The sequence below is a fragment of the Miscanthus floridulus genome, chromosome 2 (assembly GCF_019320115.1).
Source record: "Miscanthus floridulus cultivar M001 chromosome 2, ASM1932011v1, whole genome shotgun sequence".
NCBI classification, from domain to species: domain Eukaryota; kingdom Viridiplantae; phylum Streptophyta; class Magnoliopsida; order Poales; family Poaceae; genus Miscanthus; species Miscanthus floridulus.
Window position 1 is genome coordinate 84,526,375 of NC_089581.1, and position 72,089 is coordinate 84,598,463.

Genomic DNA, 72,089 nt, shown 5'->3' on the forward strand with positions numbered 1-72,089 from the left:
CGGTATTTTGCGGTTTTCATCAAGTCCTGCATACAGACAAGCTAAGTCAGACAGTTCGACTACATAACAGGGTCAAGGATTCAAGCCAAACATACCTAGACTTCTGTCACCAGACGCTTGGCCGCCCGTTCAACTCTTAGGGTCTCTTCAACCTCTGGGATTTCTTCATGTATAACCCATTCGTCGTTTCGCCAGCGCGACACATATACATGTTGTCGCCTATCTTGGGGATGGCCCAGGACCTCTTCTACTTCTTCCTCTTCAGCCTCCTGTTCGGGAGGCGGCGCTGGTCTGGAGTCTGTAGACTCCACGACCACCAGGGCTTTTCCATGAGCTGTCGCGTCGGCAAGAGTGCTCTGTGCCACTTCTGGCTGCTGCTCCTCGGCTAGATCCGGTTCCCTTGGCGCCAAGGTATCCACCTCAGTAGGGTCTGTGCTCGGAGCACTTGTACTTTGCTTGGCTGTCTTCTCGACCAGCCGCTCGGGGACTGACATCTGGTCGTCCGCCTGCTGAGGTCCCGGCGGAGTTCCTACTACAGGCTCCTCCATGGCTGGCTACTGGGCAGTTTGTCCTACCATTGCTGGTGAAGTTGTGCCGCACCCGGCTAGCTAGTTGGGGTTCTCGGTGGACGCCGACCTAATATATCAGAGACAAGTTCAGAAGATAATAGTATCCAATGCAAATTACAAGCTTACATCAAAGATATAGATACTTACAGCTTCGATTTGCGGAATGATGTGGCGAAGGAGCGTCTCCTCGACCACCCCTGCTCTGCGTGCTCGGCAAGTTCCACCGGGACTCTTTCCACCTCCAGTACAGGCGCCGGGGTTTGATGCTCGACGTTTCCCTCGCTCATCCTCTATGTTGCAGTGGTCGGTGATGCAACCACTGCTGGCATAGAGGAGCCACCCTGCTTCGTCGACCCCATTTGTCTTCTCCTCTTTCGAGGGACGAGCTGGAAGATGTCCGCATCCTCTGCTTCGTCGTCCGACAGGGGGAAGATGGCTTGGCATCGTTTGCTGGCAGCCGGACGCTTGCCAGCGGCTCTGGTCGATGCATCCTCCACAGTCTCGAGTGCCGCCCAGTGGATGTCGTCGGTCCTGGCGCTGGTCTAGGCGGCTGGGCCGGCAGCTTGCGGCCAATCCACACCGGGGGGAGGTGACACGAACACTACTACCCGGTCACGACCATTACACTAAGACACAAAACGGGGACAACAGTCAATTTCTTGTTACAACATGACTCTACAGTTAAAAGGAGGCATCATTTACCTTTGGGGGAGGTCAAGCCAGCTTGAAGGCGTGTTCGATGTCGTTCAGCCTGACATAATTGGGATCGGCCAGGTTGAATAGCTCCCCAATCCTGGTCTTGATTTCCATCTTGTTGAGCGGCTCCTTCCTGGTCCTTGTTGGATCTGCGCTCCCCTGGTACTCAAAGCCTAGATGAACCCTCTTCTAGCAGGGCTGGATCCTTCGGCTGATGAAGTTCCCGACCACACTTGGGCCATCTAGCTTTCCCCACAGGATCATCCCGAGTAGTTCGGCGATTTGCTCTAGGTTCTCGGGCTTCTCTGTCCAGCTATTCTTCTTCTCCGGAATCAGCCCCACGTTGCACAGGGTGATGGTGTTCGGCTCTTCATGGATGTAGAACAACTTCTTGTACCACTCATCCAGCGAGGTGTTCCAGGGGCAGTGCAAGTATTAGGCTTTCATGCCGTCACGCAGATTCAGGTAGACGCCTCCGACTATCTTCGAGCCACCGCTCCCTTTCTTCCGAAGACAGAACAGGTGGCAAAAGAGGTCAAAATGGGGCTGGAAGCCACCATAAGACTCGCAGAGATGGATGAAGGTGGAGACAAGAAGAATCGAGTTGGGATGCAGATTGCAAATCCCAATCTCGTAATACAAGCAGAGACCCTGAAGGAAAGGGTGCACTGGAATCCCGAAACCCCGTTTGAAGAAGTCTTCGAAAACCACAATCTCACCTGGTTGTGGATCGGGGAAGCTTTCTCCTTCTGGCGCATGCCATCCCGCGAGTGCCTTGTTGTGGAGCACTCCCATGGCGACGAGGTCTTCGATGGTCTGCTCATTGCTCCACGACTTCCACCACTTCTTCGCCATGACTCCGCCTTTCTTCTGGGCATCTCTCTTCGCCATTAGCCTGTCCTTACTAAGGGGGTGGATGCAGTGGCGAGGGGGTAGGCAATGATTTTCAGAGGAATAGGGTTTGGTAAGAGGAAGAAGAAGGTTGTGGCGGCAAATGACAATGGGGAACGGTGTGAGTAACTTACCAGATCTACATTATATAAAACAAAGAGCTCCGTCGTTTCATCCGCCCGAGATTATTGGGAGACGTGCGCACGCGCCGCAGATGGTTGTTCACACAACCTCGAGATCTACACCAATAAACGCGCTCCTTCATTACCAGTGTACGCGCCTCTTCATTGATAGTGTAAGAGGGCCCACAATGACGCACCTCCATACAGGTGCCAAGCGACTGTTTGCCAGAAAAGAGTAAGAAGACAAAATGACGTACTATACCAGGCGTGTCAGACTGGACTTGGCAGAGGATGGAGATAAATAAATACACCGAATAAATACATCAATGGCGTTCGTGTTTTCGATGCCTGTTTTGTGCTCAAGGATGGATTAGACTCTTACAATGCTCTAGGACCGCCTAGACCACTGCCATGCTTGACGACTACCCAGATCACTGCCGTGCTCGGGGACTGCCCAGACAACTACCATGCTCGTGGACCGCCTAGACCACTGCCGTGCTCAGGGACTGCCCAGACCTCTGCTGTGCTCGCAGACTGCCTAGACCACTGACGTGCTCGGGGATTGCTCCAACCACTAACGTGCTCGGGGCTACTCCAACCACTGTCGTGCTCAGGGACTGCTTCGACAATTGATGTGCTCGGGGACTATCCTGACCACTGCTCGGAGAAGGGTTCTCCTCGGCTACATGTGATTTGTACTCACATACAGTCGAGAGATATTTATTTAGACCTTGCTACAAGGCTCATACTTCACCTTCCAGCAAGCTCGGGGACTACATCGGTATGATGCACCTGCCGGTGCATCTCGTATCGCCTGTATGACGATTGGGTTCTCAACTTAACTGGGAATTCTTTTTAGACCCTGGCACCACGTGCCTACTTCACCTACTACCAGGCTCGGGGACTAAGTGGGCACACTTCACCTTGCGGTGAATGTGCTTGTTTTTCGACCACTACGCCTCTGATGATCAAAGATGCTACGCTTCAAGACGCACTTACATTTCTTTTCATAAATACAAGTGGGCACACTTCCCGGGACGGAAATCTTTTTCTTTTTTCTTAAGAGCACCATACATTCTTCGGACAACCTATTTCTCTGGTGATGACGGTGGTCAAGAGATGTCAAGGACTCGGGCCTTACTTGTCGAAGAAGGTCGAAATGGCATGTCGCAGCATAATACATGGTGCTCGGGGACTAGCTGTGGGGGTATTAACCCCTATACCCTTACGGCTAAGCTTGGGCTGGCCCGGATCGATGGGTCCGGTCCATCCAAAATACGACGTGCGGCCCAGCCAACCTAGTTGGAGTCCCACGCAAGGAGTCAAGGCAGATTTGGCGATCAAGCAGGATCCTGGTCAGTTAGAATAGGAATCCTTATCCGGCCACATATGGCAATTATAACTGACTAGGATTAGTTTCCAGATCTGTAACCCTGCCCCCCGGACTATATAAGGCGGGTAGGGGATCCCTCTAAAAAACCTCTCTCATTGACATACGGCAATACAAATCAGACGCAGGACGTAGGTATTACGCCTTCTTGGCGGCCGAACCTGGATAAAACCTCGTGTCCGTCTTGCGTCACCGTCTTGTTTGTGGCTTGCGCATCTGTCTGCCGACAATCTACTACCTTGGGCATACCCCTAGGTAGACTGCCGACCATATTTCGTCGACACTCGGCCCCCCAAAAGGGTTGACCCAATCGAGGTGAGTTCTGACCTTTTCCCATGATGGAAGGCTATCACCGAGCCATCCGCCCAGAAGCTCAGCCTCCTAAGCCAATGCCCGCCTACTGACCTCCTTAGCTGACCTACCTCTCTAACAACGAAAACCAAGATAAATCCCATCCTCCCAACCCTCCCACTTTGCTTGTCGTGTTACTGTTTCCTTTGTCCCGAGCGACCCCAGCATCCACTCGGTTGCACCAATGGACTGACTAAGCTAACCACCCGTTGCCATCTTTGAAGGAGGACCATAGTAGAAGGCCCTCGAGTGAGGCAAGGATAGGACAGACAGAACAGGAGGACCGAGTGAGAGGTCAGCACAGTGCTAATGGAATGGCCCTGATCACCGCATTACCAGCTATGTCATCTTTCCCTTCTCTTGTGTCCATTTCATTCATTTGCATCTATCTCCTTGTCTCTCAACCCTTCATCGAATCATGTCTCCCAGCTGCATGACAGTATGGGCCCCCTAGAAGGGGTGTCACCGAGGGTTCTAAGGCCGGCCGACTAGGCTTCAAGGCCGCCTAAAGCATCCAAAAGTGATAGGGACATTCACGGTCGGGCACCAGAGGCCTTAGCCGAGCCCAAAAGCAAAACCAGCTGACCATCGAACGATGTCCGAGTACCGACCTCGAGCCGCTCATGATGACCCAACGAGGGAGGCAGCGAGCCCCTGAGCACTGATAGACGTGCTTAGGAACTATACGAGTGGCTTGGTCTAGAAGATGAGGATCTCCCCTCTAGGGGACATGACCAGGGCATGGAATGACCATAAACCTAGGGTTCTCATGGACTCACCTGCTAGCAGCATGGGCTCGACAATCTTGGCCACCGAGGCCATTGTCGTAACAGCAAACACAAATGAGGGACCTAAGTCTCTGAGCACGACTCATGAGCAATGAGATTACATATGAAAGTAATTTCATTTCATTACTTTGGGAATGTCTCGATTACAATATACGGTGGCAAAAACCACGATCTACTACTGCCTATATGGTGGTAACGACTGCAGGGCATGCTCGATGTCTGGGTTAGGGCCCTACGGTGCATGTGGCTCGAGCTGGTGGGCCAACCTTGGGGCCTCCTCCCTAATGTCTGAAGCCGGGCGACGTAGGCCATTGCCCTAGAAATAGGACCGAGCCTATGCCTTCATAGGGATGGGGGGCATGGCTAATGCGTCACATCCCCCTTCCCTTGTTGGAAGGCAGAAGGAAATTCTAGCAATACCTCGCTGGAATCCTTTCGCCCTCTAGGGGAGGGGAGCGCGACAGACACATCCAGCATCACATCGCTGCCCCTCCCTCACTGGAATCCTTCATGTGGCAGAACCTCCTAAGTTATAGGGCCCACATGCACCTATCACTGTCCGACGACCTTTGACATTTTATGCATATGTTCCTGGTAACTTAAGAAGACTGTCGGGTGTCCTCGGGGAACCCCGAATCATCCATGATTTCTGAGTAGGATCACGATACAGAGTCATTGCAGTATTACAACATTTATTCAAACATCAATACCAGAGTAAAAACAGCGGAAGTCTTACAATAACATAATTTACAAAACAGTAGTTTCAAACCTCACAACTAGGTTCGATGTTTATTACAAAACGAAATAGTGGAGTGGCATTATAATATAATACAAAACACACAATAAAACTGCCCTGCCCAAGGGCCACACATTTACTTCTCATCATCATCACAAGGTACAACTGTCATGTAGCACGATCCAAAATAGATCTGCTCATGAGGCTCACCTGCAACAAGGGTCAACGAACCCTGAGTACAAAAGTACTCAACAAGACTTAACCAAAATAAAACTGATAGAACTCAGGAATGCCAGTTCATGGGATTCAAGGTATGGCTTTAACAATAATCAAAGTTCTTTTGCGTAAAAGCTCTTTAACAAAATTCTTTATATAGAAAACTTCATAAAATCATATACAAAGCTGACACGATCCATGTTGAGATCATGAAATTTCATATCCAACACCTTTACAAGCCTTTTTCGAGTTCCAGTTATTAGTACTACGATGATGAACAGAGAAGTGAGTCTCCATAACCGAGGAGCAACGACGATTCGAACCGATTAAAACCCAGCTGGGGATTCTAGACCACACGACATATGCAGGTCCCTGACCTACATATATCAACCTACTCTCGGATCTTCTAAAGAAAGAACGGGTCCGCGCCACCCGAGAATACAGTACTCCACCAATCTAGCCCATTGCCACGTGGGTACACGCTATTCCTGCCATCTCTCCACTCCCAGTGCGTGAGTAGCCATTCTCGTAATAGAATCGCCAAGTTCAGGCTTACTAGAGTATGTGGTTAGTACTACAAAGTCTCACCACACACAGTTCAACAACGGACGTGCCTTAATCGACACAGGCGGAAAGAACCTGCTCACAAGACCTCCATATCTTGTGGCTCACACACACCGAGTCCGCCCGGTCTAGATTTATTACTCCACATTCCCATATCACATGATAACAAAAGTTAATCAAATCCCGTTTAAAGTTCGCAGGTGATAGGTAATCACCTGACTTTCATCGTTCTACGCATAGCTAAGCATAGCTAGGCATATACAAATTTAAAACTGGTAATATGGTAATTATGGAATAACAAGGTGGTAATGCACCAATTAGGCTCTTACTTAACTCCTAATCACTTAATGCAGTAATGGAAAGCAAAAGTGAAATTAATTTATAAAATACAAGGTAGGGTTGTATGCATCCGGGGCTTGCCTTCGTTGATGGAAAAGTCCGGTTCCTGTGACGTTTCACAAGTATTCGATCCGACCTCAACCGACGGATTAACTTCCTCAACAACTTGATTAATTACCACGTGTTCACCTTCATTCACTACACGTAGTAACAATGCCATGTTTAACATGATGCGGAATCCAAAACATGATGCTCGATGATGGATACAAAAATTAAGAATTTGAATACAACTTTCCTTCACGGTACAATGGCAAGTCAAACTAATCAAACCTTTTTCGCAACACCCAAATCAATTGAAAAGGATCATTATCAACTAATCACCCAAGGACATCACTCAATCAAAAATTCAAACAAAACCTAATTCATTAAATGTTACAATTTGCTTTTATGAATTAATTATTTAATTCAAAATTATGAAATAAATCAACTTATTCTAATTGAGCTCAAAATTTTAGTAAATGTTCATTACATGATAACTTAGTGGCAAAACAAATTTCATAATTTTTGGATAAATAAATAAGCCTAGAAAAATCATGGAAATCCATTTATTAATAAATTGAGCAATTTTTATCACATTCAAAAATTACTGAAAAACATTATTTCATATTTTTCTTAAATAATATACATCACAGAGAAGTCACACAAAAATTTTCATAATTTTTGGAGCTCTAAATAAATCTACACAAAAATAACAAAAACAGACACTATTCATTCAAATCTGAAAATAGAAAAATCCATTTGAACGTTGAGTCACTGACAACCCGACCCCACCTGTCATCCCTAACCTTGCGCGTTTGACCACGACGACAACGGCGCTGACCGGCGTAAACTCGTCGACGGTGAGTCCAACGGCGATGGCCAAAGTACCAAAATGATCACCAAGGCTAGGTGCATCGATTGACGTCCCTATCAGCACTGATTACGGCCCTATACTAGCTCGTCGTCGGCCATGGCGGATGCGGTGGCACAGCAGTGCTATGCCAGCAACATGAGACCTATAAAGCTTAAACAGAAGGCCTAGGAAGCATCAGCAGCTCACCCCAAACACGACTGATTAGAGCACAAGGCCGAAGGAGCAACGGAGAGGTGGGTCGACGTTCCGAGCAAACATGGCGGAGCAGATCGTCGTCGGTGGCGATGTTCCAGGAGCTATGGTGGTCAAAATGAGAAATCAATGGGTCTTGGAGGACTATAGCATCATGGCGAAGCTGAAACAAGACTCAGCAGGGGCAGAGGATCACCGTAACACGCTGGCCACGGCGAAGCGCTCGCGACGGGGACGCTGCCGGCCGCGAGGAAGAAGAGCGCGCACCGTGAGTTTCCGGTGAAGACAAGCCACAAGGACTGGTTTACTGGACGCGCAAGGAACTAGCAGAGCTGGGACATGCTTTGCTGCGATGGTGCGGGCGCTGGTTCGATGGCAAAAGCTCAACGGAGTTATGGCAACGGCGCTGGGAAAACAGAGGAAGGGAAACGGCGAAGAACGGCGATGGCTTAGGCCTTAAGGAGCTGCCAGAAGCGCAAGGAAGCCACGCAGGAGCCTTTCCCACGCCAGCGCGAAGCCGAGGACGTCCACGCATGCGTCTGGAAGCGAACCGAAGGTCACCGACGGTGTAGCTACGGCGGTGAACACTGTTCACAGTATTTACAAGTTTTCCATTCGCCAAAATTCACAAATTACTCTCAAATTTTCATAACAACTCAAAAATCTCCAAAAACAAAAGTTGTTCAAAATCAAAAGTTCTACAACTTTTCTTTTATAACCAACTCCTAATTCGATCTAGATTTTGAAATGAACTTTTGAATTCAAATGGGGAAATTTAACGAATTACACCTTTTTGAATTACTCCAAATTTTTCTAAACAACTTGAAAAACTCCAAAAACAAACTTTGCTTAACTTGTCAAGCTCTACACTTTTGATTTTGGGCTCAACCCCAAAATATGCATAGATTTTGAAATGGATTTTCAGGGTAGGATTTAAATGCTGAAAATCGGGATTTTCACGAAAAATTCAAAATCAAACAAACTTTGAACTTGAGTCAAACAATACAATTCAACACATACCACATGAATATAAACTTGTTTGAGTGTATGCATCTCAAAGTTTTCACCAATTGCCAAATGCTTTGCAATGCGTATGATGACATGTCAGGTTTTAGTATTTAAACACCCGAGGTGTTACACTTCAACTCTCATGGGGATGATCGCCCGATGAGGTCAGCTAGACTCACTCAAAGGGAGACGTCACACTTCATCATCACCATGGCTGCCAAGAGTTAGATCTGTGAGGAAGAAGAGAAGGAGACAAAGGAGGGATAGAAGGCACCGCGTCCCTGGGGCTCCCCTTTATAGCCCCAATCGATGCGCTATGAGCAGCTCTAGGCCCTCCGATCAGCCATCGATGACTAAAGAGGTCTCGAGGACTGGCCGGGCACCCCTTCAATCCTCATAGCATGCCTTAGAGCGGTTGCGTGATGGTGGCTATGCAATAAAGGCAGAGTTAAGAGGGCATTGACAACGAGTCAAGTCCCCGCTCCACTTTACACCAAGCGTGCCGCCCACTCTACACATGCCTCGTCATAGGACTTTAGGGGATCTGACTCCCCTTGAGCCCACCAGCCACCATCAATGGCCTGGATCCATGCGCACCAAGTGCCACAGCTTCTCCTTCACCAGATCTGCTTCACGTGGCCTGATGTCCCATCTCCTAGATGAAATGGGACGATGCAGGAGTGTACACCATAACTCCTTCACCAGACGTGGTAGCCTAGGCACCATCAACCGCCTATGTGAAGCATTAGTGGGAATGACGTGCCTAGAAGCCACCACTCCCATAGGCAAGAAGGCCCCATGATGGTCTTGGGGGCTATGCTGGCTCCCCAGACAGAGTAACCCGCCCCCCGATCAATGGGTGCCCAAGCAGCGCCCCCCCAAAACTAACCAACTCCCCAAAGTTGGGTCAGGAGCCATTGAGTGGTGGGCCCAATGAGGATCCCCTATCTGAGCTCAGCACGCTCCTCGTGTCCTCACCTATGGCCTCAGAAGGTCAGCCCAAGTAGGCTAGCATGAGAGGATCAGGGCCTGCTATCAAAGCCCCAAGAAGGGCACGATGCACCGGGTGATCAGGCGGCCCTAAGCCAGAGCCTAGACGCTCTCGATCACCTGACCCATAGCATGCTTCGACCAAAAAAGAAGGGTGCCCCTAGACCTAAGGTTGGTAACTCCTAGACGAGTTCATCGAACCCTCGCTCGGGCCACAGACCTACACGACATAGCACCAAAAAAGGGGTTAGTACCACTATCGTTAGGCCTCAACAGCCGAGCAAACCCTATCATAGTTGGGGAGAGTGCCCCACATAGGGCATCACACTCTCGTCAGTGGAAGCCATCCCCACCATGGCTAGCTCGGTCACTAGAAGATTGAATTCAGCCCTTCATCACCATCATGAACCAGGCCAAGTGAGGCCATGAAGAGCTTGGGGCTCCTGATGAGATCCTAACATATGGGTATGTTAAGCCTCAGGACCAGTGGTTCTCGACCGAAGAGACCCCTGACCAACCCCTCTAGAATTGCCTAGGGCTTGAGGGCTATACCCATCGGGTAGGCTTGCGTGCACCCTTAGACCAAGAAACCTGGCCGAGCCTGAGCACACCGCGATGTCTTCTCAGGGCTCGAGGCTCACCTGAGCCTCAGTCTCCTAATCAATAAGAAGCCTAAACTCAATCCTTGGCTCATGCCTGGCCTACGATGCCAGCCAAGGCCTAGGCGCAAGGAGACACGCCCCGAGCCATCAAGGCTCGGTGGCTCCCTAACGCTGCACCTTGGGCGTGGCTTCACTAGTCGCTCCCCCGATAGGGTCATGCATAGGGCATGACATAAGAAGACAAGCTCCTCCTCGGCCTCCAGGGGCACAGGGCTTTCGGGCCCATGCGTTAGCCCCTCGAGCTGGCCTCCCTCGCCACTAAGAAGACTCTAGAAGGTGCGTCTAGGGGAGGCTAGTCTAAGCCAACACAGCCTGACACTCAGTGTGTTAGAACAGGCCTGCCAGACGATGCCTAGGGCTTCTTTGGCTCCACGACATCGCCACAGTCCACAGAGCACCGCTGTAAGACCCTCCTGGACTCCGGTGCATGGAGACCATAGGCTCAACCCCTAAACCGCCATGCACCTGACCTATCTCGATATATATGGGGTAAGGTCAAATCCTAGAGGGGAGGATGATCCTAGACAGATCATTCCATTCCTCACTGATCCGCTACTGCTCAGCACCGAGAGCAAGGCAAACTAGAGAGGGGCATCGAGAGTTCCTCCACTACACTCGTGGTCTTCCTCCTCTCTAATGAGGGGAAGGCTCCATCGACAGTGAGGCAACCTCAGGATTAGCACCAAGCTAACTCCCTGCCAAATCTCTCTCTACCTCCTGTACACTCTATTGTAACCCTTGATTTTGGGTGCTTTGAGTATAAGGATGATCAGCTGCTAGACATAGGGCATCGATCGACCTAAACTAGGATAAAACCATTACGTCCTATCTATGATTCTGTGTTCTTAAGTCCACTCAAGCCACCGGAGACACATACTTTGACACCGACTCAAACAACAATGCTTGCTGTGGTTTTGACCCGGTGACACTAGGCAAGGAAAAATACCACGCTGGATGAGATGAACGCATCATTACTTAGAACCCAAAACACGATGCATGAACACATGCGAGAGGATAGAGCCAACTAGGACTATGTACCTCCCTTATCGAATGTAGCGGTCTTCCATCTCCTCCGGATAGGCTACCAACTAATTGTGCTTTGTGTGCAACTCCTAGTGATCAACTCTCTTAGGGTCTGATTTTACAGGTTGAACAGGCAGATAGGCAAGAGGTGAATAGGACAGGGACTGAAGGTTAGCCAGATATGGGAAGTAATGCTCAGCAAGATACAGAAACTGAATATCAAACAAATACAGGGAGTGAAGCTTAGCCAGGCATGGACATGGAAATCGATTCTACTAAGGCTGATTTGATCATTCATAATGTCCTAGCTGACGTGACTGCTGCCCATGGAAGTCACACTATGGACGCAGCATAGGAACCAGGGATGGAAGGAGGAGAGAGAGAAGACTACCACTCGCATCAACAATGATGCCACGACCATTGCAAATGGAAGTAGCACTACAGAGTCAGCACAGGAAGTAGGGATGGCAGAAGGAGACAAGGAGAAGACTACCACTACCATCTACAATGATGCCATGACCACTGCCCATGGGAGAAGCACTACAGAGTTAGCACAGGAAGCAGGGAAGGAAGAAGGAGAGAAAGAGAAGACAACCACTCCCATCGATGATGGTAGCAAAAGTGCAGGCGATGAAATTTAATTACCAACATAATCTTTGCTTTGAACTCTTTTGCATGGTAGTCTATGTATTGATATAGTACTTTGTGTACTTGTCTGTGCCTAAACTATATGTTGGGTGCCCACCACTTCTATTTGCTACTTATCTATGTGTAAGATCATGCCCTATATACAAACTAGGTTGTTGAATTTCTCACGTTAATGGTGGAGCAAAACAACTGGGCACATTCTGATGCTTTCGACACCATATGATATGGGTTTCCATACGGCATGATTGTGAGATGAGTGTTCAATGACTATGTTGGTCCACCTAATATACGGTGATGAACTGCTTACTGATCATAGCATTATCCAATTGTTGCGCATCACTTAATTCCTACTAGAATGAATATTCAACTTCCTTTAGTATCATCATTGTCTTTGATTTGCACATAACGTAATTCTTATAGATGCCATGTTGTTGACTCATACATGTTGGGTACAACATAAGACCAGTCTCAGTGAGAGTCATGGAATTAAATATTTATGAAACTATAGAATAAAAGTATAGAATGAAACTAGTTTCATTGCATTTTATTTGATGTGGAATTTTTAGAAACAATGCTATGAAACTCTCCACTGAGACTTCCTAGGAGTTCAATCGAAGGAACTCATGCAAGCTGCAACTTGGGATATGTATGGTTCCATGGACCTTATGTGTTTTCCATGTCATCCGGTGCACGTGTTGTCCTGCTTTAGATTGACTTGACAAAGTGATACGGTCCTATTACGTATCGTCCTACTATGTAGTGCTCTGTGGCACTTGATCTTGGATGTTGGGTGCGATCTTCGCCATTGCTTCACTAAAGAAGCATTTGGGTAAGGTTGTAGTGTCATTCTTAACGTCTCACCTCCTGATTAGGAAACCTAACCCATTGGGAGTCATGGCGGGCATTGTGCGGGCGCATGGCTATAACTTCCTCTGCCGTGGGAGTTGGACCGCCCGAGACTTTGCGGCTAGAAAAGCGGAAGAAAAGGAGAAGGAGGCAATTACGTATCGAGATCTCAGACTCACCTTCCCCTTCGTGACCTCTAGTCAATCCTGTGTTTTGTCTCTCCGAGATCAATGGCCAACGACAAGAGCCTAAGGTCACTGTCAGCTAATGAGCCATGGACTAGCCATCCTCATCTTCATGCCCTGATCTGATAAGCTAAGTCTTTCCTCCTTCGACTCATTCAAGTTGCCCTAATGTCCTGTGCTATATAGGGATGACTTCTCCTTGCCCAGTCCACCATCAGCTACTCGCCTTGGCTCCATAAACTTGGTGCCTTTTTGGTGTGCCATCCCTCTGCCATTCCTTCTCCTATGACTACCGCTGGTGACACTTTAGGCGATGGACAAGACATCGGCATGTTGGTCTTGCAGCTCAATTGAGCCAGCGCCACCATCCATGAGATGCACATGGAAGCGAACTGGCTATGGTCATCCCTGGAGGCTACGGGGGTGGCGATCGTCGTGGCTGACTAGGATAGGGTTATGGCATAGGTGGAGATTGCCATTAATTACTGCTTCGATCACATTTGAATCTACATCCCATTGCATCCTACCATTGACCTTTTTGTTCTTCTTTCAATCTTCTAGCCATCTAAGAACAGCTGGACACAGAACACCAGAACATGAGGCGACATCTTCTCGACGAGGTGACTACCAGCCATGACCTCCGTGTTGCCGTGGAGAGACACTAAGTGCTGGTGGGTCTCCTTGAACAATGGAACCATGACCTTGAAACCCTCCATGGGGCGGCCATCATTGCTTGCAATGCGGTGTCCTTGTAGGGGAGCCTATTGCTCCGGTGTAGGTCGAGGAGCGCCTCCACGCACTTCCTATGCGTATCGTGGGCATGGTCTCGCTCGGTGTTCAGGTGGTGGCCACTAGAGCTTTGGCTACCACCCAGCTCTGGTCTGGTGATGCGGTGGACTTGCGTGAAGCGGACTTGGGATTCCCTCCACCGCCACTATCATCCCCAAGGAGGATTGCGTCATTGGTTGTTGACTTTAGCACCACCGGTGACGTAATCAATGCTACAGTGAACATGGATCACATCCTCCATTCTACTCTTGATGAAGAGTAGATCGGTTGTGATTTCATCCTCCTTGCCATTTGTAAAAATATCTTTTTTCTCTAAAACAAGGGCAATGTTATCTTATTATGTTAATGGTGGAGCGAAACTGGGCAAATTCTGATGCTTTGTGTACCATATGATCCGGGTGTCCATGCGGCAAGATTGTGGGATGAGTGTCTAGTGACAATGTTGGTCCCCCTAATATACGGTGATGAACTGCTTACTCAATGAAGTATGATGTTGTCGTTGCTCTTCACTCAATTCGTACTTTAAAAATTAGAATGAGTGTTTAGCTTCCTTTGGTATCAATGTTGTCTTTCCTTTGCACATAACATAATTCTTTATAGCAGCATTGTTCGTGACTCATACATGTTGGGTACAGTATGTCTCATAGCATAATAAAGGAGTTCAATCCAAGGAGTGTTAAACGTAATTCAAACATGCTATCACATCGGATGTTTGGACACAAAACTAGTTGCATAGATGGAGACTAATTTGCGAGATGAATCTATTAAACCTAATTAGTCCATGATTTGATAGTGTGGTGCTACAGTAACATGTGTTTATCATGGATTAATTTGGTTGAGTCTACCAAGATTGACTTGTGTCGGTTGTGTCTCATCCAGGCGAGTTGAAGCATCGGATCTTGATGGTTCGCCTTCCGTTGCGTGGTTACGCTTGGGAAACCCGCCCCGTTGGGAGTCAGTGGGGTGTGTGGCATGTGTAACACCCCAGTGTTAAGCTTTGCATTTGGCATCTACATTTCATGAGCACAAGCATCATCCAAGCATTCATGAACATGATCATATGAAATTTCATCTCATTCTTATACATTATCGCATGAAATGTTGATTTTATATATACGTTTATGCTTGCAATCATGTATGACCAATGTATGAGATGGTTGTGAGGTCATGAAAACACCTTAGACACATCTAGGGTGGTAAATGGAACAATGTTTGTATTCATGACATGGGCCAATGTTGCTTCTAAGTGTTGGTTTCATTTGAAATGCAATTTTCATGATACTAGCTTGACTAAAGTTGAGCAGTAGATTAGAGTGTTTGCATGGCTATGTGACCTAAATAAAATTTTTAGTTCTTGTCATGGGTAACAAACTTTATTTAAGGGTCATGAGCTAATTCAATGTCTAACATGGTCAAATAGAGCTCACAAGTATCAACAAAATGTTGTTTTGTGACTTAAGAAATTTTCTAAGTGTTGAAACCATTTTCAGTTTCAAAGTACCCCACTTTGAAGTAATGTAGTTTTTAAACTAGTGAGAATCCAATGATGGTTCCTAAAGCAAAGTTGGAGATCTCATGTAGCTCTACAATTGTTATTAAGGAAGTTTTTGCTAAATTGCCATGGATTAGGAGTTATATTATCACTAAATCACGCTATCAGTCGTCTGTTGCCGGCCTGAAACCGGCCAGGGCAGCGTGTGTCACGGCCGACCGGCCACAGGCTATGGCCACTATGTGGCTGGCCGCACGCCAGTGTTGGCCCGGCTAGTCTGGCCAACAGGGGGAGATAAGAGAGGTGAAGCTGCCATGCTCACTCACTCTCGCTCTGTCTGCCTCACCCTCGCCGCGCCCGTGCGGAACTACAGTGCCGCTGTCGCCACCGCACCTCCGCCGAGATCGCTCACCGCCACCACCACGCCATTGAGTAATAGCTCATGCACATAGCTCTGCCACTAACTCCTCCACCTTGCTAACCTGCTAACACCACCATTCGAGCAAGGGTAAGGCCGCATTTAGCATCGCCGTCACCGCCATGGCCATGGAGCGTCGCCGAGCTCCGAGCTCACCATGGCCAACCTTTTCCATGGATCCTCCTACCTCCTTCTCCCTAGTTCTATCATTGCCTTAGGCCATAGATGCACACATCATCGTTGTTTAACTGCTACCGTCACCGTCATACGGGAACACATGCCGCCGCCATGCGCATCCACCATGGCTGCAAGCACGCTCTCGCCGCCGCCGACTTCACCAGCCACCCTTAGCCTGCTTTGGTACCCATTACCATGTCGCATAGAGGTGTTGCACCTTCCTCGATGATGGAGACCTACCTTTGGCCACCGTCTTGTCATAACGGTGACACCACCGCCGTGCTTTGTGCGCCGCCATGCCGCCATGCACGTGGCCAGAGCTCACCACCGCTTCACCGTGGCTCAATCCGTACTGTTGAGCTCCACTAGGGTTCATAGATGCCGCAGCAGTGCTTGCCTTGGCTTGCCATCGCCGAAGACGACGAGCCAGCCATAGTGCAGCGTCGTCGTCCATCATTAGCGCCGCCACCGTAGTCAACCGTCATTAGAGGTTCGACCATATAGCTCGCTAGATGCGGAATGTGATGGGGAACACATTAGTGCCGACCGCACCACCGGAGACCTTGCCATCGGTGAGTTCTCACCGGTCAAGCCGTGCCTCTATTTTGTGTCGCTGACATGCGGGCCCAAGTTGTCAGTCGGTTTTTGATTGTTTTCTGGACTTATTTTCATAGATTTGAATGCAAACTTCAAAAATTCATATCTAGAGCTAGGAGTGTCCAAATGGGGTGAACCAAATTTTATTGGTTTCATCTTGAAGTGTAATATTTGATAAAAACATGAAATCTACTATTTAGGGTATTTTTCTAGGAGAATTAAATTGAGCAAGATAAGTGCTTTTAAAGTAGTTTATATCTTGTAAAATGCATAATTTGAGCTAGGAAGGTGATAAAATTGTGATTCTAGTTGTGTTGGTCTTGTGTTGACATTATATAGCTAGGAAAAATACTAAACCTATAGTAAGAATAATTGAAATATGGTCTTCCTATTTAATCCTAATTAATTGCTAGTTTCTTGTGAAATTAATTAAGGTAAAAATATATAACATATGAGCATACAAATTTTTACACTGCATTCTTATGCTAGGAGGAAAGTAAGAAAAATATTAAATCTATTGTTTGGCACTTTTCAATATGCTAAACTATTTTTGTTAAAATAAGCCTATGTATCTTGTCATTTTTGTAAAGGTAGCTATACTTATCCAAATGGCATGAAATTTGTACAGTAGACTATTAAAGTCATTTGTAGGCTACTGTAATTTTTCTTAGAATTTATCAAGCGCTAGAAATATTTATCCTATAAAGCACCTTAATATCTAAGGAAAATAATAAATGGATATAAATAATTTAGTTATATTTAACCAAGATGTTTCTATGGTGCTTGTGATGCATATGATCTATTGATGTTATTAGTTAGGCTTAGAAGTAATTGGTTGTCTGCAACTAGTTGATTATTGCCTTATAATTCAACTAGATGGCTGCATGTATAGTTTCTGTTGTGGTGATGATTTCATGATGATAATGATCTTTGCTGTAAAGATGGTTAATAACAAAGTTGTAGATAACTTACTTATCTACCTTGTGTTAAATTTACATAGTCATAGGCCTTATGGTTTAAGAATTATGGTTGTTAGAATTCTGCTGCTAGAAATGCTTGCTCTCTAGACAGATCTGAATGATTGAATTGTTTGACCTAGATAACTACTGAATCACATTAAGAGGATTAAAAGAAAGTTGTAGCCAATTGCATAACATTTCCAGAATGTCCACAACCATATTATTTTTATGTGTATAGCTCTAGTTATGGTCAAAACAAGTGGCTGCTGTCTTGTAGTCCAGAAAATGATTTACATAAGTGTTTGTTTAAGTTACTAGAGGAGAGATATGCACCTACTCATTAAAATAAGATGCAACTTGTTATCACCTTAATGCAATGTTGTTGAAAACACTTATGAGGATGCATTCATCACATCATATCATATTATACATGTCATCATATATGCATTCATGATATCTTATTTCATGCTCATGCATATAGGATCGTCCGAAGGGATAACTCTTCTAGAGTTCAACGAAGAAGAGGAGGATCAGAAGGAGACACCTCAGGTCATAGCTCTAGGAGAAGAGGAGCAAACTCTCGAGGACCTTCCTGAATGCCTGGATCACCGGCCAACCTCTTTCCTCAAAGGCAAGCCTCGGAGCATTCTAGGTCTCCCATGTTTTACAAAATATGACTTGAGTCCTTTATGTTTGATGCATTAGGTTATAAGAGTTGATTGGAAACACTTAATGCATAGAACTTCCTTGTCTAGTTACATATACCTTTAACCCTATGTAGGTCCAGGATCAAATATATGCTTAGCCATGCTTAGACCGGTAGAAGTCGGGTGATTTCCTGTCACGTATGAGATATAGGTGAATACCAAAGCAAGGTTGGCTATATTTGCTATTGTGGAAGAGAACCACGGGGTAACGTAAATAGAGGCCAAGCAGAGTCTATGGGTAGGTTGACTCATGTGATTCCATCTGTGCCGATTAAGGACCGTACCGTTGTTGACGCTTCTAACAAGATTGAACGCATGTCTCTCATTTAGCTGGCCGAATAATTCATTCCTACCGCAAAGCTAAGTAGCTCAACTCAGGCCGGGCCTCGTTCTATAAAAGTGCACACTCTGGATGGTAGTAAGGATGTGCGGGGAGCCAGATGTGAGCCCAAGGGTAGGTCGAGCCTAAACGTCCTGGTAGTTGGTTGTCCCTGATTGTGCGGCGCTAGGCGAACCTATGAAATGTGGACCTGAGTTGTACCAAAGGTGACCTAAGGTGACCGTTGATCTAGTCTGCCTGGGTTTGTGTTAGGAATAAATTCCTAGCTGGTTGAAATCGATTTGATTCGCCATCTCTCCTAGATAGTGAGAAACTTGGCTAGTCCCAACATTCTAGTAATTGTATTATGGAATGATGGTTATGATGGACATGGAATTACTACACCAGCTATGGTTATTATTGTATGCTACTAAATGATATACCACATGTTTGGCATAGGCTAGTTGCTAATCTAGAGATGAATAGTAATTAACTTGATCACTGAATTATAACTGTATACTTGACCTAGTAAGCTTTTTATGCAAAATGTTGTCAAGCTAGCTCCACTTATACAGCCTTGCATAATCCTTGGAGTCACTTTATTTCTAGTTTACGACAAGTAAGTCTAGCTGAGTACCTTCTCGTACTCAGGGTTTTATTCCCATTGTTGCAGATGGTACTGTTTATCATGGCTATTGCAAGAACTGCTTCTGCCCCGCCATGGACGAGGAGTGAGCCCTAGGCAGGCATCTTTTATTCATCCTTCTTATATGCTTTTGTGGAAGTGTGATTGGGGGCTGGCACTGTGTTTAAACAATGTTGCAGATGTTGGTTTTCAAACTTTTAATTTGCTTCCGCTACTATTTTACTTGAACTTGGTTTGTAATAACCTAAATTCATACTCTGATGAATGAACTGTATTTGTGAATTTTATGTAACATGTGACATGTATGTTCAATCATGTACGATCTTGGTTGTATGTTGATGGTTAATCGAGACCCTTCGTGGTACTCGATGGACTACCGGGTTTATATAGGCTTAAGTATGACAGTGCGACCGCTTGCGGGCTACCATTGTACTTGTGCTATTATAAATTAGTCGGTTCTGCTACAGCGTGGCTATAACTTTCGCGGCCGTGGGAGTTTGACGGCCACTCGAGACTTTCTTGAGGCTATAAAAGTAGAAGAAAAGGAGGAGGTGATTAACTACCAAGCTCTTAGATTCACCTTCCCCTTTGTGATCTCTACTCAATCCTCTGCTCTACCTCGACAAGATCGATGAACCACGATAAGCAACCACTGGAGTCATCACCTAAGTTTAGCAGCCATCCTCCTCTTCAAGCCCTGATTCGGTAAGCTTGTCTTTTATCCTTTATCTCATTCGAGTTGCCCTAACACCGTCTACTATATAGGGCCCACTCCATGGCTGGTACCTCTTCGCCGTGCCATCCCTCCCCCATTTGTTCTACCGATTCCAACAACTCTGATGATTGGGTTGACAGATCAGATAGGAGCTCAGTGATTAGGGACCTCGACCAGAGCTACACCACTATCTTGGAGATGCATGGGCAAGAGGAGCAGTTGCGGACTTCCTTGGAGGTTGTGAAGGTGGCACTGGTCTTGGCTCATGGAGATAGGGTTGTAGCGTAGGCGTAGCTTGCTAGTAATTACTGCTATGATTGCATTTGAATCTGCATCGATCCCATTGCTTCCTACCATTGACCTTTTTGTTCTTCTTTCTAGCCCTCTGAGAATAGCTAGCTGCAGGGCACTATCTTGTTGACGTGATGACTTCTAGGCACCAGCGTCATGTTCTTAAGGATAGACAGCTTGTGCTACAGGGTCTCATCAATCAACGGACTGAAGACTTTGCAACCCTCCATGGGGTGGCAGGCATTGCTTGCAACGCGGTGTCCCCTACGGAGGAGCACGGTGCTCCGGTGGAGGTTGAGGAGCGCCTCCGTGCAATGCCTGCGTGTGTCGTGGGTGTGGTCTCGCATGCCAATTGGGTGGGGGCCACCAAAGCTCTGGCTGCCACCTAGCTTTGGTCCGACGACACGGTGGACTTGCATCAAGTGAACCTGGGATTCTCGCCACGATCATCCCCGATGATGATTGAGTCATTGGTAGCTGACTTCGGCACCGCCAATGATGCAATCCTTGCTGTAGTGGATGTGGAGCGGATCCTTCATTCTACTCTTGATGAAGAGTAGATATCGGGGGTGATTTCCACCTCCCTACAATTTGTATCCTACTAGTTATGTTATTAATTTGCATCTTGCTACACCTTCTGTTGTTTGGTACAATATTTTGTGAACTTGTGTGTGTCTAAACTATATTTTGGGTGCGCAACCCTATTATTATACTTCAATTTTGTACTTATCCATGTGTGAGGTCATGAACTATATACCCACTAGGTTATTAAATTCCTCTCGTTAATGGTGGAGCGAAACTGGGTAGGTTCTAATGCTTTGTGTGCCATAATCAGGGTGTCCATGCATCGTGATTGTGGGATGAGTGTGCAATAAATGTTGTCTTTGCTTTGCACATTGAAAGGATTAAGATGCCCAAGAGGGGGGTGAATTAGGCTAGTTCTAAATTTCTTTACAATAATTAAATCCTATGGTTAGCCCAATTAACCCCTTGTGCCTAGAAAGTGTTCGTAATTGTTCTACCGCACAAAATACTTGCAACCTAAGTTCCAATCCTAGTCTAGCATGGCAATTCTAAGAATGTAAACACATTAAATGAATTGCTCAAAGTAAATGCTCAAAGTAAATAGAGAGGAAAGGAACGTGGCGATGTTTTGCCGAGGTATCAGAGAGTCGCCACTCCCCACTAGTCCTCGTTGGAGCACCCGCACAAGGGTGTAGCTCCCCCTTGATCCGTGCAAGGATCAATTGCTCTCTACGGGTTGATTCTTCGACACTCTGTCACGGTGAATCACCCACAACCGCTCACAACGTGAGTTGGGTCACCCACAAGCTCCGCTGGGTGATCACCGAACTCCCAATCACCACCAAGTCGTCTAGGTGATGGCGATCACCAAGAGTAACAAGCACGAACTCTCACTTGACCACAACAAGCCTAACGAGAAGGTGGATGCACACTTTACTACTCTTGATCTTCACTAATGAGGGCTCTCTTTGGGATTCTCAAATCTCAATCACCTCACTAGGACCTTGCTCTTCTTGACACTCTCTAAGGTGTTTCTCAGCTATTGGAATGAGCAAAAGTACCCCCACACATGAGTGGAGGTGGTATTTATAACACTGGCTAAAAAATGAATCGTTATGTGCCTCTGCGGGGTGACCAGACACTCCAGTCATGTTGACAGGATGCTCCAGTCAGTATACCCCGAACTCCAGAGTTTGCAGTGTGATCAGACGCTACCAGCGTCCGGTCAGCACTGACCGGACATGTCCGGTCATGATTTTCCCTCTCTGGAACCTTACTAGAAACGACCGGACACTGGCTCTCAGCATCCGGTCACTGGACCTTCCAGCGTTCGGTCACACCGAACGATTTCACCTCAGTCAAATGAACTGACCAGACTCTGCGCCAGCGTCCGGTCACACCGAACCTAGCGTCCGGTTAGTATTTGACCCTCCATTCACTTCCAACTCTCGATCATACGTGAATGAAGTTTGCTCCATTGGATCTTAGGCATATGTAGGAGCTACCTAGCTCTAGTTTTAACAAGTGTGCACCACACCTAACTCACTAGACTCACCTAGGTCAAGCTACCCGTCCATACCCCCCTTAATAGTACGGCCAAAGGAAAAACAAAGTCCTAAACTACTCTAAGTGTCTCTTCAACCCCAATCGACACTTAGAACTAGTCCATCCTTAACCTTGTCATCCATCCTTTGAAAACCGAAACGATTTCCATCGTAGGGGCATGACAACCTTGATTGCCCAATCGATCTCCATTACCATGACCTAACTTAATTGCCTCTACAAAACACATGTTAGTCATAGTAATATTGTCATTAATCATCGAAACCCTACTAGGGGCCTAGATGCTTTCAATCCCCCCCCTTTTGGTGATTGATTACAATACCACCTCGAGTATGTGAAAGAGTTGATGTTTTTAACATGCTTGGATCATATAAGCTCTTGTCAATAAGAACAAAAAGGTTAGGCGAGCTTATATGAACCAAGCCAACATGATGTACTCAAAAGATATGAATTAAGCATGAGTACAAGTAATAAAGCTCATTTGCTTCGGAGTAAAACGCAGAAGCAAAGGCAAGTGAGCATAACACAAGTGATATGCCATATAAAAAATTCAAAGTAGAGAGCACACATGTCATATATCACGGTCACGTAGATATCACTATCACATATATATAGTTCAATGCATGAAGGTAAACACACGATGAATGCATAATAGTGTATCACACATAAAAACTCCAAATGTAATATATAAGCTAATAAGATAACTAAGCTCCCCCTAAATACGTCGCTCCCCCTAAATCTATCATACTCGAACCCTCTCCCCCTTTGGTGTCAAACACCAAAACCTAATGGTCTGTCGGCAGGGCTGCAGCGGACGAGCTGGGCACTGAAGTACGAGGAGCAAGCTAGAACTGGTTGGCATCATCTTCTGATCTGGAGCTCTAAGCAGTCTGACCCTCTATAGCTATAATCAGTGCTATAGTAGTCTAGGTCAGATCAGGAACTAGAGCAGCTGTAGACTAAGCTGGTAGGACTATAGTAGGCTCTGATGATGCCACTGAGGAAGAGAGCGTCTCTGTAGTCCTGGTAACAGTGCAACTGTAGAAGGACCTGGGACATGTAGATATGGAGGAGTGGGCATCCCTGTCAACTCACTGAATGAAGCACTGAGGCTCCTAGACACGATGGTCTCTAGCACAAGCAGCGAAGACATCCCAGCCGGTGTGAAGCCTATCTAAAAAGGTGTGAACTATAGGGCTAGTGCTAGCGAAGCAAAGTACTAGGACACTTGCTCTATAGGAGAAGCAAATGGCACTGGTGGCTGTCCCTAACTCTGAAGCCCACTAGGCTATAACGCTGGAGTCATCGAAGTAGTGGCTGCCTAACCAAGCTAGGGCGAAGGCTAGGGCGGTGGAGCCCCAATAGCTGTGACACATGCTGCATAAATCCAAGAAGCTGCTGCTGCATGAGTATCTGCTGCTGATGCATGGCCTACTGTTGCTGCTGTAGAGCCTAAGTCTGCTGCTGAATAGCTAGCTGCTACTGCTGGATCGCCTGTTGCTACTGCTGAAACTCATCCTACCAAGTCTGGAACTATGCAAATGTAGCAGCTGTCTCCTGAGCCTAGCGTGCCTGGTCCTGCCTCATCTGCTCAAGTATAGCAAGGAGAGTAGGGTCTGTCTACAGGGCAGGTGGCACTGAGCTAGAACTGTCGGCCTCATGATCATGTCGCTATGGAGGCATCCAAGGAACGGGCTGGTAGTCATCATCAAAACTATCACTAGGGTCGCTCATGACTACACCCTCCTGCTGAGTAAGCTCCTCCTCCTTAGTAGCTGCAATGCCCCTAATAATATCATCCTACTAGGCTACAGACTCTAGCACCTTAGGACATTGATGCGACTGACTGGGTGCTGTAGGTGTATTGTGCCTAATCATCTGTGTCATGTTATAGGTAGGAAACTCTATGGTGGAACCACTGTACTCAGCAAGCATCTCTAGTGGCCTCACTATGACTGCCCTGTGGATAAGCCATGTGATCCAGTGAGCATAAGGTAGCTGCCTATGTCCTCTGAAGCCCTCAGCTATAGTGTCCTCCATCTCTGATAGAATAAGATCCCAAATATCAAAGAATGTCTACTGCATCAGAGAGTTGACCAGCCACAACTATATACGTGTCAAGCCCTCTCTGTATCCCATCCTGGGAAGTAGTGTCCTCCTCATAATAGCCTCAAGTATGTGAGCGGTGGGATTTAGGTCACTGGGGTTCCTGCATGATCCCTCTCCAAAGGGCTTAGTGAAGCAGTGGTGAACCAAGTCCATAGGGGCACATTGCCACCATGAGGACGTCTAGGGTGCTGTCTGGCCATAGCACACCTTGTGAAGTCTGACTGGCTGCTCCTAAAGCCTCAGTATCTCCCTGACTCTCTGGCTTGTCAGGCGGTAGTCTCTTCCTCCGAATGCAAAGTGAATATATCTATGCTGCGGGTTGATCCAGAGGGAAGCATAGAACTGCTGAACCCAAGATGGAACATATAGTTCGATCTATCCAATCAAACCTGATAGCCCCGGCAGATATGTGAGGTAGGGGCAAATGTGCTCTCTAGCTGCTACAACTATAGAGTCAATGTGGCACACCCTCTGAGATCTGAAAACTGCCCCACTCTTGAGATAGGCATTGTAGAAATCCTCCTATAGTGGAGTGTAGAAGCCTTCTAAAGCTCTCTCATCCCTCCTTGGCGGAAACCATACCTCAACATCAACAAATCACAGCTGCTGAACCTGCTTGGTCATGGCGGCCCTCAAGTCAAGATGGGTAACTGGAGGCAGACCCTGTGGTCTGGGCGGTGGATGAGAACCCCTCCGCTGTGTGTCAGCCCTCGGCGTGACTGGGGCACAAGTACGACCAGAGCGACAAAGCTGTGGCTGAGGTGCCTGCTCTGTCTCCTCAGCCTGCTGGCCCTCCTGAGTCTGCTCTGTCAGCTTTGCTAGTGGGGGCTGCTGCTGTGGCTCCTGCTGTGACTCCCCCTGAGGCTGAGGCTCCATAATGGGAAGACGTCGTCCTTGCATCATGACAGTCCTAGGTGGACTACCATGAAGACGCTCAATACGCTCAAGTCTACCCTGCGCCTCTGGTGATAGATGATCTGTAATAACAACTCCACTATGAGCTCCTCCTCTCTCGGCACGCTTTGTGGCCTCTACAACTACGACAGCCCTCGCTGTATCTGCATCTAGATACTTGCACTTCCTGACTGCCAGCTTCTTGGTCGCCTTGCCTTTAGGATCTATAGGCTAGCAAGGTGGGGGCCTCCGATCCTCACCACAGGGACCACCTCCGACGTTCTTCGTCCGAGCCATCTGATGGATCAAAGAGGAATCAACTGCCCTTGACAAAGAAACAACTGCCTCTGTCGAAGATCAACTGCTGCTGACACTTTTGAGGCTTGGCCTCGATCCTTACTCGCGAGCTTGGCCCCGAGTTAACTAACAACTGCCACATGATCTCAACGGCACCGACTCGCTACATGATGGATTAGAAGGATATACAGATAAATACGATATATATATCTAATAGATGCAAAACCCTAGGAAGCAAGCAATTTAGGTACAAAATTGAAACATGAGGCATTGCTACCTGACGAAACGGCGAAGCGGCGAGAAGAGAAACGGATCGGGAGGGACACCGAATTGGCTAGGGTTCCTAGTTGGCGAGGATCGGCGGCACTGGATTGCAACCGGCGACGACGTTGGGTGGTGCTTGGTGCGGATGCTAGGTCATTGGTGGCACGTGGCAAAATCAGCAGCTAGGGCATAGGCGAGCTCACGACGGCGTTGGTGTAGTGCTAACGCGTGGGGCAGCTAGCGGCGGCGCTGGAGCAGCGGTGGCGCGCGAGGCAGCTGGCGGCGGTGCTGGAGCAGCACGTGGGCAAACGACGGCGACGTGCTGGCTGCAGTGATGGCGTGCGAGCGAGCAGCGCAAGGAGCGGTGGCGTAGGGAGCAACGAGCAGCTCGTAGTGCGGCGGCAAGATGGGCAAGCGGCGGCATGGAGCATGGATTCGGTGACCTAGGCGTGGCTACAGCGGCGATGGCATGCACGGCGGCTCAGGGAAGATGGCACAGGATTAGGTCAAGGAACACGCACATGTGGATTATATGGCCATCCCCCCGGTGGATCTGAAAAGGAAAAGAAAAAGAGACCTAATGCCGCACGAAAACTACTGACTGGACGCTCCGGTGGTAGAGACTAGATGCTACCACCCAGCGTCTGGTCGATTCTAGAGAGGTACAAATCTGGAATCACGACCGAACACATCCGGTGGACACCGACCGGATGCAGCTAGAGTCCGGTCACCTAGCCTTGACACCTTCATCATCGACCAGACGCTAAAGCACCTTCTGACCGAACACTGGAAAACACTGTTTCAGCGTCCGGTCACTCCTTCGACAGCAGGTTCACCTCTTGTGAACTGACCGGACACTGGACATCAGAGTCCGGTGCAGCGTCCGATCACTCCTTTAGCAAATCTTCAAATTCCTTCACGCTGCCTGTTCCCAATCAAGTCCCAACTCTAATAAGATCCAAATAAACACCAATTGGGACTGATGTGAGTGACCTCTCTCAAACCCTTAAGTTTTTCAAAATATTTTGCCTTAGGCTATAATTTTTTTTAAGAAAATAGGCAATAAAAAGGGCAATTTGAAGACAGACAACAAACAACAATCATGCATATGCAATGCAATACTTGGAAGTAAATCTAGTTGCTTGACAAGTTTGATCCAAGGTTAAGCTTCTTCACATGCTTTTTGGCGGTTATCTTAACCATGTTAGACAAGCCCTGTATGCATTTTAAAGCATTAAACATGTTATATATTACAATGCAATGCAAGGGACAACACAAGCTCAATATTTAGTGAAGTTACTAAAATCAAGCACATTTAGTTCATTCCGCAATCTACAAAATGTTGTCTCATCTAGCGGTTTAGTAAAGATATCCGCCAATTGATCCTCGGTCCTTATACCTTCTAGTGATATATCATTTTTAGCAACATGATCTCTAAGAAAGTGATGGCGAATATCTATATGCTTGGTGCGAGAGTGTTGAACCAGATTATTTACAAGTTTTACTGCACTTTCATTGTCGCACAAAAGAGGTACTTTATCTAGAACTACACCATAGTCTAGCAAAGTTTGTTTCATGTAAAGTATTTGTGCACAACAAGCACCCGCGGCAATGTATTCCGCTTTAGCGGTGGACAAAGCCACACTATTTTGTTTCTTGGAGGACCAAGACACAAGTGATCTACCAAGCAAATGGCACCCTCCAGATGTGCTTTTTCTATCAACTTTGCACCCGGCATAATCCGAATCGGAATAGCCAATTAATTCAAATCTAGCTCCTTTGGGATACCAAAGGCCAATGCTTGGTGTGTGCTTAAGATACCTAAGGATTCTTTTTATGGCAATTAAATGAGTTTCCTTAGGATTAGCTTGAAACCTAGCACACATACACACACTAAACATGATGTCGGGCCTAGATGCGGTCAAATACAACAAGCTACCAATCATAGAGCGGTAGAGAGTTTGATCAACCGGGTTACCTCCCTCATCTAGGTCGAGATGTCCATTGGTTGGCATTGGAGTCTTGATTGGCTTACATTCATCCATCTTGAATCTCTTGAGAAGATCATTAGTATATTTCTCTTGAGAGATGAAAATCCCTTCTCTCATTTGCTTGACTTGAAAACCAAGAAAGAATGTAAGCTCTCCAATCATTGACATCTCGAACTCCTTCGACATCAATTCACCAAATTCTTTGCATGAATCTTCATTTGATGATCCAAAGATAATATCATCAACATACACTTGACAAATGAAGATATGCCCATCAAGCTTCTTGGTGAATAGTGTGGTGTCGACCTTCCCAATGATGAAGCCCTTCTCAATGAGGAAATCCCAAAGGTGCTCATACCAAGCTCTTGGGGCTTGCTTAAGCCCATATAGTGCCTTAGACAACCTATAAACATGATTAGGATATCTAGGGTCTTCAAACCCGGGAGGTTGATCAACATAGACTAGTTCATTAATAAAGCCATTTAAAAATGCACTTTTCACATCCATTTGATAAAGTTTTATTTCATGATGTGATGCATATGCAAGGAGGATACGGATGGCTTCTAATCTTGCAACTAGTGCAAAGGTCTCTCCAAAATCCAAACCTTCAACTTGAGAGAACCCCTTTGCAACTAGTCTTGCCTTATTCCTCACAACAACACCTTGATCATCTTGCTTGTTTTGGAACACCCACTTTGTTCCAATGACTCTTGCACCTTTTGGCCGCTCTTCAAGAGTCCAAACTTCATTGCGAGTGAAGTTGTTCAACTCTTCATGCATGGCATTTATCCAATCCGGATGTTGAAGAGCTTCTTCTACCTTAGTAGGCTCAAGGCAAGAGACAAAAGAGTGACGTGCAATGAATGAAGTAAGTTTTTGAGATCGAGTCATTACACCCTTTGATGGACTCCCTATGATGAGATCTTGTGGATGATCTTGATGTAGGGGTGTATTTCTTCTATTGACCACTTGAGGGGGAGGTTGTGGAGCATCAACATCTTATGCTTGTACCACCATTTGTTCATGGGAGACATGAGTATCTTCATTTTCTACTCTCCCATCTTTTTCATCATCTTGTGGCACACTTGATGAAGAAGGTGGATCAATCACTTGTACATCATCTTCATCATCTTTAGGCTTGATGTCTCCAACCGGAATGTTCTTCATAGCCTCCCTCAATGGTTCATCACCTACATCATCAAGATTCTCATGTGCTCCTTGGGAGCCGTTAGATTCATCAAATTCTACATCATATGTTTCTTCAACCAAGCTGGTGGCATGATTAAATACTCTATATGCTTTGGACTTTGATGAGTAACCAACAAGAAAACCAATATCACAATGTCTTTGAAACTTCCCTAGGTGTTGCCGCTTCTTGTAGATGTAGCATTTGCAACCAAACACCCTAAAGAAGGAGACGTTCGGCTTCTTCCCATTGAGCAACTCATAAGGTGTCTTGCCAAGGAACTTTTGAAGGAATAGGCGGTTGGATGCATAGCATGCGGTGTTGATTGCTTCCGCCCATAGAGCTTCGGGGGTGTTGTACTCATCAAGCATTGTTCTAGCAAGAGTGATCAATGTCCGGTTCTTCCTCTCAACTACACCATTTTGTTGAGGAGTATATGTTGTGGAGACTTCATGTTTGATTCCAACTTCAACATAATAAGCTTCTATGTTTGTGTTGTCAAACTCTTTCCCATTGTCACTTCTTATCTTCTTGAGCTTCACTTCAAATTCATTTTGTGCTCTCTTGGCAAACTTCTTGAAACAAGATGCAACTTCGGATTTGTCATGAAGAAAGAATACCCATGTATATCTTGAATAATCATCAACAATCACAAGACAATAAAGATTTCCTCCCAAACTCTTGTATGTTGTTGGTCCAAATAAATCCATGTGAAGGAGTTCTAGCACTCTTGCGGTTGACATGAAAGCCTTTGTTGGATGGGTATTTGCAACTTGCTTGCCGGCTTGACATGCACTACAAAGCTTGTCCTTCTCAAACTTCACATCCTTCAACCCTCTCACCAAATCATTCTTCATAAGCTTCTTGAGTGAGCTCATCCCAACATGAGCAAGTCTTCTATGCCATAGCCACCCAAGTGTTGTTTTGGTGAATAGGCATGTCTTCAAGTTTGCATCTTTGGAGGTTAAGTCCACTAGATATAGATTATTGTATCTAAATCCTTTGAATATCACATGATCATCATCCTTCTTGGATACAACAACCTCCTTCTTGGTAAACAAGCATTGGAAGCCAAGATTACACAATTGTCCAATGGATAGCAAGTTGAAACTCAATGAAGCAACATATAGCACATTGGAGATGGAATGGTCATTTGATATTGTCACTTTGCCCAATCCTTTGACCTTGCCCTTTGAGTTATCTCCAAATGTGATTCTTTCTTGCCCATCTACTTCTTCATCTAGTGAGGTGAACATACGAGGATCACCGGTCATATGTTGTGTGCAACCACTATCAATAACCCAATGACTTCCACTGGTCTTGTAGTTCACCTACACACAAGAGATCAAGCTTTAGGAACCCAAACTTGTTGAGGGCCCTTCACCTTCTCAACAAGTGACTTTGCAACCCAAATTTTCTTAGGCCTATTCTTATTGGGAGGTCCTAAGAACATCACTTTCATCTTTCCACTAGAATCTTTTCTAAGCATGTAGTGAGCATTGAAAGCAAAGGGTCTAGCATGCTTGGGCAAGGGTTGTGGTGGTGGAGTTTTGCACTAATGAGCAAAGTGACCTTCTTGTCCACACTCAAAGCATCTCTTTGGCTTTGGCTTTGGTTTTGATTGTTGTTGTTGAGCTTGTGCCTTCTTCTTCTCTTGATTTGCCATGTACCCAATGCCACTTCTATCCATCTTCATGACGGTGTTCATTAGGAGCTCACTTTGAAGATACTTGCCTCTAGTGAACTTGCTCAATCCAATCTTGAGATGCTCTTTTTCCAACTTGAGCTTCTTGTTCTCTTCCTTGAGTGCATCACTACTTTTATCTTCCTTGAGTGCAACCTTGTTTCTTTCTTCCTTGAGTTTCTTGTTTTCTTCTTTTAGCTTCTCATTCTTAAGAATCAAGTCACCATCATGATCAAGATTTTCTAGCACAATGGTGTTGTGGATTTTGAACTCTTCAAACTCTTTCTTTAGCTTTTCATTATCATACTTGAGCTTGACATACTCATCATAGTCATTGCACTCAACCACTTGCTTGCCTTTGCCACTAGATCCTTGCTCAATGCTCTCATCAATTAAACCATCACATGATGTAGCTATATCAATCTTAACAACATCATTAGTAGCATCATGTGGCTCATTGGGTAAAAATTCTTGAGCAATAACAAGATTGTCATGATTAATATTGAGAGTAGTGTATTCATCTTTTAGCTTGTTATGGCTAGTGATGAGCTCTTTGTGCACCCACTCAAGTTTATCATGTTTATCTTTAAGCTCTTTCTTAGAAGATTTGAGCTCCTTGAGTTTGGATGACATAGCATCATTTTCTTCTCTAAGCTCAACACTAGCCTTTTCGGCTATCTCACATTTAGCTAAAAGAGAATCATTCTTAATCTCAAGCTTTTCATTTTTAGTTCTAGTCTTTATAATGATCTTAGTGTATTTCTTTAGTAATTTAGCAAGATCATCATAGGTAGGTGACTCATATTCATCATCGCTATCACTATCACTATCACTATCATCATTATGAGCATGATCATCACCACTACTATCATCATCATGTGATACCTTGCGTTCACCCTTGGCCATTAGGCATAGGTGTAACAGAACCGACCAATTTATAAGAGCACAAGTACAAAAGCAATCACCAGAGTGATCAAACCGTCATACTTGAACCCATATAAACTCGGTAGTCAACTGAAACCACGAAGGATTTCAAACCAACTTGCATACAACCAAGATCACAGTAATTCAACATAACAAGCCACATGTTACATCCATTTCCCAAGTAGTTCATAAGTACCACATACATCAGAGTACACATAGTTATTACAAAACGAGTTCACAAATAGCGGAAGCAAAGTAGTTTAACACCACCACACACCCTTAGTTCAAATACAAGCCAGTACCATAGTCATATCCAGCAAAAGCAGTAAGATGAGATAACATAGATGATCATGCCCATGATCTAGTCTTCATCCCCCGCATGGTGGAGACAATACTTGCAGTAGCCGTTATATAGCACGTCATCTACAACAAGGGGGAAATAAACCCTGAGTACGAGAAGGTACTCAGCTAGACTTACCCGTCGTAAACCCGAAATAAATGACACCAAGGATTATGCAAGACTTTATCGGTGGATCTAGCTTGACAATTATTTTGCAAAAACGCTTTAGTGATACGAGAGCATAATTTGCTTTATGAGTAAGCAGCAATTTAACAATATTAACCTATCAACTAGATTAGCACCTGTACTAGGGCAAGCAATTGATTAACTCCAAACATTAGTAACCATATCCGGTATCATGTTGTATCATCATCATCAGTTTAACCATCAAGTTCAATTAAGTGCATCTACATTGCCGCTGCTCAGCCAAGTTCTCACTATCCGGGAGAGACAGCGATTCGAATCGATTCCTATCCAGCTAGAGGGGTATTCCTAACACAAACCCAGGCATACCTCGCGAAGGCAGCCTTAGGTCACCTTTGGTACATCTCAGGAATCGCGGCTCCGAGCAGCGCCGCACCCTCAGGGAGTCCACTCTGCCAGGTGGTCAATCTCACCTCGGACTTACGCCAATAGCTCCCCGCACATCCTTACTACCGCCAGGGTGCGCACTTTCACTTCTCGGTCTTCCGGCCTGAGTTGAGCTACTCGGCTTCGTGGTCGGAACGAGTTATCCGGCCAACTAAGTGATAGGCATGCGTTCAACATGACATAAGGACGTACAGTGAATCGGTCCTTAACCGACACAGATGGGGATAGATCCACAACCAAGACCTCCTTGCCTTGCTGCTTCTCTATCGACCTCCCGCCCGGTCACAATTCATTATTAACACATGGTTATTCTCCACGATAGCAATTATAGCCAACCATGACCAGACATTTTTCTAATATGCAGGTGACAGGAAATCACCTGACTTTTACCGGTCTAAGCATGGCTAAGCTTTGATTCGCTCCTGGACCTAAATAGGATTCAGGGTACGTATACTGGCCAAGGAATAGATATATATGCAGGAAGTGTTCGCATCCAATTCCTATCACTTAATGCATCAATAAATAAAGATACTCAAAGTAACCATTTTGAAAACATAGGAGTCTTAGAATGCTCCGGGGCTTGCCTTTCAGAAAAGATGAAGGTTGGTGATCGGGGCACTCAAGAACTTCTTCGTTGACTCCTTCTTCGGGGGCCTGCACCTCCTGCTCCTGAGCTTGCTGCTGCTCCTCCGGAAGTACTGGCTCGAATTCCAGAAGCGTAACTCCCTCCGGAACACCTATTGCATGCATATGCATAGTAAGAATCGTGCATGCACAAGAGATGGAAGATAATGATGAAATGTATAGCCATGTATGAATGGACGCATGAAAAGACATAATGATGCAATATTAACATTGATTTTTATCGAGTAGGTGCATATCTCTTTTAGAAAACAAGAACGGCACACTCACCAAGTTCTAATAACCTAAGATAAAGTTGTTCATCTTCAGTAAGAGATCTAGCACCTGCAACTAACAATTTATCTTAATTAGCCTAGCATCTAAATCATCACCTCCACTCATATAAAGCAAACAAGTCAGTTATTGCACTCAACAGTTTTTAGGCTGCAAACAGTAGCTACAAGTTTGATCCATAACTGGAGTTCTACAGATCCAAATACCATGATTTAAGACTTTCTGGAAAGCTTATAAAATTGTCTACAACCTTGTTATTAACCATTTTCCCAGCAAACCAATTTATCATGGGGAACTTTCTAAAGTTCCCAGAATTAGCTAGAAAGACACAACGCAAGAAATAATTATTAACTTACGTTGTAAACATATCAACGGACAAGACCAACTTTACTAACTCATCATACATGTTGAAAGAACACCAGAAAACATAGTGTCCATTCCTAACTAAATTATTCTCATGCCTTTAATAATTTATTTAGATACTTAGGTTAAATAATAAACACATATCCAAACTGTACATAAAATTCCACAAAAATTACAGTAGCATATACATGTCTCCAATAGGCTACTACATAAATTTCACATCAATTGAACAAGTATCTCATCCTACACAAAAATGACAAGGCATAAAGGCTTAAAATGGCATAAATAGGAAACCCTAGTGAAAAGTGTCAAGCAACAGATTTCATATTTTTCCTAGCATCCTTAAGGTACTAGGACATTCTCCAATAAATTTCATAGTGATTAGATTCATAAATAAATTACTAAAATTCACACAAGAATTGCCCAATGATAAAAGGAAAATCTATAACTCAAAAACTATACATGCAATGACCCTCAAACTTTTACCAGAGATTCTACTCATCAAGAAGAGCTCACCCACAAAATTTCATAATTTTTGGACCACAGAAACTCAAGATAAAATTCAAACAAGTTTGCATGTATCCAAAAACACATTTCAAAGTCCTATTTAATTTATCCAGAATTTCTAAAACATGTGCTCATATAATATTTTTATTAAATACTAGACATTACTAGGAACACAACAAAATTGGAGCCATAGCAATTGGATCTACCAACTAGGAGATATACATTTTTGAATCTATATACCAATCTGTGAAATAATAAAAACAAAACAAATAAGAAAACAGTCTACTGCTGTTGGGCCGGCCCGAAGGACACGGCGGCCCATGACGCATGCGCAAGCGGCCCAGCCACACGGCGCGGCCTAGGCTGGTGGCTTCCTCAGCAGCGGCGACTGACAAAGGGCCCCGCGCGCCAGTGAGAGAAAACAGGGGAGGAGGAACGGCCGGTGGCGTAGCTCGCCGCCGGTGGCTTCTCCGGCGAAGGGTGTGGCACCAACGTGCTCAGCTCACTGCCCCGCGCCGATGGGAGAAGAAAACGGGCTCCCTAGCTACCGAGGAGGAGGTCGCCGTCGGCAATGGTGCTTGCGGCGGCGCTGCGCAAGGTACGCCAGCCAACTTCGGCCATGGCGGACTGACCTAAGCCAGGCGTGAGCATCAGGAGTTCGCAAAGACAACGAGGGATGGGAGAGAAAGGAAGGAGGGAGCTCCGGTGGTGGTTGGCCACGGCAGGCTCACCTCCGACGAGGTTGCGACGGCAATGCCGAAAGCGGCCTCACCAGAGGTTGACTGGCTGCGTGGAGGCGACGACGAGCAAGAGGAGGTCGCGGCGGAGCTTGGAGCTAGCTGGCGACAGCGTTTTTGCAGTGGCATGAGAGCGAGGTAACGGCGGAGGCTCGGCTGGCAATGGCGAGCGGCTGTGGCTCGGTTCGGCGCGAACTGACGAGGCCAGACGCGCATGGCAAAGCAAATAGGCGAGCTGAGGGGCGCGTGGCGTCTTCATGGCAGCAACGGCCTGACGAGCTAGGGCAGCGCCGGTGTACGGCCTCCACTTGGCGCACGTGGCCAGACAGCGGTTGGCCACGATGGCCTGAACCCAAAACCCTGTAGCTCCGATTCAGTCAAACCTCAACGCCTCACAGCGCGATTTGGAGTCGATGGATCTCCGAATCCTTTGGTAATTAGCGCAAACCTCCAAAACAAAAGTTGAAGTACTATGTACCAGCTACAAAACTCCTTTAGAGATCAAAGTCTAATTCACAATGGATAGAGAGTAAAATCAAGCCAAAGTCGAGCCTGCAAAACTGGAAATCAGCCCTTAGACTTAGAAAATTTCTAAGTGTAGAATCAGCCCCAATTCTGACTTGTGGGCCATGTTTGAGACTGTTCCACACATTTTCATGACTTGACCTCTAAACAAAGTTTGTTCCATATAAAATTTGCTACAACTTTGCTTTAGGTTGCTCAGACATGCAAACACTCTAAGTTGTACTTTTTAAACAGTCAAAGATAAGAGCTCCAGGGTCAACACAAGTCAAACTATTACTTAGAAGTGTAATTAGGTAAGATGGTCAACATGAACATTGTTGCTAAAGACATTCTAAGTGTAGCTAAGTTGTTTAAGAGGACATTTGGCACACATTTGCATAGACCACACATGAGCACACACAATTGCTAGCACAAACCAAGCAGTTCAAATAGAAACACACATGAAATGATAATATTCATAATGATATGATGCTTATGAATGAGATGATGATGCTCATGCTCATGTGATGCAAGTGTTTTAGTACAACCATAACACAGGGTGTTACAGCCCTCCCCCCTTATAAAAATCTCGCCCCGAGATTTGAAAAGCGTACCATTTTGAATAAAAGGTAGGGTATACATCCTTCAAATAATCTTCCCGTTCCCACGTTGCATCGCTCTCACTACCCTGGTTACTCCACATAACCTTGTAGAACTTAACCACATGGTTCCGGGTTACTCTTTCTCTCGTGTCGATAACCCGCACTGGTCTTTCTTCATAGGATAAATCTGATCTCAACTTGACATCTCAAAGTGAAACTCTTTCCTCGGGAATACGGAGACATTTCTTCAATTGAGATACATGAAAAACATTGAAGATAGCTCTCATCTCGCAAGGTAACTCTATCTTGTAAGCTACATTCCCACTCTTCTCTATGATCGGATATGGACCTACATACCTAGGTGCAAGCTTTCTCTTTACTCCGAATCGCTGCACACCTTTCATCGGGGATACCTTCAGATAAACATGATCACCCACTTCAAACTCAATGGGCTTCCTTCTTTTATCCGCATAGCTTTTCTGCCTAGCTTGAGCGGCTTTCATATGCTTTTGGATAGTACGGACTTGTTGTTCAGCCTCTTTGACAAAATCAATACCGTAGTATCTTCTTTCTCCAGATTCAACCCAGTTCAAAGGAGTTCTACACTTGCGACCATACAACGCCTCGAACGGGGCCATCTTGATGCTTTCTTGATAACTATTATTATAGGAAAATTCAGCCAAGGGTAACCACTTATCCCATGAACCTTTGGATGATATGACACAAGCTCTTAACATGTCTTCCAATATTTGATTTACCCGCTCCGTCTGTCCGGAGGTTTGGGGATGATAAGCAGAACTTCTAACTAAGTTGGTCCCTATCATCTTATGCAGTTGTTCCCAAAAACGAGCGGTGAACTAAGGTCCTCTGTCAGATACAATGGTTCTAGGAACACCATGGAGACGTACTATCTGGTTAAAATATAGCTCAGCATAGTCACTTGGCCGATAGTCAACCCTAACTGGTATGAAATGAGCAGACTTTGTTAAACGATCCACAATCACCCATATGGAATTAAAATTCTTTTGGGTAGGGGGAAGTCCAACAATAAAATCCATACTAATCTCTTCCCACTTCCATCCTGGTATAGACAATGGTTGGAGAAGTCCAGCAGGCTTCATGTGAATTGCTTTGACTCTACAACAATTGTCGCACCTTGCAACATAAGCTGCGATTTCTTTCTTCATCTTGGTCCACCAAAAGCGAGATTTCAAATCTTGATACATTTTACTACTTCCCGGGTGGATAGATAACTTGGATGAGTGAGCTTCTCCTAAGATTTGGTTTCTAAGCTCTTTGTCCTTCGGTACTACTAGTCTATCCTTAAACCATAGAACACCCTTCTCATCAATGCGAAAGTGTTTTGTCTCTTGTTCCTTCATCTTTCTTTTGATGTGGAACACCCCCACATCGGTTTTCTAAAGCTCGATGATTTTACTTTCTAGAGAGCAACTAAGGGTAATACTGTGCAACACAGCAGGATGTAACAGATGCGCCAAATGATAATCTGCCTCCAAGAGAGAATTACAGTGAGATTTCCTACTCAAAGCATCGGCCACAACATTTGCTTTACCCGGGTGATAATGAACTTCTAAGTTATAATCTTTAATCAACTCTAGCCATCTTCTTTGTCTCATGTTCAATTCTGGTTGAGTGAATATATACTTGAGACTTTTATGATCGGTATAAATATGGCACACGTTACCGAGCAAGTAATGCCTCCAAATCTTCAACGCATGCACAACCGCAGCTAACTCAAGATCATGAGTTGGATAATTAGCTTCATGCTTCCTTAGCTAACGTGAGGCATAGGCGATAACTCGGCCTTCCTGCATAAGGACACATCCTAAACCGGTACCTGATGCATCACAAAACACATCAAAAGGTTTCTCGATGTCCGGTTGTGCCAACACAGGAGCTGATGTCAACAAGGTCCTCAAAGTGCAAAAAGCAGTCTCACACTCTGGAGTCCAAACAAACTTCACATCTTTTTGGAGCAACCTGGTCATGGGCTTGGCTACCTTAGAGAAATCTGGGATGAATCGACGATAATACCCAGCCAAACCAAGGAAACTTTTGATCTCATGTACTGAAGTTGGTGCTTTCCAATTCATGACTTCTTGCACCTTAGACGGATCAACCGAAATCCCTTCATCGGACAACACATGACCTAAGAAAGGTACTTTCTTAAGCCAAAACTCACATTTACTGAACTTGGCATAAAGCTTATGCTCTCGTAGCCTAGATAAAACAACTCTCAGATGCTCGGCATGTTCTTCAGCATTTACAGAAAAGATCAAGATGTCATCAATGAAGACAACTACAAATTTGTCCAGTTCTTCCATGAACACCGAATTCATCAGATATACGAAGTATGCCGGAGCATTGGTCAGGCCGAAGGACATAACCAGATACTCATACAACCCGTATCTAGTGGAGAAAGCGGTCTTAGGCACATCCTCCGGTCTAATCTTTATCTGATGACAACCAGATCTCAAATCAATTTTAGAGAATACCTTTGCCTTAGACAACTGATCAAACAAAATATCAATGCGGGGCAATGGGTACTTGTTCTTAATTGTCACCGCATTGAGTGGATGATAATCCACACACATGCGCAATGACTTGTCCTTTTTCTTCACAAATATAGCAGGACAACTCCAGGGAGAAGCACTAGGTCGGATAAGACCTTTCTCTAACAGATCTTGTAACTGTACTTTAAGCTCTGCTAACTCATTGGGTGGCATCCTATAAGACCTTCTAGAAATAGGTGCAGTGCCTGGCACTAACTCGATCTTGAATTCAATATCTCGATCCGGCGGTAAACCAGGTAGATCATCAGGAAAAACATCTGGAAATTCACACACTACTGGGACGTCCTCAATTCTCGGGGTCTGGATAGCATTAGCAGTGTTGTGGAGTTCTAGCTCTCTAGGAAGTGGCACAAGGAAGGCTTCATTGCTGATAGGATCCCTCAACATAACGACCCTAGTGGAAGTATCAATGAGCACTCCATGACTGCTCATCCACTTCATTCCCAAGATTACATCTATCCCTAATCCTGGTAGGACTACCACATCAGCCATAAACACTCATCCCTCTATTTCAATCCTTACCCCCAGCACTATTTGATTGGTCGAAATATTACTTCCAGCTGCACTAATGCAATAACTACCCGTGGATACTGTAATTACCTTCTGATTGTATTTTGATGCAAAAGCTGGACTCATAAATGAATGCGAAGCACCAGAATCAAATAGTACAACTGCCAGATGGTGATTCACAAGAAACTTACCCATGGTGACTACCTCTCCTGAGGGTATCTCGGTCACGTTGGTGTAGTTAACATGTCCTTGATGAGCACCAGAATTCCCTTGCTTCTGATTGTTCTTCTGAGGATACGGACAATTCTTGGACCAATGACCTGTCCTGCCACAATTCCAGCAGGACCTATTAGCTGGCGGAACAAAAGAATTTCCAGGTCCTGTGGTACCCTTTGGAAGAGGTACAGTGAATGCCTTCTTGAACCCAGTCTTTGCCTGATTTTTCTTTTGTGGTGGCCGGTACCGAACGGCTGTAGTCGGTGGGCGAAACTAAGTCTTCGCTAATGGAGCTCTAGCCTGAGAGACACCTGCCTCAAAGATCCTCTTGCGACTTTTGGAAGCAGCATAGACATTATCGTTATTCTCTTGAGTAAGAGCATCACTTACGAACTCATTGAAAGTGACACTTTTGTTGTTCCCCATGGACTTCATCAGTTTGGGACTAAGCCCTCTCTTAAAGCTGGCGATTTTCTTAGCTTCTGAATCCATGAATTCTAGAGCATACCTTGCCAGATGGTTGAAGGCATGAAGATATTCAGTGAGTGTCTTGGTTCCCTGCACCAACTTCATAAACTCATTGTGCTTGATGGCCATCAACCCGGGAGGAATATAATGACTCTTGAAAGCCTCCTGGAATCGATTCCAAGTGATCTAGGCATTTTCTGGTAGGGTGGACCAATAATGTCGCCACCATATACCTGCTGGTCCTTGTAGCTGATGCGAAGCATACTCCGCCTTCATCTGCTCTGTCACCCTGAGCAAACGGAACTTGTGCTCAAGCATGTTTAGCCACTCTTCTGCTTGGAGCGGCTCTTCAGCTTCCTTGAAGACGGGTGGCTTGGTATCTTGGAATTCCTTGAAATCACTAAACTGGTTAGGCTCTGGCCCCTGACGTTGATTGCGGCCTTGGGCTTGATGCTGGGCCATGGTACGCATAGCATCACCCAACGCACACTGACCTTCCACGAGCATGGCCAACAGATCAGACGGCGTGGGCGAAGGTGGCGGTGGAAGATCATCATCGCCACTACCCCCACCACGGCCTGAACGTAGATTGCGCGACATCTGCAGAAGCGCATGTGTGAGTAATGATGGACGATGTCAGATATAATGTAGACGGATTGTAGAATTATGCCAAACTGAACTTATTGGAGAGATTAATTTCATACAATAAACAGAGGCACAATAATTCATCCTCATAACATCGCCATAACTTTACTCCGCACATTCATGCGATGCAGCCGCTCATAGGCCAAATTTTTTATCAACTTCAAGTTTCAGAAATTTCATCTAAGTATAACGAGACTGCTCTAGGGCGGTAGTGGTAGTGCGGCCATCAGTAGTAGCATGGCAACTTGGGTGCGAGAGGATTACCTTACAGGATGAGAAACTATAATGGAATAATTAGATAAGGGAGGGAGTGATGCAAAAATGTAATGGCATGAGTAAACATGATGCATGCACGTTCCGTACGTCCTCACGAATCTTAAGAAATTTAACATTCTAGCGACATAGACGGTGGCATACATACGTTCTCTCATATACGTATCTAGTCGAGCTACACGTTGCGTTGTTAGTGTACCTGCAGAAAATTTCATTGCAGCCCATCCCAACAAAAGAAATAAGTACGCAATGAAAGCAGTAAACTAAGATACTCTCCATATATACATCCCCGGATATATATACTTCGGTATCCAAAGCTACCCGATGGATACACCCACAATTAAGTTCCTTCATATGTACATGTGTGCAACATGTAAACATTCCGGTAACCATAACTAACTCTCCCCTAGACCGACAGTTGGACGGTCATGCTCTCACAACTCACTTTACCTGGGTGTAGAGGCAATTGATCCATACATTACCATCCAAGCGGATGGCATCCATACCATAGCACGCCGTATGGACGACGAAATAAAATGAAAGCAATTACCCCCCCAAAAGTCATTACTTAAATAAGCCACCTGAAAGTCCTTATTTGGGCATAGAGGATATGACAACTGGCACACCTAGATAAAATTTCAGATTTGAACACCTATATATGTAGCTATAAGTTGTCAAAACTGATTTTTACAAACAAAAGCTTTTGTTTTAAATACACATATGACATGTTTAATGTTGAATCTAGCTCCGATACCAGCTGTAACAGAACCGACCAATTTATAAGAGCACAAGTACAAAAGCAATCACCGGAGTGATCAAACCGTCATACTTGAACCCATATAAACCCGGTAGTCAACTGAAACCACGAAGGATTTCAAACCAACTTGCATACAACCAAGATCACAGTAATTCAACATAACAAGCCACATGTTACATCCATTTCCCAAGTAGTTCATAAGTACCACATACATCAGAGTACACATAGTTATTACAAAACGAGTTCACAAATAGCGGAAGCAAAGTAGTTTAACACCACCACACACCCTTAGTTCAAATACAAGCCAATACCATAGTCATATCCAGCAAAAGCAGTAAGATGAGATAACATAGATGATCATGCCCATGATCTAGTCTTCATCCCCCGCAGGGTGGAGACAATACTTGCAGTAGCCGTTATATAGCACGTCATCTGCAACAAGGGGGAAATAAACCCTGAGTACGAGAAGGTACTCAGCTAGACTTACCCATCGTAAACCCGAAATAAATGACACCAAGGATTATGCAAGGCTTTATCGGTGGATCTAGCTTGACAATTATTTTGCAAAAACGCTTTAGTGATACGAGAGCATAATTTGCTTTATGAGTAAGCAGCAATTTAACAATATTAACCTATCAACTAGATTAGCACCTGTACTAGGGCAAGCAATTGATTAACTCCAAACATTAGTAACCATATCCGGTATCATGTTGTATCATCATCATCAGTTTAACCATCAAGTTCAATTAAGTGCATCTACGTTGCCGCTGCTCAGTCAAGTTCTCACTATCCGGGAGAGACGGCGATTCGAATCGATTCCTATCTAGCTGGAGGGGTATTCCTAACACAAACCCAGGCATACCTCGCGAAGGCAGCCTTAGGTCACCTTTGGTACATCTCAGGAATCGCGGCTCCGAGCAGCGCCACACCCTCAGGGAGTCCACTCTGCCAGGTGGTCAATCTCACCTCGGACTTACGCCAATAGCTCCCCGCACATCCTTACTACCGCTAGGGTGCGCACTTTCACTTCTCGGTCTTCCGGCCTGAGTTGAGCTACTCGGCTTCGCGGTTGGAATGAGTTATCCAGCCAACTAAGTGATAGGCATGCGTTCAACATGACATGAGGACGTACAGCGAATCGGTCCTTAACCGACACAGATGGGGATAGATCCACAACCAAGACCTCCTTGCCTTGCTGCTTCTCTATCGACCTCCCGCCCGGTCACAATTCATTATTAACACATGGTTATTCTCCACGATAGCAATTATAGCCAACCATGACCAGACATTTTTCTAATATGTAGGTGACAGGAAATCACCTGACTTTTACCGGTCTAAGCATGGCTAAGCTTTGATTTGCTCCTGGACCTAAATAGGATTCAGGGTACATATACTGGCCAAGGAATAGATATATATGCAGGAAGTGTTCGCATCCAATTCCTATCACTTAATGCATCAATAAATAAAGATACTCAAAGTAACCATTTTGAAAACATAGGAGTCTTAGAATGCTCCGGGGCTTGCCTTTCAGAAAAGATGAAGGTTGGTGATCGGGGCACTCAAGAACTTCTTCGTTGACTCCTTCTTCGGGGGCCTGCACCTCCTGCTCCTGAGCTTGCTGCTGCTCCTCCGGAAGTACTGGCTCGAATTCCAGAAGCGTAACTCCCTCCGGAACACCTATTGCATGCATATGCATAGTAAGAATCGTGCATGCACAAGAGATGGAAGATAATGATGAAATGTATAGCCATGTATGAATGGACGCATGAAAAGACATAATGATGCAAGATTAACATTGATTTTTATCGAGTAGGTGCATATCTCTTTTAGAAAACAAGAGCGGCACACTCACCAAGTTCTAATAACCTAAGATAAAGTTGTTCATCTTCAGTAAGAGATCTAGCACCTGCAACTAACAATTTATCTTAATTAGCCTAGCATCTAAATCATCACCTCCACTCATATAAAGCAAACAAGTCAGTTATTGCACTCAACAGTTTTTAGGCTGCAAACAGTAGCTACAAGTTTGATCCATAACTGGAGTTCTACAGATCCAAATACCATGATTTAAGACTTTCTGGAAAGCTTATAAAATTGTCTACAACCTTGTTATTAACCATTTTCCCAGAAAACCAATTTATCATGGGGGACTTTCTAAAGTTCCCAGAATTAGCCAGAAAGACACAACACAAGAAATAATTATTAACTTACGTTGTAAACATATCAACGGACAAGACCAACTTTACTAACTCATCATACATGTTGAAAGAACACCAGAAAACATAGTGTCCATTCCTAACTAAATTATTCTCATGCCTTTAATAATTTATTTAGATACTTAGGTTAAATAATAAACACATATCCAAAGTGTACATAAAATTCCACAAAAATTACAGTAGCATATACATGTCTCCAATAGGCTACTACATAAATTTCACATCAATTGAACAAGTATCTCATCCTACACAAAAATGACAAGGCATAAAGGCTTAAAATGGCATAAATAGGAAACCCTAGTGAAAAGTGTCAAGCAACATATTTCATATTTTTCCTAGCATCCTTAAGGTACTAGGACATTCTCCAATAAATTTCATAGTGATTAGATTCATAAATAAATTACTAAAATTCACACAAGAATTGCCCAATGATAAAAGGAAAATCTATAACTCAAAAACTATACATGCAATGACCCTCAAACTTTTACTAGAGATTCTACTCATCAAGAAGAGCTCACCCACAAAATTTCATAATTTTTGGACCACAGAAACTCAAGATAAAATTCAAACAAGTTTGCATGTATCCAAAAACACATTTCAAAGTCCTATTTAATTTATCCAGAATTTCTAAAACATGTGCTCATATAATATTTTTATTAAATACTAGACATTACTAGGAACACAACAAAATTGGAGCCATAGCAATTGGATCTACCAACTAGGAGATATACATTTTTGAATCTATATACCAATCTATGAAATAATAAAAACAAAACAAATAAGAAAACAGTCTACTGCTGTTGGGCCGGCCCGAAGGACACGGCGGCCCATGACGCATGCGCAAGCGGCCCAGCCACACAGCGCGGCCTAGGCTGGTGGCTTCCTCAGCAGCGGCGACTGACAAAGGGCCCCGCGCGCCAGTGAGAGAAAACAGGGGAGGAGGAACGGCCGGTGGCGTAGCTCGCCGCCGGTGGCTTCTCCGGCGAAGGGTGTGGCACCAACGTGCTCAGCTCACTGCCCCGCGCTGATGGGAGAAGAAAACGGGCTCCCGAGCTACCGAGGAGGAGGTCGCCGTCGGCAATGGTGCTTGCGGCGGCGCTGCGCAAGGTACGCCGGCCAACTTCGGCCATGGCGGACTGACCTAAGCCAGGCATGAGCATCAGGAGTTCGCAAAGACAACGAGGGATGGGAGAGAAAGGAAGGAGGGAGCTCCGGTGGTGGTTGGCCACGACGGGCTCACCTCCGACGAGGTTGCGACGGTGCGGGAATGCCGAAAGCGGCCTCACCAGAGGTTGACTGGCTGCGTGGAGGCGACGACGAGCAAGAGGAGGTCGCGGCGGAGCTTGGAGCTAGCTGGCGATAGCATTTTTGCAGTGGCGTGAGAGCGAGGTAACAGCGGAGGCTCGGCCGGCAATGGCGAGCGGCTGCGGCTCGGTTCGGCGCGAACTGACGAGGCCAGACGCGCATGGCGAAGCAAATAGGCGAGCTGAGGGGCGCATGGCGTCTTCGTGGCAGCAACGGCCTGATGAGCTAGGGTAGCGCCGGTGTACGGCCTCCACTTGGCGCGCGCGGCCAGACAGCAGTCGGCCACGACGGCCTAAACCCAAAACCCTGTAGCTCCGATTCAGTCGAACCTCAACGCCTGACAGCGCGATTTGGAGTCGATGGATCTCCGAATCCTTTGGTAATTAGCGCAAACCTCCAAAACAAAAGTTGAAGTACTATGTACCAGCTACAAAACTCCTTTAGAGATCAAAGTCTAATTCACATTGGATAGAGAGTAAAATCAAGCCAAATTCGAGCCTGCAAAACTGGAAATCAGCCCTTAGACTTAGAAAATTTCTAAGTGTAGAATCAGCCCCAATTCTGACTTGTGGGCCATGTTTGAGACTGTTCCACACATTTTCATAACTTGACCTCTAAACAAAGTTTGTTCCATATAAAATTTGCTACAACTTCGCTTTAGGTTGCTCAGACATGCAAACACTCTAAGTTGTACTTTTTAAACAGTCAAAGATAAGAGCTCTAGGGTCAACACAAGTCAAACTATTACTTAGAAGTGTAATTAGGTAAGATGGTCAACATGAACATTGTTGCTAAAGACATTCTAAGTGTAGCTAAGTTGTTTAAGAGGACATTTGGCACACATTTGCATAGACCACACATGAGCACACACAATTGCTAGCACAAACCAAGCAGTTCAAATAGAAACACACATGAAATGATAATATTCATAATGATATGATGCTTATGAATGAGATGATGATGCTCATGCTCATGTGATGCAAGTGTTTTAGTACAACCATAACATAGGGTGTTACAATAGGTGTGTAGAGGATGATGGTGGTGGTGGCGGTGAAGATGATGAGTCAATAGCAATGGCGGCCACCTTCTTGTTGTCACTTTCATCATCGGAGGATCCACTAGATGAATCAATGTCCGTGAGCCAATCACCGACGATATAAGCCTTTCCACTCTTCTTCTTGTGGAAGTCCTTCTTGCCATCTCTCTTCTTGTATGGCTTGTTCTTTTTCTTCTCATCTTCATCTTCATTGCTTGAGTCATCTTTCTTGCCCTTGTTCTTGTTCTTGAACTTGTCTTTCTTGGGCTTTGTGCATTGATGAGCTAGATGACCAAGTTCTCCACAATTGTAGCAATCCATCTTGGAGATTGGCTTCCTTCTAGAGCTTGTGAAGAACTTCTTCTTCTTGCCATCAAACTTGATGCCACTCTTGTTGAGCTTCATTAGCATCTTGGTGGTCTTCTTCACCATGAGAGAAAGACTTTCATCATCAACTTCATCTTCACTTGAGCTCCCATACTCAAGTCTTGCTTTGCCCTTCTCTTGGCTAGCCTTGAATGCTAAATCTTTTTCTTTCTTCTTTGTAGAGGATGAGCCATCTTGAGGTGTGATGTGCATATATATCTCATGAGCATTGATCTTTCCCAAGATTTGTGTCGGTGTAGTGGTGGAAAGATCACCTTGATGTAGCACGGTCACAATATGCCCATATTTGTCAATGGGGAGAACACTCAAGATCTTTCTTACAACATCGGATGGTTGCATTTGAGTGAGTCCAAGCCCATTGACTTCCTCTACAAGAACATTCAATCGTGAATATATTTCATTAGCATATTCTTTAGGAAGCATTTCAAAAGAGTTGAGCTTTTTCATGACAAGATGATAGCATTCCTCACGCTCACTCTTAGTTCCCTCATGGAGTGCAGAAACGTCTGACCATAGTGCATGGGCGTCTTTGTGGTTCCTCACATGATTGAACACATCTTTGCAAAGGCCTCTAAAGATAGTGTTTCGAGCCTTTGCATTCCACTTCTCATAGTTCACCTCATCGCCTTGTAGGTTAGTAGCATCCCTAGGTTTTGGGAAGCCTTGTGAGGCGGCTCTAAGTATACCAACATCTAGAGCCTCTAGATACGCCTCCATGCGAATTTTCCAATAAGGAAAGTCATCTCTCTCAAAGATAGGAGGAGGTCCATCCCCGTGAGACATCTTGCTCTAGGCGGTTAAGCCTAAAAACGTGAGCATGAGGCTCTGATACCAATTGAAAGGATTAAGATGCCCAAGAGGAGGGTGAATTGGGCTAATTCTAAATTTCTTTGCAATAATTAAATCCTATGGTTAGCCCAATTAACCCCTTGTGCCTAGAAAGTGTTCCTAATTGCTCTACCGCACAAAAGACTTGCAACCTAAGTTCCAATCCTACTCTAGCATGGCAATTCTAAGAATGTAAAACATGAAATGAATTGCTCAAAGTAAATGCTCAAAGTAAATAGAGAGAAAAGGAACACGACAATGTTTTGCCGAGGTATCAGAGAGTCACCACTCCCCACTAGTCCTCGTTGGAGCACATGCGCAAGGGTGTAGCTCCCCCTTGATCCGCGCAAGGATCAAGTGCTCTGTACGGGTTGATTCTTCGACACTCCATCATGGTGAATCACCCACAACCGCTCACAACATGAGTTGGGTCACCCACAAGCTCCGCCAGGTGATCACCGAACTCCCAATCACCACCAAGCCGTCTAGGTGATGGCGATCACTAAGAGTAACAAGCATGAACTCTCACTTGACCATGACAATCCTAATGAGAAGGTGGATGCACACTTTGGTACTCTTGATCTTCACTAATGAGGGCTCTCTTTGGGATTCTCAAATCTCAATCACCTCACTAGGACCTTGCTCTTATTGACACTCTCTAAGGTGTTTCTTAGCTGTTGGAATGAGCAAAAGCACCCCCACACACGAGTGGAGGTGGTATTTATAACACCGGCTGAAAAACGAACCGTTATGTGCCTCTGTGGGGTGACCGGACGCTCCGGTCATGTTGACCGGATGCTCTGGTCAGTATACCCCAAACTCCAGAGTTTGTAGTGTGATCGGACGTGTCCGGTCATGATTTTCCCTCTCTAGAACCTTACTGGAAATGACCGGACGCTGGCTCTCAACGTCCGGTCACTTGACCTTCCAGCATCCAGTCACACTGAACGATTTCACCTCAGTCAAATGAACTGACCGGACTCTGCGCCAACGTCCGATCACACCGAACCCAGCGTCCGGTCAGTATTTGACCCTCCATTCACTTCCAACTCTCGATCATACATGAATGAAGTTTGCTCCATTGGGTCTTAGGCATATGTAGGAGCTACCTAGCGCTAGTTTTAACAAGTGTGCACCACACCTAACTCACTAGACTCACCTAGGTCAAGCTACCCATCCATACCCCCCTTAATAGTACAGCCAAAGGAAAAACAAAGTCCTAAACTACTCTAAGTGTCTCTTCAACCCCAATCGACACTTAGAACTAGTCCATCCTTAACCTTGTCGTCCATCCTTTGAAAACCGAAACGATTTCCATCATAGGGGCATGACCACCTTGATTGCCCAATCGATCTCCATTACCATGGCCTAACTTAATTGCCTCTACAAAACACACGTTAGTCATAGTAATCTTGTATTGTCATTAATCACCGAAACCTTACTAGGGGCCTAGATGCTTTCACACATAATGTACTTATTTATAGTTGCATTGTCCGTGACTCATACATGTTCAGTACAGTATGTTTCAAAGCATAATAAGGAGTTCAATCTAAGGACCTCATGCAAGCTGAACTAGTGGTGTCTCGAGAGCTTGTTGATGAAGAACATGCATGGGGAAGGATCTATGACAAAATGAAAGCAATCATTTATACAATCAAATTCATGGATGAATAACAATCATTGACTCATTGTAGTCCATGGGGTATGTTTGGATCCAAGGATGGTGCGATAAGCTAAGTCTACCAAGATTGACTTGCGTTGGTTGCATATCATCTAGGCAAATTGTGCTGCACTCATTGGAGTATCATCTAGTCGTTGTGCTTCACTCAATTCCTACTAGAACAAATGTTTAGCTTCCCTTGGCATCATTGTTGTCTTTGCGTTGCAGTTATGGTTGGATCCAAGGATGGTGCAATGAGTTTACCAAGATTTTATGCAAAATGACTTCACAAAATTGACCATTGTATTCAGAGCACCCGCAATGGTATAAGTCAGTTACTAGCACTAAGCCAACCTCTCCAATAGTGCTAGCTTTTGGCAATGGCTCATAGTATGATTAGGTCCACATGACACTCTCACATGTCTTGGAATGTGTGTATGAGCCTAGCTCTTAATCAAGAGCTATATTTTTCTCTCTTCTATTAAAATATGAAAAAATGCTTAGAGCTAGCTTATGAGCTAGCCATTACGGTGCCCTAACCATGTCACATTTTCGGTTGCGTAACATCCGATGCATGTGTCATCCTGCTTTAGATTGTCTTGACAAGATAATTCGGTGATGCCATCTATTGAGTGGCGTATCATCTGGCTATGCACTGCTTTGTGGCTTGGACACAATATGGACAACTCATCCCAAAAGAATGTGGTTTTGGAATTTAGAGCGACCCACGGTGAGGCCACCCTGATTGTGGTTCCCGAGGCACCATCCCAATGCTCCCCGACATGTCACATTGAATCAGAGCATTGCTTCCATTAAACGCCCTTAGTCAGCTTCTCCACCCACACATGCCTAGCCTCACCAATCTCGTCACCCTAAACTCTGAGTCCCCCATCCACGCCCTCTGTAGCGCGTCTCCATGTCGAGCTCCTGCTCCCATTCTTGTTCGCCTTTGGCCTCGCAGCGCTCCTGGTGGTTCAGGTTCATCATTGTCAGGCGTCCTACCGTGCTATCTCATGCACTGTGTCGTCACGTAGGATGCCGTTGGCACCATTAATGACTAGGCACGAGTGTTGTGTGCTGGTGCCTTCGTCTTCCTCCCACTCGTGCTGGTCACGCTGGTCTCATCCGGGACCCTCAACCTCATCGGTCCCATCATGCTCCTATTTGTCGTCGCCAGTTCCGTCACACTCCCGTTCGCCCTTGCCAGTTTTGGTGATCTCCAGTTCACCCTTGCTAGCGTGCTCCCCCTCCCCGCAGTTGCCATTCCCACGCTCCCTAGCCTATGTAGGGACCCATCGCGTTAATTTACCTAAATCAAGTGTCATCCACTTGACTAGCTCAATTTGAGCAAACCAACATCGGTGACTCCCCTAGAGATGCAACACATCACCACCACCAGGACCCCCGTTGAGTATCATACCATGATAGCCTCCACAAATCAAGATCACATCTCATCATCGGAGTACATAAATTAGCGGAAGACATATATTTCAAGTCATGATGGATATTATGAATTAATTATACAACATTAGACTGAATGTAGTGTGAACCAAACAACCATCTTACCGATTACACCTATACTAAGATATACACTCTTTCTAGTAATGGGTGGTCACCTTGCCCATGGATGTCGCCACTATAGCTTGGACGGCTCCTACCATTCGCCCACTTTGCCTCCAATGACGGGGTGAGATGGACCCCAATGCCCTTTACCTGCAAAACAGTTTAACAGCAGCACCATGAGTACATTGTGTACTTGCAAGATTTAATTCCAACATATAATATTTGGTGGATGCAAAGGTATTATCAGGCATTTGTACATTTGCAGAAAAGCAATGGCGTTTCTTAAAATGACATGCTCATGATTCATAATTAAATTATTTAGCAACATGATTCATGATGGAAGTAAGGTGATCAACATTTATAATTCATATCATCATCAAGTTTCATCATTACTATGACCATGGGTCTAAAAAGCAGGAACAACCGGTTCTGTCCCGAAGGACTTCAGGCTTTCAACACTCTATGAAGAGGGTACAACTATACCCACACAGAGAACGGGCCAAACCACCATACCTGAGCGACAGGTAAGGGTTGTCTCACGTCTCCAACCTTTCCCTAATCCGATCAGAATGTCTCATGAAAGGTTCAACTAGTGCCTAGTTAGTGCTAGTGCTACCACCCACTCACCGGTGCCACCTTCTTGCTAGTCTCACGGATAGACCGGTCGCAATTAGTTACTTAGCTTGTCGCACCCATCTAGTCTGTACGGGTGGTTACTCAGACTTAATATCCCAATGCACGGTCCTTAACTGCTCCACGAGCTACGTCACCTGAGATCCCACACTCACAATGACCTACCCCATGCTTGAGCAAGGATTAGCAAATTGATCATCATGTTCATAAGTCAAGTAAAGTTGGGTCCTTTGTCAAGATTAGGGAAGTAGATAAGTTGTAACCCTCATTCATTTTAGTAAATAATTAACTCGGTGTAGCATCCTACACATGCAAGCATGAGTTCCCTTCTCATACTTGACTTATACCATTGTCTAAGCAAGTACGGTTAGTTTCTATGGCTTTCTAGTGATGTAGGGAAGCTTCTAGAAGTGATGAATGTGCCATGCATAGGCTGTGGTGAGCACGAGCTCATCCATGGTGGAATCCACCATAGGAGGGGCATAGAGCTCTAGGGAAAGCTTTCTAGGGTTAGGGGAAGTGAGGGAGATGACTTGGGACATGCTCACCATGCCGTAGACAACTTCCAGCAGCAGCAGCAGTTCATGCTAGGAAAGCTTAGGGAAGGAGATCAGTCTTGGGGACCTCCATTGCTCAAGGTTGAAGATGAATCTTGGGGTGGCCTTCCCCTCCATCTCCAGCGAAGTTGATGGCATGGATGAGGTGCAGCAGCTCGCCAGCATCGTCCTCCGGCCATGGGTGGCCTCCACCTCCTTCTCCTTCCTTCTCTTCCTCTTCATCTTCCTCTCTTCCTCTCCTTCTTCCTTCCTTTCTTTCCTTTCTCTCTTCTCTGCTTTCCTAGACGTGGTGAATGAGAATGAGGAAGGAAGGGAGGTGAGGTGGCAGGTGGAGAGGGTGTATATGTGTATGGGTGAGTATGACATGCGGGCCTAGAGTGAATAAGGGATAGACAACGCATCATCTGCATGTTACAGGTGTCGTTCGGTTTTGATGGACAGTCTGTCACGAGTGACGGACGATCTGCTAGTGCTCGACCATGTCTAATAGACTGACTTGCTGTGCAAGGGTTTCGATGGATAGTCCGCAAATGGCGATGGACACTCTATTAGTGTACAGGTTGGCTAAAATTATTCAAAGTCTACGAGATGTCTTGACGGATGGTCCGGTGGTGATGACGGACGATCCACCAAAATAGGTTGTGCTAAGTTTTGGTTAATCTAGGCACAAGTCAATTTCTAATTTGAATTAAAATGCACATGATGCTCAACAAGTTCACAAGTAACATGCAAGATTTTTGATTATTGAAGTTTTTAGATGCATTTTTATGCTCGAGGTGCTTGTGAAAAATTGTAACGATTTTTAGGTCGTTACAGGCTATGTCACCATCGACTCCGACGATGACCGCACCCGTTGGTACGTGACACCCTTCCCAAAGGGTCACACTTTGTGCATCACCGACTGGCGTGGGCAGTTGCGGTGCCCCATCTGCCCTGGTCGGGTGAACCAGCAGTGGAACAGGGACACGGCCAAGAACCACATCCTAGGGATCATGAACTCCAACACTGCCAACAACAAGAAGGGCCACCACTATGCCTTAGCAAGGATGACGACGGCTGGATCTAAAGGAGAAGGGCGCCATATGCATCGCCGCCAGGCCTTCTATGTACCAGGAGCTACATATGTAATTAGCAATCATGACTTCGATCAGTGGGATGGCACTGATCTTATATTGTGAAGTCATATAGTAGAAGTAGAATATAAGTTAGTATGAAAAATGACTTCGATCAGTGGTATGGCACTGATCTTGTATTGTGAAGTCATGGAGAAGTAGAATATCAGTAGAATAGAAGTAGAAGTAGAATATAAGTACAAAAAATGAGTTGGAGCAGTGGGATGGCATGTACTGCTCTCAATGTAATTTGGGGCATTTCGTACATTAGAACTACAAATTTTAGCAACAAACCAATATATATATATTAGGTAATGTCAATTTCGGCTATCAACCAATCAGGTTCATTTGGCAACCAAAATTAGAGTTTCTAAAGTGCCCCAAAAACTTGGCTATCAACGTCTCAGCGCATGATACAGTGGCCCTGACTGAGTGGAAAACATCACTGCTAGTATAGTATCACACGTCTGGCGGAGTGTCCTCTTCCATTTGTTTATTTGTAGTGGACGTTGGGACCGGCGGTGATGTTGATGAGCACTGCCGTTCTAGTGTTCGCACCATCGATGTAAAATGAACCCGGTACATAATTGCCCACAACAAAAAAATTCCCCAAATTTTCCATTCCCGCCCCCTAGAGCCGCTCGCTGAGTCGTCGTTGCCCTACCTGTCGCTGTCGTTCGTCGGCAGCTTGCTCGGAAGCTTCCCCCCACCCCACCGTTCGCAGGCATCCTGACCGCTAGCTTGCCCCCCGCTCTACCGTTCACCGTCGGCCCGCCCCCCCCCGGCTTCCCCCCCCCCCCCCCCACTCCATCGTTTGCCGGTGGCAGTCGAGCTCGCTATCCGTTTTCCTAGCCGTCGAATCCCACCTTTCAGCTGCCATTTCCTGTAGATCTGAGGTAAATAAACTTTGGATTGGTCAGGGCTAGTTGTAGAATAGTGGTGAAGCGTGAGCCATCAATTATTCTTGTATGTTGATTAAGTGAAATCAGCAGCCTAGGGGTAGATTCTTGTATCTTTTCCTCATTGTGTTTGCATTCCATTTATTTAGGACTAGAAGTTAAACAAAACATATTGTAGAACTCGATTTGCAAATAGATCTATCATATGGGTAGATCCGTTGTAGCTTTACCATTTATATGTAGTCCCCCCGTCCATAAAAGGATGCAATTCTCGTTTTTCGAGAAGTCAAGCCATTTGAACTTTGACTAAATTTATATAAAAAGTACAAACAATAATGATATAAAATAAGTACCATTAGATTAGTTATAGAATATATTTTCATAATAAATTTATTTGGGCACATAAATACTAATACTATTAACTATAAACTTGGTCAAACTTGAGCTATATTGACTGGCACGGATCCCATAATTGCATTCTTTTCTGGACGGAGGTAGTACTCATCTGGAGCTTGAGCATCTGGTGTTGAACAAGGCTGCTTTATTTGTACAGGTGAAAAACGACTTGTAGAGCACCTTCATCACAAGGTTCGTCGTCTCCTATTAAGTTCTTATTTTAGTTATGTGTACCCATATTTGAACGTTGTCAATGGTAGCTTGCTAGGTAGCATCAAGTCATTTTTCGCTAAGTTTTGAATTGAATGGCTTGATGAAATTGTGTTTTGTTAGGACCTTTAAAAGGATGGCTTCTGTTGGACGATTGACACGGCAAATGGTCACCAATGGATGACAAACTGCTCAGATTGATTTGGGGAGTCATCCTTCGAATGTAGTAGCAGGGCCTGAGGGTGGCAAACCGTCTTCCCCTTCCTCGTTCCATGACCTCCAGGGAGACAGCGGGGTAATCCATCTTTCTATTTCCTTACCTGAGACAACTCTGATATATATATATACAACAATCTTATAGCCAGAGTATTTGATCTATATATATGTGCGGGAGGCACCTCCCACCGAGAGTAACACAACAACCTTGATTTGATTGTATGACATTTTTCTCTTTGGATCCATTGTTTGACTTTACAATATATGCATTGCAAGTATGCTCTTGTTAGCATTTCTTAATGTAATCACCAAGTATGGAGATAGAATCCAACCTTGGCAAAGGCGCTAGAAATGTGGGTTGACAATTCTTAGCAACATCACTAATATTTAGCAATGTCACTAGGTAAAGCCTTGATAGTTCCTTAATAATTTTATATATTTATCCATAAGCGTACAGAGCTATCATTGTAGCATTTCACCTGGAAGTATTCAGGGTATCGTTATTTATATTTTCCAAAAGGAAGGCATTAATTGATTAAGAGTCTAGTATGGATATGACATCAATAATACACTTGTAAAGCTAACCAATGTTTAATACATGGGTAAAGATGGTATAATCAAGATAGTGGACACACACTTGGGCATTCCTCAAGGATAAAATAGAAATAAAGAATAAAAGAACAATCCTAAGTAGAGCAGGCATGTTCTAATATAGCCATGCAAAGAACAGTTGATAATCATACAAGTTACATAATTAGTTTTAGTGCTAAGTGTGAAGCAGGTCAGGAGGCCACCGAGTACTAGCCTACCAGCAACCTCATGTGACAATTTAGACTCCTATAACCTAAACAAATGTGGGGAAATACAAAGCACGGACAGGGCTATCACCACCTGCTGTCTCCCCCTCAACCGTGGAGAAGGACAATGCATTCACCTGTCTCTCCATACCCGAGCACCACGCCCATGTACATAGAAAGTACCCAAATCCCCCTGGGACTTCGACCCTACGGATCAACAAGTAAAAGACTTAGGCACACTCGAAGGCACGATGAACCGCCACCTCAACTTTGCTCTAATTCACCTACTGGAGCAGGACAGGTACGTGACCCAGCTGGAGCAGAGGAGACATCAGGACCAGGCCCTTCTGTGGGAGTACCAGGAACAAGACTCGCAGGGAGCACAGGAGCGAGCTAGTCTACTTGAGACAGTTGCCAAGCTACAGGACGAGCTCAACCGTCATGAAGAAGTCCATAGAACTGAGGTCGTAGATTTACAGGACAAAGCAACCGACCTAGGCAACAGGAACTGCTACCTCGACAGCAAGGTCTTGGAGTTGCAGAGAGAGTTGGACGACAAGAAAGCCGAATTCAACCGCAGAGGAGACAAAGAAAGGTCCAAAGGGATTGATATGCTGAAAATCCAATCTCGGAACAAGACCATGACTCAGGATCTAGAGGAGTTCAGGAAGAAGGTCGTTCGCAACCAGGGTCACCTGATCGAGGCACTTAGGCAGAACGAGTACCTTTAGGACAAGTGTGAGAGGACTTGGCAGGCTTGGCAGAAGTCTGACAGGAAGTGCCTTAGGGAGATGAGGGTATGTGGGATCATCTACCCAAGGTGATTCATAGCAAGACGAAGCCTAGGGTAGAGGAGTTTGCGTTAGCCCTGACTCGCTTCAACCTGTCTACCCTACCCTACCGTGAGCCAAGCCTACTGAGGAGCTCGCCGAGGCCTTGAAGTACGTGTCCCGACTTCACAAGTCTGACGAGGAGATTGAGATCGAGAACAGTCGTATCCCAACTGCGGTGTATGAGTTAGAGTAGATGACCCTGTGTGGTCATGAGTCATGTCAGTGGCTTTTGTAAGTTGTACCCCATGATGTACCCCTTATGAGATGTATTATGAGACATTATGCGTAGTATGATTCTCGCACGTCTTCAAGTGTAGCTACTGGAGATGATGCTATGTAATAAAACCCATGTAATGAATGTTTTGGATCTTATTGCATCTTATGGATCTTATTGCTTCTTTGTAATGAGTGTTGGATAGTATAAATGATTTTCTTTAAATCGTCAAAATCATGTAATCATACTAAATTATAAGCACTTATGGCACAAACACTAAAATTCCTGTGATCTGTGTTGCAGATGCCGAATCACCGATCTAATCGTCTAATGAACCATGGACGTGCGCCCACCCCTGAACCAGTTGAACCAAATGGGGGGCGTGGTGGCAACAACCGTGGCCGTGGACGTGGAGGGATACCCTTCAACCTGGAGAATACCCCGCCGCCTGAGGAGAACATTCCGCCACCACCATCACCGAACCTGGTAGAAGTGATGGCACAACAGACCCAACTTCTTGCAGCCCTTGTTAATGGAGCAAACCATCACCAGGGAGGTCAGCAGAATGACTTCCAAAGGAAGCTGGAAGGATTTCTGAAGCTAAGGCCACCTACCTATGATGGCACTGACCCTGACCCGCTTGTAGCCGATGACTGGCTCAAGGAGATGGAGAAGAAGCTTGACCTCACTACTTTCATCGACAATGAGTGTGTTGGAGCAGCCGCACACCAGCTCACAGGTGCAGCACGCGCCTGGTGGGATAGTTTTAGTGATTCCCATGAGGACCCTGCCAACATCTCATGGGATGAGTTCGCCGAAGCATTCACTGAGTATCACATTCCCAAGGGTATCATGGAGGCCAAAGCTGAGGAGTTCTGCAACATCAAGATGGGAAAGGACAGGGTGACTGAGTACACTACTCGTTTCACCAATCTTCTTCGCTATGCACCTTCCTATGTTGTGAACTCTGAGAAGGAGAAGCTGTACTATTACCGCAAGGGACTTAACCCGCACATCAAGCTGAAGTTTGGTCGTATTGAGAGTAACACGTTGCGTGCTCTGGTGGATCGCTGCATCCAGATTGAGAAGGACCATGCTGAAGTTGGAGAGGAGTACAGGGAGAGGAAGCATAAGCCTGAGGAGTCCTTCCGTGGCCGTGATCGCAAGAGGTTCCGCAGAGATGCACCATCCAGGGAACGCTCTCGCCACAACAGGGATGACAACCCTGGATCGAGTAGGGGTAGTGGAGGCTACACCACCAAATACTCCCGCCCTGCTCAAGATCGTTACACCCGGGACCGTTATGCTCAAGACCGTAACACTCAGGACCGTTTCAACCGTTCTCACTCTGTGAATGAACGCCCAGCATAGAACCGCTCTGCACCAAGCACTAGAAACTGGAAGGCACCCGCGCCAACCCCTATAGGCGTACGCCTTTCACCTGTTTTGCTTGTGGCCAACCAGGTCACAAAGCCGCTGAGTGCCCTCAGAACTCAGCTGCTCAGAAGTCTCAGTTCAAGGGATCTGCTACCCGTGGACGTCTCAACCACCTGGATGCCGAGGAAGCACAGGCTGCCCCTAACGTGGAGTATGGTATGTTTTTAGTTAATGGCAATACTGCATCAGTTCTATTTGACTCTGGAGCAACTTGTTCTTACATATCATCCAAGTTTGCACGAGAACATGACCTGCCTATAACCCCACATGAAAAGCCTATCATCACCAGTTCACCCTTAGGAGACCTAAAATGCACCCACATCTGTAAGGGAGTAAGTCTTACCATTGAGGGTCTTATCTTTAAAGCCAACCTAACCCTGTTACCTTCCACAAACCAAGATGTCATCTTAGGTATAGATTGGTTAACCATTCACCGAGGTATCATATCATGTTCACCTAGATATGTCCAAGTGACCCACCCATCAGGCCAAGTCATTAGATGTGAACCCTAGTCTAGAAAGTCCACCTCTATCCTATGTGCCCTTAAAGCCAGTTCAGAATCACAAAAAGAGGAGAAGATAGTTCATGATGTGCCTGTGGTCAGAGACTATCCTAATGTATTCCCTGAAGAATTACCAGGTATGCCACCAGACCGTGATGCAGAGTTCATCATTGATCTTTTGCCGGGAACAGGACCGATTGCCAAGAGACCCTATCACATGTCAGTTGATGAACTGGCCGAGCTCAAGAAACAGCTTGATGAGCTCATCTCGAAGGGATATATCAGACCCAGTGCTTCACCCTAGGGATCCCCTGTTCTGTTTGTTAAGAAGAAGGATGGCTCGATTGGAATGTGCATTGATTACCAGAACTTGAACGCAGTCACCATCAAGAACAAGTACCCCATGCCAAGGATTGATGATCTGCTTGATCAGCTTCGAGGTGCCAAGTATTTCTCCAAGATTGATCTCAGATCTGGCTATCATCAGATGAAGATTTGAGAGAGTGACATCCCGAAGACAGCTTTTGTTACTAGGTATGGGCAGTTTGAGTTCACCGTGGTGTCCTTTGGACTCACGAATGCTCCCGCATACTTCATGAACATGATGAATAAGGTTTTCATGAATGAACTGGATAAGTTCGTGGTAGTATTCATTGATGACATCCTTGTCTATTCACCCACCGCCGAAGAACATGAACATCATCTAACAACCGTGCTTGAGAAATTAGCACAACATCAGCTCTACACAAAGTTTAGCAAATGCGAATTTTGGCTATAGGAAGTTGCCTTCTTAGGCCATGTACTATCAGCTAAAGGTGTCACAGTTGACCCGGCCAAGATTGAAGCTATGAAAGAGTGGGATCAACCTAGTAATGTGACAGAAGTCAGGAGTTTCTTGGGATTGGCTGGATATTATCACCGATTCATTAAGAACTTCTCCAAGATAGCCCGTCCAATGACCAACCTTCTAAAGAAGACTAAGGAGTTTGAATTGACGCCTGCGTGCGAACAAAGCTTCCAGGAATTGAAACAGAAGCTTACCACGACTCCTGTGCTAGCATTGCCTGATATCAGCAAAGATTTCGTAGTCTATTGTGATGCATCTCGTCAAGGACTTGGTTGTGTACTGATTCAAGATGGAAGAGTGATAGCATATGCGTCTTGACAGTTGAAAGAACATGAGAACCGTTACCCTACTCATGATCTTGAGTTAGCAGCAGTTGTGCATGCCTTAAAGATCTGGAGACACTACTTGATAGGCAACAAGTGTGATATCTACACTGATCACAAGAGCTTGAAGTACTTTTTCACTCAAGAAGATTTGAATATGAGGCAACGCCGATGGCTAGAGTTGATCAAGGACTATGACCTAGAAATTCACTATCATCCGGGAAAGGCTAATGTAGTCGTAGATGCTCTCAGTCATAAGAGTTACTGTCACATTTTGATCACTGAATCCGTACCACCTAAGCTCAAGGATGAGATTGAAGATTTCCAACTTGAGATACTACCGCATGGCTTGTTAAATGAGCTCCGCATATAGTATGATCTCATAGATTGTATCCGTCAAGCTCAAAAAAGTTGTGAGGAGATCGAATATCTCTATGGTCTGATGAAACTAGGCTATAAGACCAACCACCAGGAAGATGAACAAGGAACCATCTGGTTCAAGAACAGAGTTTGTGTTCTGTCTGACCCAGTCTACGAGAGGAAATTCTATCAGAAGCTCATGATTCCAAGTACTGTATTCACCCTGGAGGTTCAAAGATGTACCAAGACTTGAAGAAACACTTCTAGTGGAAGGGCATGAAGACAGACATTGCAGGACATGTGGCACATTGTGACACCTGCAATAGAGTCAAGGCTGAACATCAAAGGCCTGCAGGATTGCTTAAGCCTCTTGACGTTCCTGAGTGGAAATGCGAGAGCATATCCATGGATTTCATAGTTGGATTGCCTCGATCACAGAAAGGCAATGATTCCATCTAGGTGATTGTTGATCGTTTGACCAAGATTGCTCACTTTGTACCAGTTAAGACCAAGACCGATGCTAAAAAAATTAGCAGATCTATATGTTGAGCATATTCTCAGACTGCATGGAGCTCCCTCTAGTATTGTATCTAATCGTGGTCCTCAGTTTGTGTCCCGATTCTGGGAAGCCCTGCACAAGTCCATTGGAACCAAACTTGATTTCAGTACCGCCTATCACCCACAGACAGACGGATAGACAGGACGAGTAAATCAGATCTTAGAAGACATGCTTTGTGCTAGTGTACTGAATTATGGCTCTGATTGGGAGAAATGCCTACCCTATGCAGAGTTCTCTTACAACAACAGCTACCAAGCCAGTATCAAGATGTCACCGTTTGAAGCTCTATATGGCAGACCTTGTAAGACACCTTTGATGTGGTCCCAACCGGGAGAAAGATCGTTCTTTGACTCCGCTAAGATTCAAGATGCCAAAGAAGGAGTTGCCCAAGTAAAGGAGAATTTGAGAATTGCCCAAAGTCGATACAAGAGCTACGCTGACAAAAGAAGAAGAGAACTTGAGTTCAATGTGGGAGATTTTGTCTATCTCAAGGTATCCCCGCTATGTGGAACTTTCAGATTCCATGTGAAAGGAAAGCTTGCCCCTAGATTTGTTGGCCCATACAAGATTTGCAAAACGATTGGAAAGCTCGCCTACAAACTTGAGCTACCTGAGGAATTGGCAGGTGTACATCCCGTATTTCATGTCTCACAGCTATGCAAATGTTTGAGAGTGCCTGATGAAGTAATTCCAACTGATACACTTGACATTCAAGATACACTTGAGTATAAAGAACATCCTATTAGAATTCTGGGGAGAGACACCAAGGAGACCCAAAGCAAAACTATTCCTATGTGCAAGATCCAATGGAGCAATCACACTGAGAAAGAAGCAACATGGGAGAAAGAGTCTGACCTCTGGCTATGATATCCTTACCTCTTCGAAGAGTACGTTACGCTTTAATCTCGGGAAGGAGATTCTGTTAAGGGGGTAGGACTGTAATAACCCAAAAATCCACACACCAAAAATCACAACTACAAAATTTTTGTGTTGGCCCTATGTGATGTTGAGTGACATGTAGAAGCCTAACCCTAGTTTTGGATTGGATGTGACCCAACTAGGTTAAGATCATAAGCATAGTTTGGTTTTATGCCACATATGTAATTAAATTCCTAAACAAATAAATCATGCATGCATCCTTAATCCCACTTGTGATTTGGATTCTCTTGCCTTATGTGATGTTTAACTAACTTACTTAATATTATGATAAACCCTAACCAAATTGGCGACAAATAAAAGAGAAAGGAAGGAAGAGGGGGCAGCAGCAGCCCAGGCCTACTCGGCCTTGCGAACCAGCCTCGCCTGCCCTTTCACGCGCGTAGCCCACGAAGCCGGCCCAGCATCACTGGCCACACGCGCACAGCCACTGACAAGCCGACCCCACTTGTTAGCTATCATGCACTGCACGCCGTCGCCGCATCAGGACAAGCTGACAAACGGGCCCCCTCTGTTAGCCACCCAGTACAGTAGCATCTTCTTCCTCTCGCCCACGCATTCTCTACCACACGACCGGGAGCCAACCAGCATGGTAGGTGTGGGCCCAGGGTCACACAAATCGCATGACCTTGTTCCTCTTGTGCCGCGCTTACGCTACCGCACGTGAGCCGTCAGATGCGCCGCACGCATCACCACCGCCCAATCGCCGTCCGCCATTGGAGCCCTTGGAGCTCGGCTATAAAAGCCAATGTCCATGAGCCCTAACCCTCAGCCTGTTCACCGCTGCCGCTGGTGGCACAGCACCGCACAGCGCCAAGCCGAGAGAGAGGAGGGAGAAGCAAGGAGGAGAAGGAAGCCATGGCGGGGAGGACCTCGCCGGAACTAGGAGCGCCGCCCCGATCAGCTACAGCGACGTAGCTGCTCGGCACGGCACTGCAACGCCTCATCATGGCCTCGTCTCGCCACTGCACCGCCATCCTACCGCCACGAACCCTGCGGTGAGCCATCTTGCTAAGACCACCTCCCTAGCCAAATGGAACGTGCACCGCCATGATCGAAACCTTGCTGAAGCTTTGAGCTCCGGCCTAGCCCAACTGGTTAGCTAGGGAGACCGCCATGGCCACGCTTGCCGAGGCCCAGGACGCACCGTGCGCGCTGCCATCAGCCAAAAGGAGGACCCCAGCCATGACGTTGTACATCAGAGCAGGAGCGCACATGCACGGGCACGCTCACCATGGCCGAGAGCATGACCATGGCGAGACCACCGCGTCTTCTGCGTTGCGGTAAAGGCAACATTGACAACCGACAGGTTCCGCCATGACGAGAGACGCACTGCGCTCACCTTAGCCAAGGAAGAAGCCCACCGGAGCCCTACGTTGTTGCGCCGCACCTCGTCGGAGCGCCACCGTCTCTGCTTTTGCCCCCACCACCGTGGCCGGAGCCACTGGGAGCACCAGGAACTCCTTCAACATGCCCACCGTGGCCGTAGAAGCACCAGGGAGCTCACACGCTCCTCCAACTGGGCTCTCGCTACCACCGTAGCCCTGTCCATGCACGCCGACGAACCCACGCCGCCGTTCACCATGGCCAGAGCCCTAGGAAGCCCTAGCTGTCGCCCCGACCCCACCGTCGCACTCGTCGAGGCTTGGGGAAGCTATTGCCTACCCTAATCGGACGCTAGCGCCGCCACGGGGGTTCGTCGGTGACCTCACTGCCGGTGGGAGCCCCGTCGGGGAAGAGAAGGGGATTTTTACCACGCCGACCACAGCAGCTTCGACCATGACCTCGCCGACCATGTCCTGAGTAGCTCCAACCATGACCTCGCCGACCACGACCACGTCGACCACGTCCCGAGCAGCTCTACCGAGCAGCTCCGACCATGACCTCGCCGACCCCGACCACGTCGGCCACGTCCCGAGCAGCTCCGCCGAGCAGCTCTGACCATGACCACGTCGTGCACGTGAACCAAACCGTGGGAAGGAGTAAGTGGACCAAGTCCTTCATAGACTAGCTCTGCGGTCTATGGACCAACGCAGGCGGGTTCACCATGAACCGCGCCTCACCTGCGCCCGTGAACCATGGCCCGTTAGTGGCCCAGTATGACGACGTGGCCACACCAGCGCGCACCACGTGGCAGGCAAAGCCCAGCCCATATCCAGACCCAACCAGCCTAGTCGAGGGCCGGCCTATAATGACCATTGACCGGTCAACGTTGACCGTTGACTGGGGCCACATGTCAGTGACACCGCCATGCGGGACCCACTTGTCAGAGGATGAAACAGCCGAGATGATGTCATGCTGACGTCATACCGATGTCAGCATGCCACATGGACCAACAGGTGCATGACACGTGTCAGCCCAGGATTAATTCAGCCTTTTCCCATTTTCAGAAATGATTGAAACTTCAGAAATTCATAACTAATTCATACGACCTCAGAAAAATATGAAACCAAGACCAAAATTCATCTAAAATCGAACTCTATGCAATGAACCCATGTTTGAGTGCATTTGGCTCTTTTGAATTTTCATTGCTTCTTTGTGCTATTCTATAGACGTCGCTAACGCGACTATAATTCAAACGTATGCAGACTCGGAGGAGAACTAGACAGACAAGGATCGTGAGTACCGTGAGGAGAATGGAGACGACTACACTGAAGGTGCCACATCCCACCCAATCTCATAGCACCTATTACGCATGGCTAATATAGAACTGCTATTGCTTTACTTACTGTTATAATCATACAATGATAGGACTTGCATGGTATTATACTTACTTGATGGCCTTTACCTTGATGCAACCTTACCCCTGCATACCCTGCTATTAGGCTAGACACACGCTTACTGCTATATTTCATTGCTTATACTTCTACTACGCTTATACTACATTAAATGCATGGTGGTAACTGGTGTTATCTGGACTATGGGGAGAGTGCTGCGTGTGTGACTTGGGTGTGTGGAGGGTGAGGGTTGTGTCGACCAAGTTGGAGTATACGACGAGCCTGGGGCAAGTCTTGCCATGGGGTGCTACCTGGGCACCCCTGGAATGGATACATGTGGTGGGTAAATGGTATATGAGGTGGTCCTGGGTGTGAACCTGTGATGGGAGGAGCCTAGGATGGAGGTGCTGTGGTGGCACGGTAAATGGAAACCCTGATGAAGACATTCTGGCTTGGTCATCCCTAAGGACTTACTAGTACTCAGATTCACCGGGAAGCCTTATGTACCACTCGCCCTATATGGTGCGGGACGGCCAGACTACTTGGTAGGATATTGCCACTACTGCTAGGTTGATAGCGGACAGTGTAAGGAGGTACGGGGCACGGCGGATTTCCCCCACACCCTTCTGAGACTTCATGGAGACCTTGTGGACCCGGCTCATGACTCACAGTTTCAGCCGCCCCAGACTAGACTTGGGGTGTACCAGGGCTGAATGGTAGAGTGGCATTATCCTAGGCTAGCAAGCGGCCGGTATCAGCCCAGTTGACGATGGTCAGCGAGGAAGGCAGATCTTGTGGCTATGTAAAACCTCTGCAGAGTGTATGGTTGATCGATCGATACATGTGCCGACTTGTTGGCTATGGACCTTTCCTAAGTTTTGCTTAAACTAGATAATGAGATGAGTCCTTCTGTTCTTCCCCTGTGAGAGAGTGTCGGTCGTAGCTAGGGGCTACGGGCCTTGAGACAGTGCCGAGAGGGAGTTGGCTTGTCGACTGATCGATGGTATGGTGATGGTGTGGAGATGGTGGTGTATTGATCCCAGGATCAAAACCTGGCTCTGGAAAGGAACTGGGGTGGAATGTGTGTGGGGATTGTAACAACCCAAAAATCCACACACTGAAAATACCAACTACAAAAAAAAATTTCTTCAAAACTTCCATGTGATGATGAGTGTCATGTATAGTAACCCAACCTAACAAATGCATTAGGTCTAACCTCAACCCAAGTTAACACATAAGCATGACATGTCATTAGTTAATTGCGTTTATTTAAATTCTAACAAATAAGTGTTGCATACATTGAATGTGAGTTGGATTTCCATTTGAGTTATGATATGCTTAACAACTCCAATAAATTGGTGCACCAATTTGGAATTCAAATTTTAGAACCAAATTCGAATTCAAACAAAAGAGATGAAATGATAAACAAAATAGAAAAAGAAGAGAAAGGATGTAGGCCTCGCAAACCGCCTCGGCCCGCGCCAGCCAGCCAGCCCAACAGGCCTGCCAATCCTTTTTCCGTCTTCCCAGCGCACGTACGCAGCCCACGAGCCGGCCCAGCGCGTCGCCCATGCCCGTGCACCCGTCTGCCTCGCTCACAGCCACTGCCCGCTGGACCCCGCATGTCAGCCGCACCCCCATCTACAGTGTCGTCTTCCTCACCCACGCCTCAACCGCTTACGCGACCGGCGCCCGACAGCTGTGGTAGGGGTGGGCCAGGGGGTCATGCCTGGGGCATGACCCTGTCCCCCTTGCGCCATGCCCACGCAACCCCGCACCACCGTCTAATGCGATGCATCCGCCTCCACCGCACGATGCCATCCGCCCTGGGAGGCATGGCGCTCGGCTATAAAGCCAGCCCGCACGCCGCTCACGCCCGGCGCCCTAGCTTCTCCCTCAGCCTCCGCCGCCGCTTGGTGGCCCAGCAGCTGCACCACATCGAGAATAGAGGGCCGAGAAGGAGATCGTGAGGGGAGGATCGGAGCCCCGCACGCTGCCGAAGTCGCCGGAGCCGAAGGCAACGTCGTCGTCGTCATCACGATCGCGGGTTGACACTGCACGGCACCGCTTCCGGAGCTACACCATCCTTTCTTCCACAGCACCCACGGTGAGCCCCGGTTCATTCCCTGCTCGCCACTGGACCTTGCTACTCCGGCCATGGCGCTCCATACGGTGAGCGCATAGGCCAAGGCCATCCCCGTCCTCTAGGCACACCAGCACAGCACACTCACGTTGACCGTGACCATCCCCGAACCCTTGGACGTTGTAGGCCTCTCTAGGTTCCCCGGACGCCGTAGTCGAGCATGCATGCCGCGCTCACAACGCCGCCGCCATGACGCAGCCACCACCAGAGCACCAGAAAACCTCCGAGCACTCGACCACTAGTCTGAGCACCCGACCATGGGTCCGAACATCATACCACTGGTCCGAGCACCCGACCACTGGTCCGAGCACTAGACCACTGGTCCGAGCACCCGACCACCAGTCCGAGCACCAGACCACTGGTCCGAGCACCCGACCACCAGTCCAAGCACCAGACCATAGGTCTGAGCACCCAACCACCGGTCCGAGCACCGACCGCCGTGGCCAGTACCGCCAGGAGCGCCTAGCGCCTCCTTGACTTGCCCGTTCCGTTCACTGAAGCCACGGGTAACTCACGCGCACGCCGTGACCACCCCGCAAGAGCCCGTAGTGACCCGCGCGCCTCGCCGTCGTCACCATGTCGCCGTGGCCGCCGGGAAGACCCTACCGGCCACCTAGAAACCAGAAGTCCTACCCTGAGCTCTGGACGCCCTCGTCGCGTCCACACGGATCCATAGGAGCCTACACGCCCCACTGTGACGCCCTCCGAGGCCATAGCCACCACACCGACGCCGCCGACATGATCGGAAGGCCGTCCGCCGTGGCCAAAGCCACCAGAGGCCCTGGAGGACCCCTCGACCTACCCAACATGCCCGCTGGAGCATTGTGACGCCCATGCGCACCACAGAGCCGGCCAATGCCACTGCACCCGCGCCATTCCCGCACGCCGGTTCTGCTCGAGCCACCGTTCGCCGTGACCAGAGACTTAGGATGCACCATCCGTCGCCCTAACTCCACCATTGTAGTCGCCCTGGCACAGGGAGGCTTTTTCCCACCTCTATTGGATGCCTGAGCCGTTGTGGGAGCTCGTCGGTGAGCACGTCACCGGTGGGAGCGCGCCATGGAAGAAACAGAGGAGAAGGGGCAAGGTGAGCAGCACAGCCCTGCACCCGGTGCACATGAGCCGAGCCGAGGAGAAATGATGATCGGCTCGGTCCACCATGCGCCCTGCCATAGATCTATGGACCATGAGCGCTGGTCCACCGTGAACCACACGGTGTGAGCCGTGCTGTGGACGAAGCCCAATAAGAGCCCATGGCCGTGACGTGGCTGCGCCATAGCACGCCACGTGTTCGGCCCGGCTTGGCCCACACCGGCCCGACCCGAGCCCACCAAAGCCCGTTTGAGACCCGGCACGTATTGACCGTTGACTGATCAATGTTGACCGTTGACCTGGCCCCACATGTCAGCAGCACAAACACGCTGGACCCACACGTCAGATGCTGACGTCATGATGATGTCACGAGGGACCCACATGTCTGCGACCCAAGAGCCCCTGGACCCACCTGTCAGCTCGGAACCGAGACGATGATGTCATGCTAACGTCATGCAGACATCAGCATGCCACGTTGACCAGTGACACCGTGACACGTGTCAGCCTAGGATTAATTCAGCCCTTATTCAATTTCAGAAAGGATTTAAACTTCAGGAATTCATAACTAATACATACGACCTCGAAAAAATACGAGACCAGGACCAAAATTCATCTAAAATCAAGCTCTACGCAATGAACTCATGTTTGAGTGCATTTGACTCTTTTGAATTTTCATTGCTTCTTTGTGCTACTCTATAGACATCGCTAACGCGACTATAATGCAAACGTTGCAGACTCAGAGGAGAACCTGACAGACGAAGACCGTGAGTACCGTGAGGAGTACGGAGATGACTACACTGAAGGTGCCACATCCCACCCAATCTCGTAGCACCTATTACACATGGCTAATATAGAACTGCTATCGCTTTACTTTACTGCTACAAATATATTATGCTAGGACTTGCATGGTAGTATGCTTGCTTGAAAGCCTTTACCTTGACACAACCTTGCCCCTGCATACCCTGCTATTAGGCTAGACACACGCTTACTGCTATATATTTCATTACTTATACTTCTACTACGTGTATACTACGTGCGTAGTGGAAACTGGTGTTACCTAGACTATGGGGAGAGTGTTGCGTGTGTGACTTGGGTGTGTGGAGGGTGAGGGTTGTGTCGACCAAGTTGGAGTATACAATGAGCCTAGGGCAAGTCTTGCCATGGGGTGCTACCTGGGCACCCCTGGAATGGATACCTGTGGTGGGTAAAATGGTATATGAGGTGGACCTGGGTGTGAACCTGTGACGGGTGGAGCCCGGGATGGAGGTGCTGTGGTGGCACGATAAATGGAAACCCTGATGGAGACATTCTGGCTTGGTCACCCCTAAGGACTTACTAGTACTCAGATTCACCGGGAAGCCTTACGTACCACTCGCCCTATATGGTGCGGGGCGGCTGGACTACTTGGTAGGATATTGCCACTACTGCTAGGTTGATAGCGGACAGTGTAAGGAGGTACGGTGCGCGGAGGATTTCCCCCACACCCTTCCGAGACTTCATGGAGACCTTGTGGACCCGGCTCATGACTCACAGTTTCAGCCACCCCAGACTTGACTTGGGGTGAACCAGGGCTGAATGGTAGAGTGGCATTATCCTAGGCTAGCAAGCAGCCGGAATCAGCCTAGTTGACGACGGTCAGCGAGGAAGGCGGATCTTGTGGTTATGTAAAACCTCTGCAGAGTGTATGGTTGATCGATCGATACATGTGCCGACTTGTCGGCTATGGACCTTTCCTAGGTTTCGCTTAAACTAGATAGTGAGATGAGTCCTTCTCTTCTTCCCCCGTGAGAGAGTGTCGGTCATAGCCAGGGGCTACGGGCCTTGAGACAGTGCCGAGAGGGAGTTGGCCTATCGACTGAGCGAGGGTATGGTATGGTGATGGTATGGAGATGGTGGTATGTCGATCCCAGGATCGAAACCTGGCTCGAAAAAGGGAATGGAGTGGAATGTGTGTGGGAATGGTGTTAAAACTTGACAAACTATTATTTACTTGATATACTACTGCATAGGGAACCCCAGCCTTATAGGTTCATTTTGCTTATATCCAACTTGCATCCAATTTCCACAAAGCAATGCTCATAGGGATGGGAGTGGCCAGTACAAATTGTACTGATAAATTTTGGCACATAGGTTCTGCTGAGGAGTATAGCTCCGAGGAGTTTTACGGATGAGGGGTTCGTGCCTACGCTCGAGTTTGGCGATCTTATCTTCAAGCTATTCTGATTGAATGCTACTTTTGACTCCGCCAATGCGGTGATGTAATAAATTATGTAATTCCGCACTATTTGTACTCTGATATTATCGTTGTATGGATGTGATATTCACCTGGAATTTGGGTAATATGATCTACAACGATCTTATTACACTTCGACGCTGTGGATTTCCCTTCGCGGAAATTGGGGTCGTTTCAGGGATGGTGTTAAAACTTGACTATACTATTATATACTTGATATGCTAATACATAGGAAACCCCAGCCTTATAGGTTCCTTTTTTATTATATCCAACTTGCATCCAATTTCCACAAAGCAATGCTCATAGGGTGGGAGTGGCCAGTACAAATCGTACTGATAAATTTTGGCACATAGGTTCTGCTGAGGAGTATAGCTCTGAGGAGTTTTACGGTTGAGGGGTTCGTGCCTACGCTTGAGTTTGGCAATCTTATCTTCAAGCTATTCTGAATGAATGCTACTTTTGATTCCGCCAATGCGGCGATGTAATAAATTATGTAATTCCGCACTATTGGTACTCTGATATTACCATTGTATGGATGTGGTATTCGACTGGAAATTTGGGTAATATGATCTACAACGGTCTTATTACACTTCGACTCTGTGGATTTCCCTTCGTGGAAATCAGGTCGCTTCACTCGGTGTCAAATTATGGCTCAAGTTGTGTTCAACCATGTGGGGGGCAAACCACCATTCTTTAATGGCACATGCTATGATTATTGGAAGAGAAAGATGAGGATGTATCTTGGTTCAATCAATGATCAAGTATGGGAAGTGGCCGAGAATGACTAAGCTATCATTGATCCCGATGATCCAACCAACCAAGATAATATCAACAAGCAATGCAATACAATGGCTCTCAACACCATATACAATGCCATTGATTCCAAGGTGTTTGAGCAAATCAAGGATTGTGAAAGAGCAAATGAGGTGTGGAAGAGATTGGAGGAAACATATGAGGGCACACCGGCGGTGAAGAGTGCCAAGTTGTACATCCTCAAGGACAAGTTGACAAGTTTCAAGATGAAGGATGATGAGAGCATTCCGGAGATGTTCCATCGGCTACAAGTAATTGTCAATGACTTGAAGGCTTTGGGAGAAAAGATCAAGGATGATGATGTCTCTCATCGGTTCTTAATGTGCCTACCTCCAATATTTGAGATGTTGAGATTGCTCATCATAAGAGGAGGATTGAAGGATATTACCCCTAACCAAGTACTAGGTGATGTCATGACATAAGAGACATACCGTGTGGAAAGGGAGGGGGATGATAAGGATGACAAGAAGGAAGAAGAAGACAAGAAGAAGAAAAGCATAGCATTCAAGGCTAGCTCATCATCATCAAAGAACAAGGGCAAGTCCAAGAAAGAATCAAGTGATGATGATGATCTTAGTGATATTGATGATGAAGCTATGGCTCTCTTTGTGCGCAAGATGGGAAAATTCATGAAGAAGAAGGGCTATGGTGCAAGAAAGAGAAGAGGTCACATCAAGAAGAAAGAGTATGTGAGAAGATGCTACAATTGCAAGAGCCCCGATCATGTAGTAGCAAATTGTCCATACAATAGTGACAATGATGAGGATGAGAAGAAGAAGCACAAGGAGGATAAGAAAGAAAAGAAGGAGAAGAAGGAGAAGAGAATGACCTTCCAAAAGAAGAAGAAGGGTGGAGGCTATGTAGTCACTTGGGATAGTGATGGTTCCTCGGATGGTGATAGCTCTAGTGATGATGACAAGAAATCCATCATGAGAGCACTAGCAAGCATCGCCATCAACAAGAAGCTCTCCATCTACGACACTCCATCAACATGCCTCATGGCAAAGCCTACCAAGGTAAAATATGATGTGAGTGATGATGAATGTGAAAGTGATGCTTGTAGGAGTGATGATGATGATTAGGAGTACTCAAAGGAGGAGCTTATGGACATGTGCGAGCAAGTGCACACTTGCTTTGAGATGAAGAGAAAAGAGTGCAAAGAATTGAACAAGAAAGTCAAATTTCTTGAACAATCCTTTGATGAGCTCAATGCCACTCATGAGGGGCTAATGGATGCCCATGAGAAGCTTGGCAAAACTCACTCTAAGCTTGAAAAGGCTCACTCCTCTCTCATTGAGCAAGTCAAGAAGGAGGAAGCCAAGAAGGAGCAAGTGATAGTAACATGTGATGTGGGACTAACATGTGATCTTATTGATGAATCTTTTCATGAACTCATTATTGTTGCTCCTACTAACACTTCTTGTAGCACAACCATTACTACTCCACCTATGAATGATACATCACTAATGGTGGAAAATGAGAACCTCAAGAAGGAGGTAAATGAGCTCACTCGTGCCTTAGGCAATGCCTATGGTGGAGAAGCCCACTTGCTAAAGTGCTTGGGTAG